This window comes from Patella vulgata, chromosome 1 (genome assembly GCF_932274485.2).
Source record: "Patella vulgata chromosome 1, xgPatVulg1.2, whole genome shotgun sequence".
Classification (NCBI taxonomy): domain Eukaryota; kingdom Metazoa; phylum Mollusca; class Gastropoda; family Patellidae; genus Patella; species Patella vulgata.
Window position 1 is genome coordinate 45,907,648 of NC_065879.2, and position 72,089 is coordinate 45,979,736.

A 72,089-nucleotide genomic window follows, 5' to 3' on the forward strand; every position below is an offset into this window, starting at 1 on the left:
TAACTCATTTCAGAAAATGAAGAATATATATGCCTTCCGTACCTTCCCCAGATTTCTTTCTCATTATTGACACGCAATTTTATTTTCTCAGAAGCTTAAAAAATATTTTATCCTATAAACAATTAATTTTTTAGTGTACATCTGCTTGAATGTTTGAAATTATAAGTTAATTATGAAATAATTTTGAAAATTAGTTTTTAAAATTGTGCAATAGTTTTGAAAATTAATTTTTAAAATTGTGCAATAGTTCTGAAAATTAATTTTTAATATTAGAAAATCAAGTTTAAAATTCAAATTACAAAGAGCGCCCCCCCCCCCCCCAAAAAAAAAAAACAAAAAAAAAAAACAAAAAAAAAACAAACAAAACAAACAAATAGAAAAAAAAGAAGAAAAACAACAAGGAACTTAATGGGTTTTGATACTTATATAAAATTCAACCATTTAGAAATCTAAAACTATGAATTTACCCACAAAAATACTCTGACAGCAAATATTTAAAAATCTAAAACTATGAATTTATCCACAAAAAAAAATACTTTAAAAAACAAGTAAGTCAAAAAAAGAGTGACGTATTACCGATAAGCATTTGGTTTCCATCCACTGGAGCCAGGTGTTATGCGCATGTGCTATACTATTGGCAGAAATTGATGACACCCACTATTTGACTTCAGACCCCCTCATGCGTCACTCTTTTTCTGACTTATAATTGCTGTAGTATTTTTTGTGGGTAAATTCATAGTTTTAGATTTTTAAATATTTGCTGTCAAGTATTTTTGTGGGCAAATTCATAGTTTTAGATTTTTAAATGATTGAATTTTAAATAATTATGAAAACCCATCAAGTACGAACTGTTTCTTGTATTTCTTCATTTCATATCAGTAGTGGGAATTAACAGTTACTGTTAAGTTGGTTACGAAAAAGAGCACTAGTCATGGAAAGACAACTGTTTGTATAGACCAGGTTGGCGGCTAAGCCAGCGGGAAAGCTCACCAAATATTTCTACGCCGTCACCCAATGTAGGGCGAAAGTTATTTTAAGTCTTTCTCTCCCTTTCCCTTTTTTCCCCTTTTGCATGGCGATTTTTGTTGACTTTTTGGTGTAGAATCGAAGAAAAGGGTTTGAAAATACATTTTCTACCAGGTTTTGGTGAATATTCATAATTTTGAGGCGAAAGGATACAAGAGTTGAGAGGTTGGTCAGGTTGAAATGTAGGGTCCAAAATTGCATGTTTTCTTGTCTCTACTTCCAGCTTGTGTATCTCAAGTTTTCCATGGTGAACCTCATACGTGCTTTTGGGAAAGAGGTTGCCACATGTTGCTCCATCTGTGGTAGATAGCGTTCTATACCCAACGAAAATTTGGGAAAAAGTTAGGGCCGGTCTAAGAGTCGAGAAGTAACATTAAAGTCAATGCCACAATGGGCAAATCTTTAGTGACCTGTGGCCAGCTGCATGCTTTAATAATATCAGAATAAATTGACATTAAGATAGAACTACATATCTAGTTACAAAGGCGGGAACTATTGTTGTAGGACATTTAATATAATAATAAGTTAGGGAAAATAACGACAAAAAGAATAGGGACCTACACAACCATTATTAACAAAGACAGTGAATATCAATCTATTTAATTTATGTTTAAAAATTTAATGTCATGTCATGTATTATTTCTGTAATTGTTTTAATTGCCTTGTTCTGTGTTGCTGCTGGCTCTTCTTTTTCTTTTCAGGTAACTGTTATCTGCGGAGAGCCATACGCAAGAAAAACACTACTAGAATGCTTTTAACTTTTAATCGATGACGCTGTGAACCGTATTAAAGGACTTTTAACTAACTTTTAATCATATCAAACTTATTGAACGAACAGTTATTAATATGTAAGTAATCCACGGCCCAGCTATGTGTTTTTTACTGCTAGCATTTCACTTTTTCCCATAACGCAAGCGGATTCTTTTTCCCCACGTTTTTTTTTCTATCCGAACTGATATTGCCAAACATCAGTCAGCTGGACCTCCTGTTTTAACCTATTTTTTATTATGACAAAGGGAAAAAATGACCCGTCCTCTCTTCTCACCACAGCGATTTTATAAGTGTGTTTTAAATTGACTTTTTGATATACAGGGACTTTTTATTTTGTGGTTTTACCAATTTTAAGGTGACTTCTGATATACACAGACGTTTTTATTTTGTGTTTTTACCAATTTTCAACCCATTTTAAAGTATAAATGATTTAATTAAATCAACCAAGAACGTCCCCCCTGATATGAGACTATGTGCACTCTGTTCCCTCTTTAAAGCAGAAACCGAATTTCACTTTTTAATTGAATGTCCACACTATTAATCTCTTAGGCTAAATATTCTTTCTGCTATATTCAGTAACCACAATTTGGCCATAGCGTTTGAAAATCTATTTGACCCTCACCCTTCAGTTTCTGTGAGTGATGTCATTATATATATAAAGCATTTCAAAGTAGAAATCAAGCCTCGACCTAATAAGGTATTACAAGGCAAAATTTCACATTTTATTTTTTATCTTTTTAACATCTATACATTTTTGAAATAATGTTTCTGATATATATTTTCACTTTTAACATGAACCTATGTATTTTATGTTTCGTATTTTTATAAAATGTATATTGCTATTTATTTTATGTTCCTTATGTCATGTATATGAATTGTATGCGGCCTGAAATGGGTGTTATGATACAATAAAATCTTATCTTATCTTATCTTATCTTCTCTTACCTGTCCATAATTATATTTAATGTATTGGACGTTAAATCTATACTAATATTTGTGACTGTCGTTTGTCTGTCTGCCTGTCTGTTCGGGGTTGACGGCTACACTAGGTCTGCCCCGAGTCTGAAATTTGGGGTTTAGGGGTAGCTCGGACCGGGGAGTAACATAATCCAGGTGGCGTTAGTCTACCACTTCCGGTTTCGAAGTTATGACCCCCGGGCTGTTCGGGGTTGGCGCCTACACTAGGTCTGCCCCGAGTCTGAAATTTGGGGTATAGGGGTAGCTCGGACCGGGGAGTAACATAGGCCAGGTGGCGTTAGTCTACCACTTCCGGTTTCGGAGTTATGACCCCGAGCGAAGCCGGGTATCCTGCTAGTCTTTAATAAACAACAACAACGATTGACATATTGATAGGGAGAGGTAAAACACTTTGTCTCAATTCTCTCCTTGAGTCCTTTCCCCACCCCCAGATGATAGGTATTGGACCTCTAAGCTTATCTGGGATTTTATTGAGAAAATAGGTATGACAAATCGCATATAATGATATGCAAAACAAAAGCCAGATAGTACGCAAAAACGTCCCCCCCCCCCTCCCACCACCGGAAGCCTTATTAGACGAAACCAAAACCACTGTGATAAGTGCTGGATTCTTCTTTCAGAGAACCAATTATAACAAAAGGAACGAACAAACAGAAGTAAAGCTGAGATCAACTATTTGAAGGTATTATTAAAACATGCTTAACTTATCTGTGTTTAATTGAAATCTTATCTGGAATCTTTTATATTTATAATCGTATGTATGTACTTATTATTTATTATGTATTTATTATGTACTTCTGTTTGAAAATCTTCAGAATTGGAGGAAATAAAGATATATATATATATTACAAATAATACAAGCTAGCATGTATTACAAATAACTAAATATTTTTCACCATAAAATCAATTCTGTCTATTTATCACCATGCATTTCAGGCTACATATAATAAAAAGATTTAAATTATTTGAAATAAAACCCAATGTTTCGGGTAAAATGTAAAAAACCCTAGTTTTCAGTAATGGATTCGTCCAGCATCGGAGTTTATAAATATACCCATCATGCAACACTAACTAAACTTAACAATGACGTCAACAAGTAAAGGGTAGGTAGAATGTCAAATACTTTGTTTAGTCACGACGGCTTTGGCTTTCTGAACTATTCGTTTTTATCGGGATATATTTTTGGATTAGTGATGTAGTAACAGGATAGTGTAAATTTTTATAATATTTGAGGTTCTGTTTATTATATTTTGACAACATAATTTTTGCGTGGCGGTTTCCATTTCAGTAGTCATTAATGGCGATTGACTCGTTATTGTGAACGAAGCCAATCAAATGAACAGATAGCAGGTCACGTGTTAATAAAGTGGTCGCGTTGATTGTGCGTATATCAGTAGGTGGGGAAGGGTTTGAAACGTTATCGTGTGAGGTAATTTTTCCGGGATCAAACGAATTTGTTGATAGCATTATCTTTTGGGGCACTTACAGATCTACGACCGCTTCCCCCAACCAAACAGAATCGAGATATTGTAGGCTAATGATATGATGCCTAATAATATAATATTCTTTGGAAATATCAAAATATGACAATAGGAGCTTTTACGCGTGACATACTTCCGGTGTCTATTTTTAACATGGTAAATGCCACACTGATCCACAGTGAATATTTGCTTGGCCGCGACAATCACTGATAAGGATGACATTGATGCGGCTTAATGAGCTAGAAATATTACTGTCTGATTCATCGTAAATTTTAAACGGATTTCTTCGATTATGAACAAACTACTTAACGTTGGTTATTATAAACTTACCTGTGTGTTTGTAATGAACTCCCGTTCGATAAAATCCATTGCACAACTAATTATCACAACGATGAAAACAAGTTCTCTCTTGAAAAATTGAAATATCACAAACTTTTCCCAGAGAAAAATACCAATGTGGAAGATGGTTACGTCACTCTGCGGAAGATATCATTTCGTATTAGGGGTGACAGCATAGGAAATTCAAGTACAATTACGACAAGAATCCATGACCACTCGGACCAAAGATCACTCGGTTCAAGACCAGTCGGACCAAGTGATAGACCACTCAGCCCAAACAAATAGACTACTCGGACCATACAAAAAGACTATTCGGACCCAACAGAAAGACGACTCGGACCAATAATAAAATGTTGTTTTAATAAATTGATAATTGCGTTTGTTTTAATATAATTACTCGAACCAATAATAAAGTGTTATTTTAATAAATTGATAATTGTGTTTATTTTAATATGACTACTCGAACCAATAATAAAGTGTTATTTGAATAAATTGATAATTGTGTGTGTTTTAATATGACTACTCGAACTAATAATAACGTGTTGTTTGAATAAATTGATAATTGTATTCCAAATCGCAAAATATCGAGAACCACACTTGTAGTCACGTTTAAAAAGGGGCATATAAACGTCCGGTCTTCGTATTATTATGTGCTGTTTATATTAACGCATCAAGGGCGGATAACTTGAAAACGTGTCTCCACCCCCCCCCCCCCCCACCCCCATATATAGTAACCCAGGGGTTAGTGGGGTAGAACGGAATGAAACCACTGGGGATACCGCGAATGTGGAAAAAGTAAAATTAGGCTATCAGACAAGAACAGTATACCCGTATATGTAGAAACTGTCAAAAGTCTGGACATACCGAGTCTCATTGCAAGAGTAAAGAAAAATTAGATTGATATTTTTTTTTGGCACCATTATTAATTAATTTTAAAACTAATCCTTGATTTATTTACGTACACAAAATTGAACCAAACAACTCTAAATATAAGAATTCCGTATAAGAATTATTTGCTTCTTTGTATTGTGATTTAATAATAAATAAATAGCATATTGTCTAGCCTTATAATATAATTTAATTGGTCCGACTGGTCTTGTTTTGGTCCGACTGGTCTTAGTCCGAGTAGTCTTTGGTCCGAGTGGTCTGGATACCTACGACAATTGGCATTGAGTTTGAGCGTTCGCACACATAACTACCCGCATTCCTGTATTTAGTTACCGTCTTTTACATTCTAGTAAAATCTCTGCAAATTTTATAGCTTTACTTTTTGAAATATTTTGTTCTAATTATTTGATTAGCGACTCGGATGGGATTATTTACTTTTGAACACGCATGCCGCACAAACACAACTATACATTCGTTTTACGGGCTTTATCACACTTCGGTCAAAACTGTCGAATCGAGAATTAATGTTCTTACGGGGTCATACGGGCTTAGTAGCATTATATACCATTATATATGTTACTGAAGCGGTTATTATTCGATCGAAAGAATGCGTATAAAATTAAAAATACACTCAGAGAATTCGGAGGTAAGCTTCATGATCCTTGTTAAATTATTTATAACATGAAGAAGATAGGATATTTATAGTTTATTCATGACTTTATTTTTACGAGTATCCGTGCAATCAGTGATATTTTAATTGTGAAGAAAATTTGATAGACTGGCGATCAATGGTTTCCATATAAATCTCCTATGTAATTGCCTTCAATTGATATTTTTCGTCGCCCAAACCCATATACGATCAAAATGATCGCGCTGTCAAACTATCTTTCAATGTTAACCAACCCCCGCAACAGGTATATTGGATTCGACCAATACGTCACGAAGACATTGTTGACATCGACTCAGTCGAAATTACAAGTAAATTTTCAAATTTTTCAAGAGAGAAATTGTTCTCATCGTTGTGATAATTAGTTGTGCAATGGATTTTATCGAACGGGAGTTCATTACAAACACACAGGTAAGTTTATAATAACCAAAGTTAAGTAGTTTGTTCATAATCGAAGAAATCCGTTTAAAATTTACGATGAATCAGACAGTAACTTTTTTCCTGCGACAAATTAAATTCTAAAACATTTTTTGCATATGTTGGAAAAATAAATAAAGGCGTTTGACGTATTTGTAGTTAAAAATTATTTCCGATTTAGTGTAAATGGGTATTAAAATGACTAAAATGCAGCATTCTCTCCGAAGCGGTTATGTCTTATGTAAACAATGCACGCGCCATTCAGCCAATGATTCACACCGCGTGCTGTGACAGCACGTGTTAAGGCAGTCATCTATGACAGAGATATTATACGAGACTCGTAATTCTCTGTGAAACAGATTGGGTAAATGCTAGGGAAAGCGGGGGTTTTCATCTTTTTCTCTTTAAAGAAAACGTAATCTTTAAAGTAGCTAAGTCTCTAACTCAATATCATCCAAAATCTTCAACATTGAAAACACGATTTATTTGTTAATTTAAATCAACATTGATGTTGTGATCTTACCGGGAAGAGATGGACTTTTGATATCCAATATTTAAGACAAAATAAACATTTTACCATTGGTACACGATTCGTGTAATGCGCTTCAGCCCCAGTTGTATCAAGAGACTCGAGGGACGAGGCTAGACACATTGCACCAAATCAAACGTAGTATGTAGACTGGAATAACCAGACGCTAGAAATTTGCACTCGCTTGAGACTGCTGGCTTATTTCGCCGAACATAACTGATTTGAAATTGGAGTAAAAACGAAAACCATTGAATGTAAATCAGTTTATATACATTCATATTACAGTATTATATGCGTTGCGACCCACTTTTGTCAATTTCTAGGTCCCAAATGTTAGCGATTTAGCTCCTTTAATGCCACTCTTGTTTTAAGTTGCATGTAGCATTCGTAATAAATTACCGATTTCAAATCATGTCTAAGTTATTATTTTTTTGTTTTAATGACGATATACTGCGTTGTAGCAGACGATTATGTCAAGCTCACACAGGGCCCAGTTGACCGCAGTACGCAAAAGCATTACAAAGATGCATTGCTGTATGAAGCCGATTTATATGTTTTGTTTTAATTTTACTGCAAACAATTAATAGATAACATCTGTTTGGTTGTAAAATGCCATGAAATAGAGCATAAGAGTAAATTGTAGAATGGGTAATTAGAGATGGTGACCTGCGGTTCCACAAAAGAATTATGCAAGACGATATTAAAATTTTTAAGCACGACCGTAGCACATCTAATAAAAAAGAGAACAAATAATAATCACGATGTATAGAATGCACCGAGTCCAGTTACATATTTTCATTCAACAGTTGTTCTCTGAACCAAATACTGAATTAGAAATTGATAAAATGGACACAAATATATCGTTCTTCTTCTTGGTTGCGGCAAGATAAACTGATTGGATTAAAATTTCACTGAGTGCCAAAAGCTGAGCCAAGACGATTTATGTGACTACAATTAACAGAAAAAACGGTTTTAAAAAATATTCACAGATTCAACTTGATCGTCGTTTTATTCTTTCTGTTATTCATATCCCATCAATCAAGAGAAAAATTTATAAAAATGGCTGAAGTTTTACCCCGTGCACCAAACAATTATTTTATCATTGGTAAGAGCCGTCTAAACGCGGGGAAATTTACAATAGCTATTGGCTAACAGCACGCATGCATAAACAATCTTATTTGCATATTGCATACTATCTATAGTATTATTAGCTGGAATTATTTTCAAGTCGACAGCCTCAAACAAAGACCAACATAGTATTAGTACCGTGTTTTGTGTCGAGTACGTAGGGTCGTGGCATGCAGTGCTATAGCAGACGATATATCAACCTCGCAAAGAACTGTCCAGTCGGCAATTGAATGTAAATAGGATAGACCATTTTTAAAAATCTTTTGTGTTAATAGTCCCGTAATTAATATATAACATCTGTTTGACCGTAAAATGCGCAATAAACTTCACTTAATTTTAGTTCGGGCCATTGAGCACGGATCAGTCATCCATTTGTTTCAATTGCAAACGGCCAATTACGGGTCTGGTAAACTTGCCGTATTTTCCTATATCGAAGTTTTTGTAAATATCGCTTTCTGCCATCGGTCGGTAAACCTTACGCGTATATAGAAATGGCATTCAGTTCCATTTTATGTAAAAGAAGCTTACTGTACGACGGTATTTTCACAAAAAAACACACACTGGCCTATGGGTTTCAGCCTAAGAATAAGGCCAATGTCTGCGCATGACCGAAAATGACGTCAAAATGGAAACCCGTAAAAGCTCCTATTAGAATATATTGATATTGAATAACGGTAGATCTACATAGCACGTCTGATCTACAATTATTATAATACCTCTGTGAAAGAGATTGCTACATTAGAAATTAGGCCCTAGATAAATTTGTCCAATAGTAAACTATATAAGGTTAACTCAGAAAGCTTGAAGGTTCTAGAATTTAAAGGGCGTATGGCTCAATCTTTTTAAACCTTGATTGAAATCAGGGGCGGATCCAGAGGGGGGGTTTGGGGGGATTGACCCCCCCCCCCCTCCACTCAGCTACATAAATTTTTTTGTAAATCAACACTTTTTATGGGAAAAGTTTCTCGGCCGCGTGCTTTAGGGCGATTCTTGCGAGAATTACACATCAAGACAAAAACAAAAATTCTTTTATTGCCACTACTTTTTCATGTATCTATGTAAGAAAAAGGTCCTATTTTATGAATTTCATTAAAATTTTGCGACATTTACTTGATTTCATAGTTTATGGCAATCCGTATATCGATGTAGATTGACCAAATGTTTACTGATAAATAACTCATTATTTCATTTGTTTATCAAGGAAAAATAAATATTGCTTAAAGTTAAAGTAAAAATCAGGGGTGAAATGGAAGTTGAGATGTTACTCAATGTGTATAAATCAAGAAAATCTGTCAAATATCAAGCCTTTTCTCCATACCTCGTGTTGAATAAGCTTATCGTCATGTATAACGTACGTAACAAAATGGATATACTAGTTTAATTAAATTAACCATTTTTTTTTTAAAATCACTATTACTTCAAATCTTCTAAATTTAGTGCTAGTTTATTCAGAAAATACCATTGTCATCAATCAAATGTTATTTATGTAAAACTGAAAACCCAATTAAAAATTGTAATGTTACGTGCATTACATGTACCAATTGGGGCTTAGAGAGGAGTGTTTGGAACTAATTGTGTCCCATGAGCTCTTTTAATTCAAATACTAGTGGTGAAAGTGCAAGATCAAAAGCCCATTGATTAGAAAAAAATATTTTTAAGTACTTTTATAACTTTTTACACTTTAATCAATTCCTGAAGGGAGGTTCCACATGGGTTCAGAAAAGACTTTTTTAAATCAAATATCTTGTGTAACTCTAGTACAAAACACTACAGACCAACCCACTCTATCAAAGTAATTCTAAGTCGAAAATGTTAATAAAATTTATTTAGTTGAACTTGTCATTTTTTGTGCAACTCCAATATCTTGTGAAAAATTCCACACAAAAGCCCCCAAACCTTGCCATAATAAATGAACTGATCTTTAAGCAGGCCCTTTAATCTAATACAGACAATTTTCCAGGGGAAATCACTGATTTTTGCAAAAATGTGGGGATTATAAGGTAAATATATGGTAATAAACAGAGGAGCAGGATAAACTTGTAAAGTGGCTACTTGAGTGACCTAATATTGTATACTACAAATGCCATGGTGTCAAAATTAAGACTATCGAACCATCGTTTGTGGTTGGATCCAATGGTATATTTCAATTTTCCAATTTACTGGTGTAAATAAGCTTAGAATCTACTAGGTAAATAAATGATCAATTCCATAGTCATAATTTCTAACTTCCTGGGAGGGCCTTAAAATAGTCATCAAAAATATTACAGGTTATTATTGGCCAAGTTATTGTACATAATAAACTCATAAACGAGTCATACTCATAAGTTGAGTTTTCTAAATTTCATAATTAGCTATGTCTAAAAAATAAATTATTAGCTATGTCTTAAATTTATTATTAAATTAGCTGTGTCGAAGTTACATGTAGATTGCTAATGTTTGCCACAAGGGTTTTCAGTAACGGTTTTCAAATATCTAGAATTTTATGTCAAATTTAATTAAATAAATTATCTGAAATTCGTATATTTTATTCATTTGTTAAATCATAACAGAGATAATAAATATAAAGCGTGCTTTGATCCATTCTAAATATTATATGGCACAAATTTCACACGTGTAACGTACGTAACATATTTGTGTAATGTACGTAAACCAAATAATGCTGTGTCAATGGGAGAAATGGGCCCGATTCATCTCTAAGTACACCAAAATATATACTACTGTGTATGAACAACAAAATGGTAAAACAGCACCACAGTCACAAAGTTCAAATCAAAGACTTTTGGACTTGAAATTTAGTGGTATAAAATTTTGTCTTTTGTGATGTAACGTACGTAACAGCAACATTTTCGTCTTCAAGAGACAATGACAATGGAAATGTGGCCGTATATTGCCGTCGCCCCCGTCCGTCCATCCGTCCACAATTTCTTGTGAACGCTCTTACACCAAAAGTTATCATCCAATTGTTTTAAAATTGATATATGTTGTTAATATTAGTGAGATGAAGAAGCCTATTAAATTTCAATAATTTCCGTTTATAACGTCTAGAGTTATGGCCCCTGTTTCACTTTCTGAACCTTGTGAACGCTCTAGTACCAAAAGTTAACATCCGATCTTTATGAAATTTATATGCAATATTTAATTTAGGGAAACGAAGAAGCCTATTGAATTTCAGCAATTTCCGTTTATTACTTCTAGAGTTATGGCCCTTTTTTCACTTTGTTTAATGGTATCAGTGGTGTAGAAAGTTGTCGAATACGCGTTTCAAGAACTCTGAAATCAAGACTTCTTCTCTTGGCACATTAGTGAGTAGGTCGACAACACTGTACGAGAGCAATTCATTGGAGTCCTTAATGAAAATATTACTATGTCTGGAAGATCTACATGTAGGAATATCATGAGTATGAAAAATCCTACAGACTATTTAGGTGAAACAGAATGGATGACAGGAGCTTTTGGTCATCAACTAAATCAGCTCCCTTCTCCGAGACCCGATCTATATAAAACCTGTACTAACCTGTGGACTAATAGTAATAGTGAAACGTTTATCGAAAAAATTAATATTGAACGCGGACGTTGAATTAACTCATCTCTGATGGAGCTAAAGGGGGCATTCTTAAGGGGTGAAGAATGGGCCGGGGATCTACTTAAGCATAGGCAGGAAGGATTAGTGAGCAGAAATTCGCCCATATATCTGTTATCACTCGTCACTTCAGTCAGTTATATGGAGGGATAACTCGTGTTTTCCTTTTGCGTTCGTCACTCCCGATTGTTCAAGCATTGTGTTAGCATCTATCGTAGCAATGATCTCTGTGATAAAATAATATTTGGAACGTGATTAACCAGTTCTATCACATACATGTATGTGATAATGACTGGCAAAAATATCGTCCTTTAAGTTGGGACTAAGGGTTGGCCAGTGTATAACGTTAACACTGTTCTGCTGTTGAAAGTCACGTATAAATCTGACAGTGTGGGCATGGGCGTTGTCATGCTGGAAAACGTTTTGATGACGTGCGCGAAATGTGGTATGACATTGGGTGTTAGAGCTTGATCGATGTAGCACACTGCTGTGAAGCTGCCTCCTCCCAGGACCAAGATATTGGGACACAACAGGACCAACACTGTGGTTCAGGCCGATTCCACCCAAACCATTATGCTTGGACCTCCCCATGAGCCTCGTTCCATGACACATTGGTCAGAATAATGCTGGTCACGTCGACACCATATTCTGTTTTTTTCCCCATGTGAAATATGTTGGATTCCAGGCATTGCTTGATCAAAGGAATAATGGTATCAGTGGTGTAGAAAGTTGTCGAATACGCGTTTCAAGAACTCTGAAATCAAGACTTCTTCTCTTGGCACATTAGTGAGTAGGTCGACAACACTGTACGAGAGCAATTCATTGGAGTCCTTTATGAAAATATTACTATGTCTGGAAGATCTACATGTAGGAATATCATGAGTATGAAAAATCCTACGGACTATTTAGGTGAAACAGAATGGATGACAGGAGCTTTTGGTCATCAACTAAATCAGCTCCCTTCTCTGAGACCCGATCTATATAAAACCTGTACTAACCTGTGGACTAATAGTAATAGTGAAATGTTTATCGAAAAAATTAATGTTGAACGCGGACGTTGAATTAACTCATCTCTGATGGAGCTAAAGGGGGCATTCTTAAGGGGTGAAGAATGGGCCGGGGATCTACCTAAGCATAGGCAGGAAGGATTAGTGAGCAGAAATTCGCCCATATATCTGTTATCACTCGTCACTTCAGTCAGTTATATGGAGGGATAACTCGTGTTTTCCTTTTGCGTTCGTCACTCCCGATTGTTCAAGCATTGTTTTAGCATCTATCGTAGCAATGATCTCTGTGATAAAATAATATTTGGAACGTGTTTAACCAGTTCTATCACATACATGTATGTGATAATGACTGGCAACAATATCGTCCTTTAAGTCGGGACTAAGGGTTGGCCAGTGTATAACGTTAACACTGTTCTGCTGTTGAAAGTCCCGTATAAATCTGACGGTGTGGGCATGGGCGTTGTCATGCTGGAAAACGTTTTGATGACGTGCGCGAAATGTGGTATGGCGTGGAGTCTGAGAGCTTGATCGATGTAGCACACTGCTGTGAAGCTGCCTCCTCCCTGGACCAAGATATTGGGACACAACAGGACCAACACTCTGGTTCAGGCCGATTCCACCCAAACCATTATGCTTGGACCTCCCCATGAGCCTCGTTCCATGACACATTGGTCAGAATAATGCTGGCCACGTCGACACCATATTCTGGTCCGACCATCGTCAGTTGGTACACAATAACGACTATCATCTGTGAAGAGAACAGTTCTCCATTGCCTGTGTCACGAGTTCTGGTGTTGTTGGGCGAACTGTAGACGTTAAAGTCGATGGCGAGGGGTGAGGATCGGTCCACGGTAAGGTCTACGGCAATGGATGTTCTCTCTGGTGAGACGTTGGCCCACTGTACTGATGGGTCTTCCGTGTTATTAATATTATTATGGAAAATATTGAGTTTGTTAATAGAGACTTAGCTCCTTTAATTTGCAGAAAGGAGAATTTTGTGCTGCACTGTCTGTGGCCACTGAAAAAGAAAATACCTCAACCAACCCAGACTAATGAAACATGTTTGTTGTGTTTTATTATGTCACACTGTGACTATAAGTGTAACTCATTTGGCGGGACCAGAACTATTAATGACTGAACTTAGTTTTATGTCACTCTTGACAAGGAATGTGATTGTTCTATTATTACAACTGAATAAGCTTATTCAATATTTTCGTATTAATACTGCGTCCTTTGAAATTCATGTTGTCGCCCATGTCAGGACATCCAGTTTTAAAAACTTGATTGAAATATACCATAAGTTTACATTCATCCCAAAGATCTTGGTTCCTTTTGATTGATATTAGTGCATTTCGGATCGTAATTTCCTGGATTATGGCCCCTGATGATAGTGCGAAAAATCACGATTTTAGCTTGTTCTTTGTCCATATGTTATCCGATTTTGATGAGACTTAAAGGGGCAATCCCGATAAGATTTTGGAGAATAAAATCCTCTACGTTAGGGCCGAACAACTAACTCAAGATATGTGATACATTTTCAAACAACTTAAACTCGTCAGTCTTCATCTGGAAATGGAGACAGGTGTCCCAAGCTGTATTATGCGGTGTCTAGATAAAACCAGACTTTTATTATACGCCCACATTTTCATGTGGACTCTCTACAGGTCACAATTCTTGTCTGATTTTGACGAAACTTGAAATATAGCTTTATCCCCAAAAAAATCTCGGCTGCTTTCGATATTGGCATGTATCGGATCGAAACTTCATTCATTATTGCCCCTGTTTGTACGAAAAATCACATTTTTAGCTTGTGGACCCAATAGAGGTCACAATTTTTATTGGATTTTGTTGAAACTTGAAATGTAAGTTTATAACCCAAAGATCTCAGTTCCTTTCGAACTTCCTGAATTATGGCCCCTGTTTGTACGAAAAATCGCGTTTTTATCTTGTGTACCCTGTAGAAGTCATAATTTTTATCCGATTCAAAAACCTGTATTATTATATCACCGTTACACCCCAAGGATGACTGAGTTCGAATTTCGTGAAAATCGGCCCAAAATTGACAGTCAAAATGATCGCCGTTTGTTCTCAAATAGTGTAAAAATATGGTATATCAAGGTTGTGGACCCTATAGAGGTCACAATTTTTATCCGATTTTGTTGAAACTTGAAATGTAAGTTTATAACCCAAAGATCTTGGTTCCTTTCGATATTCGCGCATATCGGACTGTAACTTCCTGAATTATGGTCCCTGATTGTATGAAAAATTGCCTTTTTAGCTTGTGGACCCGATAGAGATCATAATTTTGATCCGATTTAAAAAAACATATTATTGTATCACCGTTACACCCTAAGGACGACTTTGTTCGAATTTCGTGAAAATCGGCCCAAAATTGACAGACAAAATGGCCGCCGTTCGTTCTCAAATGGCGTAAAAATATGGTATATCAAGGTTGTGGACCCTATAGAGGTCACAATTTTAATCCTATTTTGATGAAACCTGAAATACATATTTATAACCCAAAGATCTTGGTTCCTTTCGATATTCGCACATATTGGATCATAACTTCCTGAATTATGGCCCTTGACTGTACGAAAAAATCACTTCTTTTTTTGAGCTTGTTCTCTGTCCATCTCTTGCAAAATGTGGGCGTATCTTGCATGGCAACCGCTTGTTTTACGTGTATAAAAATAATGTGTAGGTGAAATTTACCCTTCATTAACAAGCACAGCACATGGGTCATTCATTGTATAGACCTCTAAAGGATTGGAATCGATTATCAGGTCATTCAACGAAAAAAATTGACCCGAAATCTTAAAAAGTCCACGTCGAAACGACTCAATAATTTGAGCTGAAATTTTGTGACAAGGTAAATACACCATCCCTCTATATTTTCATACGTACTCAGGCTTTTATTTTTGAGATTCTGTTCAAATCGGGATAGTCCCTTTAAAATACTCAAGATCTTGGTTCCTTTCGATATTGGTGCCACTAGGGTCAAAATTTTTATTTGATTTTAAAACCAATCCAATCCAATATCAACATGTAGTGAGAATACAGTTTGAATAAACACAGTTAGATACCAGTACATATGTATTATAATCGTTGTTGCTACTCATACTTCTTTTATCGATCTGGTTCAAATCGGAATAGTCCCTATAAAATACTCAAAGATCTTGGTTCCTTTCGATATTGGCGCCTGATATGTAACTTACTGGATTATGGCTCATGATTTGTACAAAAAATCACCTTTATGGCTTGTGGAAAGTCCAGAGGTCACAATTTTTATACTCCCACATTTTCATGTGGGGGTATATTGTCGTCGCCGCTGTTCGTCCGTCCACAATTGTTTGTGAACAGTCTACAGGTCACAATTTTTATCCGATTTGAACGAAACTTGAAATATACGATTATCACCCTAAGATCTCGGTTCCTTTCGATATTGGCATGTATCGGACTGTAACTTCATGGATTATGGCCCCTGATTGTACGAAAAATCACGTTTTTAGCTTGTGAACACTGTAGAGGTCACAATTTTTATCCAATTTGGTTTAAACTGGAAATGTATGCTTCTAACCCAAAGATCTCGGTTCCTTTTGATATTCGTGCATATCGGAACGTAACTTCCTGCATTATGGCCCCTGATTGTACGAAAAATCACGTTTTTAGCTTGTGGACCCTATAGAGGTCATAATTTTTATCTGATTTAAAAAAACGTATTATTATATCACCGTTACACCCCAAGGGCGACTGAGTTTGAATTTAGTGAAATGGCCGCCCTTCGTTCTCAAATAGCGTAAAAATATGGTATATCAAGGTTGTGGACCCTATAGAGGTCACAATTTTTATCCAATTTTGTTGAAACTTGAAATGTAAGTTTATAACACAAAATGGCCATCCCTCGTTCTCAAATAGTGTAAAAATATGGTATATCAAGGTTGTGGACCCTATGGAGGTCACAATTGTTGAAACTTGAAATGTAAGTTTATAACACAAAGATCTTGGTTCCTTTTGATATTTGCGCATATCAAATTGTAATTTCCTGAATTATGGCCCTTGATTGTAGGAAAAATCACTTTCTTTTTAGCTTGTTCTCTATCCATCTCTCGAAAATGTGGGCGTATTCTGCCTGGCAGCTGCTGGTTATCCCATTTTGATGGAATTTAAAACATGTTTATATCCCAAAGATGTCGGTTCCTTTCAAAATTGAATTATGGCCACTGATTGTCGTGATTGTTCTGATTTAAAAAACACATATCTAACTTGTGGATCCACTAGGGTCAAAATTTTTATTTGATTTTAAAACCAATCCAGTCCAATATCAACATGTACATGTAGTTAGAATACAGTTTGAATAAACACAGTTAGGTACCGGTACATGTATTAAAATCGTTGTTGCTACTCATACTTCTTTTATGGATCTGGTTTCAATGTGTTGTGTCACAGTTGGGGAATTGATTGTTATTTATTTCTTTACCAGACTTTATTTGCCTCTGAAATTGATGCTGAAATCAGCAAGGCTTGTGGAATTGATGTTCCCAAGAAAATGGAATAAGTTTGCGAATGAAGATCGTGTTATGTTACGTAATCCGTATATGTCTATTGTTTTATATTTCAGCGCCTCAGCGTTAGTAAGTTGTCCAGAACATCCAGATACACCGTTAGTGGAAGATCACCATGCAGGTGATATGATATGTCCTGAATGTGGCTTAGTAGTTGGTGACAGGTACATGTATATTGATTGTATCATTGCTTGATAACGGTGAGAGTAACCTCGCTGAAACGTTGCAGTTAATAAACCTAGTGAATGTCATCCACAAAGCTGTCTGTTATTATACATGTATATTCATTTGAATAAATTAAACATAAAAACCCCATTTCATTTAATTGCCTCGTATCTATCTAAAGAACACGTCTTCGGTTCGGAGCATGTTAAATGTAGTGGCAAGCGTCTGTGTATACTTCAAGAGTCTTGAACCATATTTAATGTATTTCTCATGTGTGTGCCATGGATAAATTTCTCTTTGGGTATATATACTGACTACAGTATCAAACAAAGAGAATTTAAAAACTGTGTAACATGTTTTATAGATCCACATAATGTGGACGTATGTTTGTGTGTCTGTGGGTCGCCTACAGGGTGTAATTCTTAATGGATTGTCTTGAAACTTTGTATACTTACATGTATTCCTTATACCCAAAGGATGATCCCTATTCTTTTTGGTGCATGCCCGACCCCCAGGGGCAGAGCCATGCCCATTTTTTGTATTTGATTGTTTGTCATATAGGATGCATTTCTTAACGGATCATCTTGAAAGTTTGGATATTTATTCCGTAACTAATACCCTAAGGATCACCCCTATTGTTTTTGGTGCATGCTCAACGCCCAGGGGCAGAGACACGCCCATTTTCTCTTTGTGTTGCCTACATGTTGCAATTCTAAATCGATTGTCTTGAAAATTGTCCATACTTAAATATTCCTTATGCCCTAAGGATGACCTCTATTATTTTTGGTGCATGCGGGTGGTTGGATGACTGAATGGTTAGCGTGCGCGCGCTGTATCATAAAGTCCTGTCATTGAGTCGACTGGCCAATCTCGTGGGTTTTCTCCGGGTCCTCCGGTTTCCTCCCACTGCTAAAGACCCCTACGCGCAAGCGAATTATTGAAATTAAATTAAACCATATGTTAGTCCCGAAATGACCTAGTTTGTGTCGAGTGGACGTTAAACCCCATTTCTCTCTCTCTCTTTTGGTGCATGCCCGACCCCCTGGAACAGAGCCATGCCCAATTTTTGTGTGTCTCGTGTTTCGTCTACAGGCCGCAATTCTTAACAGATCCATTTGAAACTTTGCACACCTATTCCATATACCCTAAGGATGATCCCTATTGGGTGAATGCCTGACCCCCAGGGACAGAGCCACACCCATGTTTTCTTTGTGTGTCCGTGTGTTGCATACAGGCCACAATTCTTAATGGATTATTTTGGAACTTGGTATAATAGCCTAAGGAAGAGAACTATTGATTTTGGTGCATGTCCTGTCCCATAGGGGCAGAGCCATGCCCAATTTTTATACGCCCACATTTTCATGTAGACGTATTATGCCGTCGCCCCTGTCTGTGGACTCTATACAGGTCACAATTCTTATCCGATTTTGATGAAACTTGAAATATAGGTTTATCCCCAAAAGATCTTGGCTGCTTTCGATATTGGCATGTATCGGATCGAAAATTCATGGATTATGGCCCCTGATTGTACGAAAAATCACGTTTTTAGCTTGTGGACCCTATAGAGGTCACAATTTTTATCCGATCTTGTTGATACTTTAAATGTAAATTTATAACCCAAAGATCTCAGATCCTTTCGATATTCGTGCATATCGGACCGTAACTTCCTGAATTATGGCCCCTGATTGTACGGAAAATCGCGGTTTTAGCTTGTGGACCCTATAGAAGTCATATTGTTTTTCGGATTTAAAAAAACGTATTATTATATCACCGTTACACCCTAAGGACGAATGAGTTCGAATTTCATGAAAATCGGACCAAAATTGACAGACAAAATGGCCACCGTTCGTTCTCAAATAGCGTAAAAATATGGTATATCAAGGTTGTGGACCCTATAGAGGTCACAATTTTAATCCTATTTTGATAAAACATGAAATGTAAGTTTATAACCCAAAGATTTCAGTTCCTTTCAATATTCGCGCATATCAGACCTTAACTTCCTGAATTATGGCCCCTGATAGTAAGAAAAATCACATTTTTTGGCTTGTGGACCCTATAGAGGTCATAACTTTTATCCGATTTAAAAAAAACGTTTTAGAATATCACCGTTGCACCCTAAGGACGCTGAGTTAGAATTTCGTGAAAATCGGCCCAAAACTGACAGACAAAATGGCCGCCCTTCCTTCTCAAATAGCGTAAAAATATGGTATATCAAGGTTGTGGACCCTATAGAGGTCACAATTTTTATCCGATTTTGTTGAAACTTGAAATATAAGTTTATAACACAAAGATTTCAGTTCCTTTCGATATTCGCGCATATCGGACCATAACTTCATGAATTATGAACCCTGATTGTATTAAAAATCGCGTTTTTTGGCTTGTGGACCCTTTAGAGGTCATAACTTTTATCCGATTTAAAAAAACGTTTTAGAATATCACTGTTACACCCTAAGGACGGCTGACTTCAAATTTCGTAAAAATCGGAACAAAACAGACAGACAAAATGGCCGACCTTCGTTCTCAAATAGCGTAAAAATATGGTATATATCAAGGTTGTGGACACTATAGAGGTCACAATTTTTATACGCCCACATTTTTGTGTGGATGTATTATGCTGTCGCCCCTGATATTCGCGCATATCAGACCTTAACTTCCTGAATTATGGCCCCTGATTGTACGAAAAATCACGTTTTTTGGCTTGTGGACCCTATAGAGGTCATAACTTTTATCCGATTTAAAAAAAACGTTTTAGAATATCACCGTTGCACCCTAAGGACGCTGAGTTAGAATTTCGTGAAAATCGGCCCAAAACTGACAGACAAAATGGCCGCCCTTCCTTCTCAAATAGCGTAAAAATATGGTATATCAAGGTTGTGGACCCTATAGAGGTCACAATTTTTATCCGATTTTGTTGAAACTTGAAATATAAGTTTATAACACAAAGATTTCAGTTCCTTTCGACATTCGCGCATTTCGGACCGTAACTTCATGAATTATGAACCCTGATTGTATGAAAAATCGCGTTTTTTGGCTTGTGGACCCTATAGAGGTCATAACTTTTATCCGATTTAAAAAAACGTTTTAAAATATCACCGTTACACCCTAAGGATGGCTGACTTCAAATTTCGTAAAAATCGGAACAAAACAGACAGACAAAATGGCCGACCTTCGTTCTCAAATAGCGTAAAAATATGGTATATCAAGGTTGTGGACACTATAGAGGTCACAATTTTTATACGCCCACATTTTCGAGTGGATGTATTATGCCCCTGTCCGTCCGTCCGTCCACAATTGTTTGTGGACACTCTACAGGTCACAATTCTTATCCGATTTTGACGAAACTTGAAATATAGGTTTATCTCCAAAAGATCTCGGCTGCTTTCGATATTGGCATGTATCAGATCGAAACTTCATGGATTATGGCCCCTGTTGGTACGAAAAATCACGTTTTTAGCTTGTGGACACTATAGATCTTGGTTCCTTACTATATTCGCACATATTGGACCGTAAAATATGGTATATCAAGGTTGTGGACCCTATAGAGGTCACACTTTTTATTCGATTTTGTTGAAACTTGAAATGTAAGTTTATAACCCAAAGATCTCGGTTCCTTTCGATATTCGCGCATATCAGACCGTAACTTCCTGAATTATGGCCCCTGATTGTACGGAAAATTGCGTTTTTAGCTTGTGGACCCTATAGAGGTCATAATTTTTATTCGATTTAAAAAAACGCATTATTATATCACCGTTACACACTAAGAGCGACTGACTTCGAATTTTGTGAAAATCGGTCTAAAATTGACAGACAAAATGGCCGCCGTTCGTTCTCAAATAGCGTAAAAATATGGTACGGTATATCAAGGTTGTGGACCCTATAGAGGTCACAATTTTTATCCGATTTTGTTGAAACTTGAAATGTAAGTTTATAACCCAAAGATCTTGGTTCCTTTCGATATTCGTGCATATCGGACCGTAACTTCCTGAATTATGGCCCCTGATTGTACAAAAAATTGCGTTTTTAGCTTGTGGACCCTATAGAGGTCATAATTTTTATCCGATTTAAAAAAACGTATTATTATATCACTGTTTCACCCTAAGGACGTCTGAGTTCGAATTTCGTGAAAATCGACCCAAAACTGACAGACAAAATGGCTGTCCTTCGTTCTCAAATAGTGTAAAAATACGGTATATCATGGTTGTGGACCCTATAGAGGTTCCCTTTTTATACGCCACATTTTCATGTGGACATATATTGTCGTCGCCCCTATCCGTCCACAATTTGTTTGTGGACTCTCTTCAGGTCACAATTCTTGTCCAATTTTGACGAAACTTGAAATATAGGTTTATCCCCAAAAGATCTTGGCTTCTTTTGATATTGGCATGTATCGGATCGAAACTTCATGGATTATGGCCCCTGTTTATACGAAAAATCACGTTTTTAGCTTGTGGACCCTATAGAGGTCACAATTTTTATCCGATTTTGTTGAAACTTGAAATGTAAGTTTATAACCCAAAGATCTCGGTTCCTTTCGATATTCGCGCATATCGGATTGTAACTTCTTGAATTATGGCCCCTGATTTTACAAAAGATCACGTTTTTAGCTTGTGGACCCTATAGAGGTCATAATTTTTATCCGATTTAAAAAATCGTATTATTTTATCACCGTTGCACCCCAAGGACGACTGAGTTCGAATTTCGTGAAAATCGGCCCAAAACTGACCGTCAAAATGGCCGCCCTTCGTTCTCAAATAGCGTAAAAAATATGGTATATCAAGGTTGTGGACCCTATAGAGGTCACAAATTTTTATCCGATTTTGTTGAAACTTGAAATGTATGTTTATAACACAAAGATCTCGGTTCCTTGCGATATTTGCGCATATCGGACCGTAACTTCCTGAATTATGGCCCCTTATTTTACGAAAAATCGCGTTTTAAGTTTGTGAACCCTATAGAGGTGACAATTTTTATCCGATTTAAAAAATCGTATTATTATATCACTGTTGCACCCCAAGGACGACTGAATTCAAATTTCGTGAAAATCGGCCCAAAACTGACAGACAAAATGGCCGCCCTTCCTTCTCAAATAGCGTAAAAATATGGTATATCAAGGTTGTGGACCCTATAGAGGTCACAATTTTTATCCGATTTTGTTGAAACTTGAAATGTAAGTTTATAACCCAAAGATCTCGGTTCCTTTAGATATTCGCGCATATCGGACCGTAACTTCCTGAATTATGGCCCCTGATTGTACGAAAAATCGCGTTTTTAGCTTGTGGACCCAATAGAGGTCATAATTTTTAACCAATTTAAAAAACTGTATTATTATTTCACTGTTACACCCTAAGGACGACTGAATTCGAATTTCGTGAAAATCAACCCAAAATTGACAGACAAAATAGACGCCATTCGTTCTCAAACAGCGTAAAAAATAAGGTTGTGGACCCTATAGAGGTCACAGTTTTTATCTGAATTTGTTGAAACTTGAAATGTAAGTTTATAACACAAAGATCTCTGTTCCTTTCGATATTCGCGCATATTGAATTGTAATTTCCTGATTTATGGCCCTTGATAGTAGGAAAAATCACTTTCTTGTTAGCTTGTTCTCTATACTATCCATCTCTCGAAAATGTGGGCGTATCCTGCCTAGCAGTCGCTGGTTGTGTTGATCGTATACAGGCCGCAATTCTGAATGTATCAGCTTGGAACTTGGCGTATTACTTATAGCCTGAGGGCGGCAACTATTAATTTTGGTGCATGTCCCGACCCCAGGGGGTAGACCATGCCCAATTTATGTGTTTAGTGCCCGAAGGACACAATTCTGAATGGATTATCTTGGAACTTAGTATACTTTATATCCTTTAGTCTAAGAACAGCAACTATTGATTTTGGTACATGTCCTGACCGCCAGGGGTGTGATACCACACCCACTTTTTATACGTCCACATTGAAATGTGGTTGTATATTGTGGTCGCCCTGTCCGTCCGTCGGTCCCGGCGTCCACAAGCTCTAGAGGCTACAGTTAATATCCAATTGATTTTAAATTTATACACAGTGTTTGAGGTTATGAGACAAAAAAATCCTATTCATTTTCAACGATTTCTGATAATTACTGCCAAAGTTATGTCCCTTGATCACTTTGAAAAATCTTGTGACGCTCTAGAGATTAAAGTTATCATCCGATTGACTTTAAATCTATACACAGTGTTTAAGGTCATGAGATAGAGAAGCCTATTGATTTTCATTGATTTCGAATAATTATTGTGAAGGACAGTGTTTAAGGTCATGAGACGATGAAGTCTATTCATTTTCAGCGATTTTCGATAATTACTGCCAGAGTTACATGTATGGCCCTTGATCACTTAAAAAATCTTGTGGACGCTCTAGAGGACAAAGTTAATATCCGATTGACTTTAAATTTATACACAGTGCTTAAAGTCATGAGACGAAAAAGCCTATTGCTTTTCGGGCAATTTACGATAATTACATCCAGAGTTATGGCCTTTGATCACTTTGAAAAATCTTGTGGATGCTCTAGAGGCTAAAGTTAATATCTGATTGACTTTAAATTTATACACAGTGTTTGAGGTTATATGTTACGAAGAATCCTATTGATTTAGCTGCTGTGGGCGTATGTTTCGTTGCCTGGCAACCTATCTTTATATTTTTACCAAGTTTGCGGTTTTTGAGTTTGAAATAAACCCAAAATAAGTAAACGGGCTGACTTCGAACTATGTAATTGTATACGGCTTGCTCTCTTTAAATAAAAAGTCGACTCAACTCAATTCATGTCATTTGTTCTACTCTCAATTTTGCTAATCTCTGAAAGGATGATCAATTTTCTTATTGAAAGACTATGTACTTTCTTGCGATTTTAATGTTGAAAATATGTACCGAATAGTTTAGTGTTGCATATATATGAAAGTTTGGAGAACCTTTTGTACTTTCTGTAATTCATAAAGAAAGAATTATTTAAATTAATGTTGTAGAGTAGTAGATGTGGGATCAGAATGGAGAACCTTTAGTAATGATAAAGATGCTAAGGATGCATCTCGTGTTGGAGCTGCAGAGGTAAGTTGATGTTACTTAGTCATTTTATGCTTTGTATCACACCTTTCAACATTCTATAGACTACATTTTATCATCTGATCTTTTTTTATGCCCACAGACAGACTGTCTACAATTTCTTGTGAATACTCTATAGATCACTGTTTTTGACTTGCTAGGATTATACATTGGGATATAATGGTACCCTATTAATTTCAAGAATGTGTTGATTGTAAATCATGAAGTTACATGTATTGCCTTGTTTGTGGAGTTAACTTGAAAGCTTATGAAGAACACACAAGACAGAGTTTGAAGACATTGATTTTAGAGTTACATTATGTAGCAGGGATGACTTTACGTCTGGTGGGCTTGTTAGCGGCTCTGACAAGCCCATCGCTATGTTTAAATATGGTATATGTAAGTTCAATTAGTGTGGCAAGAATGTCTATTTAATTTCAGTTTGATTTATTGCCACAAACAAAACTTTGGGACAAAATATTAGGACAAGGGGGGTTGGATGGCTGAATGCTTCGATTCCCCGGTTGTATGTGATAAGGGTCGCCTGTCCAACCTCGCTGGTTTTCTCCAGGTCCTCCAGTTTCCTCCGACTGCTAAAGACCCCTACGCACAAGCGAATTATTGAAATAAAATTGAACGATATGTTCATCGGGAAATGACCTAGTATGTGTTGAGTGGATGTTAAACTCTTTCTCTCTCTCTCTCTCTCTCTCTCTCAGTTTTAGGCCATGAAACTTTATCCTGTTACTTTGAATTGCAGAATTCTTTATTGGATGGAGGAGATCTATCTACTATGATAGCAGCAGCACCAGGAGCAGACGACTCAGGGTACAGAAACAGACGAACAGTAAGTTATTTTTCTAGCTTTTAAACAAACTTTCATATTAATGGCTTTGCATAGATTCATCATTAATCGTCAAAATGTGTTTGAGGGAGACCTGTCAACCCTCCTAAATTTCTAATTTTATTAGGATTTGTCCGGGGGGTGGGAACTTTTTTTGCAATACCACAATCAAGACCATTGATATCCCAATAGTTCAAGAATTATTTTTCTATTATTTTTTTCCCCCTCCTTTCGAAGAAAGCAGGGGACTATTAAGAGTCATTCCACAAGAAAACCATGCAGAAGGTGGGAAGGTGGGGGTCGGCAGATCAAGTTTATCCTGGGGGGGGGGGGGGGGGGATTTTATGGACTTCTCAAGACTACTTCACAGCCAGGAGGGCCAATCTCAAAATCTCACCGTTATTGAGAAACAGCCTCTGGGTGATTTTTGGCCAATTTTGCCATTTTTCAGGTCATTTTTGGTCAATTTTCAGCCACCTAGTGTAACGGGCCTAGGGTTTGGATGGAAATGGAGGTGATTGGTGATGTTAGTGGGGGTCTTCCTGTACCCCAGTGTGAAGACCATAAAGTCGCATCTATTCTCTGGGAGTAATGATCAGCAAAATTGTAACATATGGCGACTAAAACTGAAAATATACACCTGCGAAAATTAGCTGTAATTTCTATGATGCGGGGGTAGATCAAAATATCGAAATGGTTTTAAGCACAGCTCGACACACTCTATCGATATAAAAAATAAAATCTCTGTCACCTCTCTTCAATCAATGCGAAATAATAAGTCAAAGTTGGTGAATTTTCCCTATTGTAATCTCTTATTCTCTATGAAATGACCAACTACTTTCATTCAGGGTATGCCAGCTTTCTCTGTTTCTTCACCAAATCATTCGCCAGCCCTCGCAGGTAGCAGCTTGAAACCCGCTCGAGCAAAACTAGTCTCTTCGATGATGATTGGTATCCAATCCATGATGACTGCGCCCGAGACCGCAGAAAATTGTGTTTTTTCTTCATTGATTGATGATGGCTGTAAGCAGCACTACCAGTAGCTGCAGATGATGTAGCAGTGGCAGAGATGTCACCAGTTCCAACAGTAACCTGAAAGAATCAAACCATATAAAATAATTTACTAAACTTATTTCTAATGTACTATTTGCAGGGGGCAACATTTGTACATGTCCTTCATGTACAAATTCAGTTTTAAAATGCCCAGCAAGATCCATTTTGGGCTTCGAAAATGATCATATGATGAATAAGGCTGGGAATTGATATGAAATTTCAATATCGATTATCGGCAAGAATTTGTCAGCGATTATTGATAATAATCGATTATCATTCTTCCGGAAAAACCAAACTTTACCGACCTCTTATTTGTGTTGATCGAGTTACAGTAGTGTTATTATTCCTAGTCTAATAATGTGCCGATGTACGTAAAAAAATCAATTAATGTAAAATAATTAGTTGCTAAATGTAGGATTAACTTGAGTATTATTCTAAGTTTTGTCCTTCATGTACAAATTCAGTTTTAAAATGCCCAGCAAGATCCATTTTGGGCTTCGAAAATGATCATATGATGAATAAGGCTGGGAATTGATATGAAATTTCAATATCGATTATCGGCAAGAATTTGTCAGCGATTATTGATAATAATCGATTATCATTCTTCCGGAAAAACCAAACTTTACCGACCTCTTATTTGTGTTGATCGAGTTACAGTAGTGTTATTATTCCTAGTCTAATAATGTGCCGATGTACGTAAAAAAATCAATTAATGTAAAATAATTAGTTGCTAAATGTAGGATTAACTTGAGTATTATTCTAAGTTTTGTTCTTGATTCATTTGAACCTTTTTTTTTATTCCAATATCTCCGATAAATACAAAGACAATACATGGTTTCTCTTTGCAAGTTACTGGCGATCACACAGTGTTACTAATAATAGAATAAAATATAATAGAAGGCGTCTATTGATTGGACAATAAAAAAATAATTACCGGCTTTCAAAGTAGAATTTTTATGATTGGCTAATTTTGACGAAAACCAAAGTAGAATTCTTCCAAGAAATTACGAGAGATATAGATATTTTTCCGGGAAGCCAAAAACGTGTTTGGTATGGGCTGTATCTGACATGATTTAGTAATAAAAGCTTAGTTGATCATTAATAATACAATTAGTTTTATCGTGAAAGCAGACAATTTCTCTACAAATCAATCAAGAGCAAAGAAGGGAGATAATTCTAATTTTACTATATCACGTGCGATCGTCATTGTTCACAAAGTGCGTGACCTATTTTAGTTTCAACTAGTAATAACAACAAAAACAACGAAAATATTAAAATAATGTATTTAATCTTAAAGTTTAGTTTTTTTACAATAATATATATTTAAAATGTGCCAGTTTGTAAGCAGAGGGGGAAAATAGTTGTTGTGTTGACGTTGTGTATTCGTTCATTCGTCTGCATGCCAGACTACGGCAAGTTCAGTCATGTGAAAGTGACCGTAACTTGCCGTCAGAAGGTAAATATACCGATAATCGATATTTGAATTTCAATATCGATTATTGTATCGCTAAATAACTTCTACCGATTATCGATTATATCGATATTTTTGCACAGCCTTAATGAAGTTGAATTTTTGACCCTATGCCATATTTTTTATTTCCTCATTATGGGCAGCATAATATTTCCGGCATATACATAGAATTAGAATAGAAGAAAAAAATTCTAAAATGAACAAGAATTTTTTAATGCTGCCAAAGTTAAAAAAAAAAAAAAAAAAAAGGAGCAGAGAGCTGGCCTTTAGTAAAGGTGTTACAACTATTTCAGACTCACTTCAGCTGGTTTGAGGACTTCTGAAGCCCATCGTTTAACTCAGTCAACTGGAGTATCACTGCACAGCTGTTTTCTGCTAATTTGATTGTGGTCGAGCACACACACAAGGTTTCCATCGATATTTCAAAGACACAATTTCTTCCCTTTTTTTTTTTCAATAGTAGTTTATTTCACAATCATAGCCGTTCCAATAGGAATAAGTTGATTCCAAGTGACACAGCGCGGTCTTTGTATGGCTTCTCCTTAGATGTGGCAGCATGCATTCTTTTGGAATATTACGTTTAATGCAGCTTCGTCAAGAAATCAGCTCCCATTCGGTTCTCACATCACTTATTGCTATGTGATGTGCTAAGGTGGGCCTTAATGTCCTTAGTACATTATTTCAATTGCATGAAGTGATTCTTTTGGTCATATCTGGGATATGTACCACATTTAATGGCCAAACGTGCGCTTTCGGGCACGGCCATCTTGGATTGGATACCAAGCCTCATCAAAGAGACTAGTTTTGCTCGAGGGGGTTTCAAGCTGCTACCAGTGAGCGCGGGTGAATGATTTGGTGAAGAAACGTAGAGAGCTGGCTTACCCTGAATGAAAGTAGTTGGCCATTTCATAGAGAATGAGAGATTTACAATAGGGAAAATTCACAAACTTTGACTTATGATTTCACATTGATTGAAGAGAGGTCACAGAGATTTTATTTCTTATATCGATAGAGGGAATCGAGCTGTGCATAAAACCATTTCGATATGTTTACCTACCCCCGCATCATAGAAAATAGGGCTAATCTTCACAGGTGTATATTTTCAGTTTTATTCACCATACCTTACAATTTTGCTGATCATTGCTCCCAGAGAATAGATGCGACTTTATGGTCTTCACACTGGGGCACAGGAAGACCCGCACTAACATCATCAATCACCACCATTTTCATCCAAACCCTAGACTCGCCACAATAGGTGGCTAAAAATTGACGAAATATGACATGAAAAATGGCAAAATTGGCCAAAAATTACCCAGAGGCTGTTCCTCAATAATGGTGAAATTTTCAAATCGGCCCTTCTGGCTGTGAAGTAGTCAGGGGGAGTCCATAAAATCCCCCGGAGATGAACTCGATCTTCCGCCCCCCCCCCCATCTTCCTGATGCTGCCCGATTTTGCATGGTTTTCTCATGGAATGACTCTTAAAATGTGTCTGTCCGTCACACTTTTCGGGACACAGTAACCCATCTATCTAAAGTGAGCTACAATGTTCAAACTTGGTATGTGTTTATTAGGTCAATGCCTCGATGGAGTTTGAAGATGAGCATTTTCTGCTTAGGGTAAGCAGAGATAAGCAATTTGATTGGTTGATGCTTTGGGACACGATAACTTTAGTTCTGATTAATTGAGAGTGATGAAACTTCAATACCTTGACTAAGTTCGATAATGAGCATTTTCTGCTCAGGGTAAGCAGAGCGATAAGCAATTTGATTGGCCGAGACTTTGGAACACAATAGCTCTCCTTCTAATTGATCTAGAATGTTCAAACTTGGTGTAGGCATTCATTAGGTGAATGCCTTGATGGAGTTCTATCTGATTGGTTGATGCCTTGGGGCACGATAACTTTAGTTTTAATTAATTGAGAGTGATGAAACGCTGAGTATACATTGATTATATCGTTATCTTGACTAAGTTCGATGATGAGCGATAAGCAATTTGATTGGTCAAGACTTCGGAACATAACAACTCTGCTTTTAATTGAGGTAGAATGTTTAAACTTGATGTAGATGTTCATTGGGTGAATGTCTTGACTGAGTTCAATGATTTACATTTCCAGCTAAAGCTAAGCAGAGCTAAGCAATTTCATCGGTCGATGCTTTGGGACAAGATAACTTTGATTATATATGGTAGAGAGTGATGAAATTTAGTGTATAGTTGATAATCAGTTTGATTGCTTGATACTTTTGAAAAATATAAATGTGCTATTAATTAATATGTGTCATCTATTTATTTTGGGATTTCGGCAGGGGACATCAGTCTCACTGTTGACTTGTTCCTTCTGCTTTTATTCTCTTATAAAGGGAGAAAGCTTTTCACTACAGACAGAGAAACAAATGGTCATGGCTTGGCACCAAAATCTGTATGCGGTTGACAACCAAAATTTTGAGATACACAAACTTGAAGAAGCATACTAAAAACATGTATATTGTAACTATTCGCTGTACATATCACCGGAACCAACCTGATAACTTTGTTATCTTTCCGCCTCTAAATCATGAATAATATTTACCAAAACCTGGTACAAAATGTTAATTCAAACCCTCTTCGTCCATTCTAGACCAAAAATCAATAAAAATGAGCTTGCAAAAGAGCAGAAAAGAGACAGAGAGAGAATAGTTGTAAATAGACGACCCACAATTTGTGGGTACCGAGATAGTGAAATTTAATGGTGGTCTGCCTCCTATGGTTTTAAAAGTTCATATACCATCAAAATTCTTTTCGTCATAGCCTCCTCACGTTTATTTTTGCAACATTATTATTATAATACAGAATCCAAAAAAAAAAAAAAATTACTGCAGATTTTATGTGCTGTTTTGTATACTGAGTTATCAGGTTGGTTCCGGTGATATGTACAGCGAATAGTTACAATGTACATGTTTTTAGTATGCTTCTTCAAGTTTGTGTATCTCAAAATTTTGGTTGTCAACCTCATACAAATTTTGGTGCCAAGCCATGACCATTTGTTTCTCTGTCTGTAGTGAAAAGCATTTCAGATCAACGAAACTTTTGGGAAATATTGGAGCCCGGGCAAAGAGACCAGAATTAACATTGAAGTCAATGGGGAAATTAATGATGGCCTTCCTCCTGTATGAATCGGCATGATAGGACAAGATCAAATAGTTGTCTCCCTTTATAAGAGAATAAAAGCAGAAGGAACAAGCCAACAGTGAGACTGATGTCACCCGCCGAAATCCCAAAATAAATAGATGACACATATTAATAAATAGCACATTTATTTTTTTAAAATTGACATTCTTTTACCGTTTTCTACAAAATGGTTCATTTTTTACACTTTGTATGTGGGATGACCTGTCATTCCTCTTGCATGATAATTGGCATCGTTGTAAAGCAGAGAATCTCTAGTGTACAAATACATGTAGGGTCAAATTAATGTCAATGAATTGATTTTGAACGGATACAATCAAGTTTTAAAACCCCTAAAAAATATAAACCACCTCCGCTTGTTGCTGTGCTGTTTACACAACTCGTTTGCTGATTGGCCCAGACACCGAGTGAAAAGCATTATGGTTACGTGGCTGACTCAAGCGGGCGATAGATATTTGGTTTTGGCAGTAATGTTTTTGGGTACCTACGTGCGATTCACTCTCATAAGTGGCAGACAAAAATTAATTCTGATCGTATATAGATTGCCGTTGAGTGTTAATCCAAACCACGTGGCTGATTATGTAAATTAATCGACATACGGGTGGGTGTCTTTGAGTAATACTAATTAACTGTCACAGGTCAATGATAAAGCCGTCGACAACTCCTTATTTACTCTGAATAATTAATCCAAGCAGTGATTATCTGATATCTCATATCATCTTTAAAAAAATAATTTATATTCCTTAAATGGAAATAAAAAAAAAATGGCCAATAGGAAATCGTCGGATCAAATTTTTACTACGATTTTCGTCTTCAGCACCCCTGAAAACCTGTGGAAAGATATATTCAACAACAAATAGCAAATAAATGACCTGGTTGCTATGGGATTTTGTTTCGGAACATACCAAATCTTTGACTTGCTTTTTCTCAAAACTTACTTTTGTGAGTTGGGAGCTTCGAATGGACAGAGCTCAGTCAATTTTTGCCCATTTCAAACAAACTATACATCAAATTGAAGGTAATGAGTTGGAGAATGTGAATTTAACAATAACTCAATTTTTATAAAATTTCCTTACTACGACTCAGTATGGCATAGGGGGTCACATTTGTTGGTGCAAAATAAAATGCCCGGTTATAATTCAAACACAAAATCCAATTAATGCTAATTTTGAGTCAATATACATGTATGTTTGACAATTGAATATCCAAATAATGAAATATGATTTTCAAGAAAAGAGGTGGAGTGAGTCAGTCTAAATAAAAATGAAGACATAGAAATTTCTCTGCAAACACATAGATTTTACTTGCTCGAGAAGGGAAATGCAACATTTTCAAGTTTTAAAAGATTAGAATTGTGTTAAGCCAGAGGATCACAGCAGCAAAATGCATATCACTCAGCAGTATACATGTGTATGTACATAATTAAGACTAAATTTCTTAATTTTCAAATTTCTGTGAAAATATTGATGCATTTCCAAAATCTAACAAACACATGGATCCTTTCCAAATTTCTGTGAAAATATTGATGCATTTTTGATATACATGGATCGTTTCCAAGTTATTTAAATTAAAGATATATTATGTAAGATTTAGATAAAGAGCTAGCCATTCTTGCTATAATATTTTGAAAATAGATAATGTAAAATGAATAATTTGAAAATTTCATTCAAATTACTCTATTGCGAGCGAAGATATTAGCTTTTGAAGGTTTGACAAGACGTGTGCAATAATTTCAACCACTGTACTGTTTGTTCAAAGCTAATTCTCGCTCCTTCTTTTTTAAATTAAATCAAAATATGGCTGAACCTTTCTAATCTATTTAATATCTCTTCTTTGATTGGCATTTTATGGCAAGCCAAAGCTGAATTAATTGCAAGACCGTTTTTCTGCATGGATTTGGAAAGAGAAAAAATCAAGTATAACAATTTTTTTCCATCACCTTCCAAGCATTTTTTTCTGTACAAAACGACATATAAAGATTCAATAAAGATTATTTTTTTCCATTGCTGCTCTTGTATTTTGTTATAGTCAAGTCAATTTATACTGTTCATGGAAATATTTTACCACTATATTCGGTTTTTATAAACAATTCAACAAAATTATTTTTCACACGTCAAGACAAAAAAAAATACAAATGTCAAGACGAAAAAATTCATATGTCAACACTAAAAAATTCACATGTCATGACGGAAAAATTCACATGTCAAGACGAAAAAAAAATTATATCACGAGCACGTGACCCTTCAAGAGCATGTGACCCGTCAAGAGCACGTGACCACAAAAACGTAATATTTAGGGTGCATGCCCAACCCCCAGGGACAGTGCCACACCCATTTTTTTTGTGTGTGGCTGTGTGTCGCCTACAGCCCACAATTGTTAATAGATCGTCTTGAAAACTTTTTATACTTATTCCTTATACCCTAAGGCTGACCTCTATTATTTTTGGTGCATCCCTGACCCCCTGGAACAGAGCCATGCCCAATGTCTGTGTGTCTTGTGTTTCGCCTACAGGCCGCAATTCTTAACAGATCCATTTGAAACTATTCATACCTATTCTATACCCTAAGGATGACCCCTATTGTTTTTTGGTGATTGCCCAACCCCCAGGGGCAGTGCCATACCCATTTTTATACGCCCACATTGTGGACGCTCTAGAGGTCAAAGTTAATATCTGATTGACTTTAATTTATACACAGTGTTTAAGGTCATGAGACAAAGAATCCTATTGATTTTCAACGATTTCCGATAATTACTGCCAGAGTTATCGCCCTTGATCACTTTGAAAAATCTTGTGGACGCTCTAGAGGCAAAAGTTAATTTTCGATTGACTATAAATTTATACACTGTGTTTAAGGTCATGAGACGAAGAAGCCTATTGATTTTCAGCAATTTCCATTAATTACTGTTAGAGTTAAGGCCCTTGATCACTTCAAAATATCTTGTGGATGCTCTAGAGGCTAAAGATAATATTTTCGATAATTACTGCCAGAGTTATGGCCCTTGATCACTTTGAAAAATCTTGTGGACGCTCTAGAGGCTAAAGTTAATATCCGATTGACCTTTAATTGATACACTGCTTAAGGTCATGAGACGAACAAGTATATTGATTTTCAATGAATCTTTATGACTTGAACAGCTAAATCCATGATGTTAAAAGTTTCGTATACTAAACGTTAGCATGGGGCAGAACTTTATAAAAACCAAACAAATTCTAATAGTTTTCTCATAATTACTTAATGAGTTGTTACTCTTAATCAGATTTTCATTACCGAAAAAAGTAAAAATATGCGACTACTCTTGTTGACTACCCGGACGATATAGCTGCTGTGGGCGTATGTTTCATTGCCTGGCAACCTATCTTTTAATTGTGTCTGTGTGTGTTGCCTACAGGCCATGATTCTTAATGGATCATCTTTGAACTTCGGATATGTATTCCTTATAGTTTAAAGACGACAACTGCATATCCCGATCCTTTGGGGCAAAGCCACCCCCAATTTTTGTGTTTGTCGTTTATAGGCCGCAATTCTGAATGGATCAGCTTGGTACTTAGCAGATGTATTCCTTATAGTCTACGTGTGTCAACAAATGATTTTGGTGAATGCTCGACCCCCAGGGGCAGAGCCACGACCAATTTTTGCCTTTAGCGCCCGAAAGCCACAATTCTGAATGGATTATCTTGGGTCTTGGTATGCATATTCCTTATACTCAAAGGACGGCAACTATTGATGTTGTTGCACGACCCCCCCTCCTCCAAACCCCCCACCCCCTGCCCTTTCGGCGGTGCCACACCCACTTTTTGTTGATATTGTCTGTAAATGATATACAGGTTGCAATTATTAACAGATTTGGATCCAATTTGGAAGGATCCAGCATAGGGTTATACCTTTATATATTGGTCCATGTCAAACCACGAGCGGCAGAGCCACGCCCAATTTTTGTGCTTTTTGTCTACAGGCTTGAATTCTAAATGGATTATCTTGGAACTTTGCATATTTATTCCTTATACCGTAAAGACGACAACTATTTATTTTGGTGCATGCCCTAACCCCCACTTTTTTTGTTAATATTTTGTCTGAAAATTTTGCAAAACAAACCCAACACCTAGCCTTCTTTGCCTCTTGTCATATTACAGCCATTTCATACTTCATTCTCTTCATTTTAAAAAGTACCATATCAATGAAAGCAGGAATGTGGACGAATATTGCAGTGTTAGAGATGATCTAGTTGTAGTATGAAATGCCATTATATAGCAAGCCCGTGGTGCCTAAGTTAAAATGTTCAAAGCAATGATCGTAGAATTATGCCGCTATTGCCGAGAATATCAAAATGAATATCAAAAGTTAACCTCTTTTTTTTTAATAGCTAATAGGGAGCGCTTTCGGATGGATATATTTTTGGTGTGTAAGACACATTTAGTTTCCTGGTCACTAAATATTTCTTTGGGTTGGAAAATAATTAAAAATGTGTGACGAAGACCACATATGTGACCGATTCTTACAAAGGAAAAGGAGTACAGATTAAAATATTGTGTGATCATGATTGACATTGGTACAGAGCCGATTCAGGGGAAATGAATAAGAAGTAAACATGAATAATACCCACTGCGACCATGTGATTTATAATTTGCAATTTCTGACAATTTTTGTGGAAATAAAGTCTGCAGTTTGCGAGAGCTATTATGGAGGACTACGGAAAGCAATAAAATATGCACCTCAATTGGGATTGAGGACACTATATTGAGGTCAACGATGAAGCGCTGGAGCAACAGCACGCCTTAAACATGAAGGCATGGTAATATATTTAAAAAAAACTGTTTTTTTCCAGATAAGTAGTTCTGACAGAACCCTTATAGCTGCATTTAAGGAAATAGGTCAAATAGCAGATAGATTAAATTTACCTAAAATGATATCTGTAAGTATAAGATAATATAGTTTAATATCAGTATTCCAGGCCTTATATCTGTCTATGAAATGGTTTGGAATACCCATTTGAAATATCTGAAATCAAAATGTCAGGGTACATATGGATTTCCTCAATGGCTGGACCTTCATTTAATTACTCTGTCCAAACAAAACATACAGTAATGATTTTACCTTCCGTTAGAAATCATGCAGAATTTTTGTGCAAGATTAAATTTACCTTTGACAGTCCTACAGTACCCAATCCAGTCTTGCCTCTTAAGACTGGATTACAGGGAAAAGGTGTCTTATTAAAGGGTACAAGGATTTGACACACTGCTATAATGAGGATCGAACATGCAAACGCATATTTACAGTGGTGCCATTTCCTTCACGCACCTTTATGATTATGTTGACTGGCAGTCTGTTCGAAAAATGCTTCAGTAATTTTGATGTACTGTGATTTATTGTTTGTATTTTTGTAGGATCGAGGCAGTACTTTATTTAAACAGGTACATGAAGGCAAGTCATTACGTGGTAGAAGTAATGATGCCATTGTTTCAGCCTCTATGTATATAGCATGTCGACAGGAGGGTGTTCCTAGAACTTTCAAAGGTAAACAGTTTTCTATTAAACTTTACATACAGGTTGATATTTGCACATATTTAAATTTTTTCTCCCCTGCCTTTCAAAGAACACAATGGACTATTAAAATCATATTGTCTCTATTATGTCAGATTGAGCAGAAACTTTTGATACTTTGGAACATGATAACTTTGATTCTAATTGAGTGCGAGTGATAAAGCATTGTATGTAGTTTAATTTCATCAATACATTGACGAAGTTCGATAATGAGCATATTATGTAAGTCTGGTAATGAAGTAATCAGCTGTAGGTGAGGTACTGAAATGGCTATTATTATCTATTATTATCTATCTCAAGTCTCATGTCTGTACCTCAGTACTAAAAGTATTAATATGTTTTTTATAGAAATTTGTGCAGTGTCCAAAATATCCAAGAAAGAAATAGGCCGTGTATTCAAACTTATTCTTAAAAACCTTGAAACAAATGTTGAATTAATTACAACAGGAGATTTTATGGTGAGTTGTCTTTCTTTCATCTGTACAATAGTAAAGTGAGAGAAGTACTTTGACAGTTTTACCATTGACAGCAACAGAGTCAAATGCTTTTAATTTTAATGAACTAAGTATAGGTCTTGGAATTAAGACAACCGTGAAACGTCTAATGGCAAACAAAATGAAAGTAGAATGAATTATTTGTATTGCTATGCATATTGTGTATTGCAATATATATCAAATGGTGGTCAAATATGTATATCAAATAATTTAATTTGACAGTATTTAGATATGTGTACTCTGAATATATGCAGTAGATTTTCACAGAAATACAAACTTTCAGTTTCATATGCAGCTACATGTAGTGTTAGGTCCCAAAATTAATGATATCCTTGAGTGCCTGGATAGCCATATCTACATTATTCCTTAAGTTACATTGATAAGTGATCACTTAAACCATGGAATGATGGAACTCCTTGTTGGTTTTGTTTTGCATGTAGTGTGGTTCTCCTGCACTAACTATTACAAAAGTTACATAAACCTATCGAGCCAATCGAGTGATCACTTCCAAACAGCTCAATATTTTGACCTGACACTTTCAAATAAGCTATTCGGTCCATTTCTTTATATTTTGATATTTAAATTTCAAACTTGAATTGAAATTAAATCCACTTCTTTCAGTGAGTAGCCATGCTTAAATAATCTTATTGTTTTTCCAGTCTCGGTTCTGTTCAAATCTTTGTTTGCCGATTAAAGTACAGAAAGCTGCTACTTGTATTGCTAGAAAAGCTGTGGATATAGATCTAGTTCCTGGGTAAGTTATATACCACAGGCTACTGTCATACTACATTATACCATGATGTCTCTGCCAGGGCTGGGGTTATGGTAATGGAATGTAATCATTACATTTTTTAAGTAATGGCCATGTAATGAGTAATGGAAGATTTCAAAAGTAATGAGTAATGGAAATGTAATTAATTACATTCCAAAAATCATTTAATGGTCAATTACATTTCAATTACTTTTCAATTACATTTTATGACATATATAAATATTTCCAATATGACAAGCCTCAAATTTTATAGCACCGAAGAAGTAATTAAGTGTATCTGACACAAATCCAATTCATTATAATTCTAAAAAAAAAAGATTTAAATCAGTTTTAAAAAATTATAAGAAAAATAAGAAGGCATTAAACATTTTCTTTATTACTATTTATGTAGGAACCTTTTTTAGACATGTAACCTAAGAAGTGGATTTCTGATAAGATGTATATTATAATCAAAGATTAGTACTAATTTGCAACCAATCACTCAGTCAATCAATCAATCAGTCAGTTAGATTAAAAGACAAGTATCTCATCATTTTATGGTTACTTAAAACTAATATATATTTTGTTTAGAGTCATGCTGAATAATTTACCATTTATTATACAATATATTATAGAAAAACTATTTGGACTGATTAAATTTTTTTAAAAATTACTTAAAAGAAAATACAGTTAATTAACTATAGTTTTGATTCATTTTTCAAGTCATACAGTGAAAATGTCAGTTTTTTGTCACCACTGCCCGTCACTATAAAATTTGCCTTGATGTTTTAATTGCTAGAAATAATAATTCATAAACAAACAAACAAATTAAGTGAATCAAGGATTATTTTGAGTTTGATTTTGTAGGTACTTCATGGCAGAAAAATAATGTTGTCTTTTTTATTTCTATGAAAATGTTTTTTTATTTATATAGTCATAAAGTAATGGGTAATGGTAATTAATTACTTTCAATGTAATGAATAATGGTAATTAATTACATTGCTAAAAATCAGAAAGTAATTGTAATGATTACATTTAAAAAGTAATGGTAATGGTAATGTAATTAATTACATTGGCAATGTAATGGCCCCAGCCCTGGTCTCTGCTGTGTATCATGTTACGTAAATCTGATTGTAAGAGAGGATTTTATTTTTGCGTTTTATTTTGTCAAGGTTCAAGTTTATACATTTATCTCATCATCTGTTTATTATTGATGTTTACATGAATATGATTACTAATTGTGCTTGATAACGATAAGAGAATACTTATCGAAACGTCGTGCCTGTGTATAATAAACCAGTGATTGTTGTCCCATATAACTGTATAGTTTTGTTACTAATTTCTTTTCTTACATATCTAAACTTGACTGAACACTCAGCTGAATACAGATTTATTTACAAATAATTGTCATCTAGGTCTATGGACAAAAGTACAGATTTTGTAGTTTAATGTAGATAAATTGTTTGCAATAGAAGTTTCTATCTAGAATTAGAAAACCGGAAAGTGCATGATAAAACTGACATTTTCATTGGATGATGTAAATAGTTAGTTGTCTGTGGTTGTCCGGGTAATACACATTGTTACGAATACTGTATTATATTATATTGACTATATATAGTACAGGGGCTGACTGAAAAGTTCTGAGCCTGAGCAAATTTTTGAAATTGAATTACTAACCCCAACACAGATACATGTTAAATTTATACACAGTGTTTAAGGTCATGAGACGAAGAAGCCTAATGATTTTCGGCGATTTGCGATAATTACTGCCAGAGTTTGGCCCTAGATCTCTTCAAAAAAGTTAATATCCAATTGACTTTAAATTTATACACAGTGTTTAAGGTCATGAGACGAAGAAGTCTTTTGATTTTCAGAGATTTCCGATAATTACTGCCAGAGTTATGGTCCTTGATCACTTTGAAAAATCTTGTGGATGCTCTAGAGGCTAAAGCTAATATCTGATTGACTTTCAATTTATACACAATGTTTAAGGTCATGAGACGAAGAAGCCTATTGATTTTCAGCAGCAATTTCCTATTATTTACTGCCAGAGTTATGACCCTTGATCACTTCAAAAAATCTTGTGGATGCTCTAGAGGCTAAAGTTAATATCCGATTGACTTCAAATTTATACAAAGTGTTTAAGATCATGAGACGAAGAAGCCTATTGATTTTCAGCAATTTCCAATAATTACTGTTAGAGTTAAGGCCCTTGATCACTTCAAAATATCTTGTGGATGCTCTTAGAGGCTAAAGATAATATTTGATTAACTTTAAATTTATACAAAGTGTGTAAGATCACTTCAAAATATCTTGTGGATGCTCTAGAGGCTATAGATAATATCCGATTGACTTTAAATTCATACAAAGTGTTTAAGGTCATGAGATGAAGAAGCCTATTCATTTTCAGTATTTTCCAATAATTACTGTTAGAGTTATGGCCCTTGATCACTTCAAAATATCTTGTGGATGCTTTAGAGGCTAAAGATAATATCCGATTGACTTTATTTAAATTTATACACAAGTGTTTAAGGTCATGAGACAAAGAATTCTATTGATTTTCAGCGATTTCCGATAATTACTGCCGGAGTCATGGCCCTTGCTTGATCACTTTGAAAAATCTTGTGGACGTTCTAGAGGCTAAAGTTAATATGCGATTGACTTTAAATTTATACAGTGTTTACGGTCATGAGACGAAGAATTCCATTGATTTTCATCGATTTCCAATAATTACTGCCAGAGTTATGGCCCTTGATCACTTTGAAAAATCTTGTGGACGCTCTAAAGGTCAAAGTTAATATCCGATTGACTTTAAATTGATACACAGTGTTTAAGGTCATGAGACAAAGAAGCCTATTGATTTTCAGCGATTTCAGATAATTACTGGCAGAGTTATGACCCTTGATCACTTTGAAAAATCTTGTGGATGCTCTAGAGGCTAAAGTCAATATCTGATTGACTTTAAATTTATACACAATGTTTAAAGTCATGATACGAAGAAGTCTATTAAGGTCATGAGACGAAGAAGCCTTGATCACTTTGAAAAATCTTGTGGACACTCTAGAGGATAAAGTTAATATCCGATTGAATTTAAATTTATACACAGTGTTTAAGGTCATGAGATGAAGTCTATTCATTTTCAGTGATTTTCGATATTTTCTGCCAGAGTTATGGCCCTTGATCACTTTGAAAAATCTTGTGGACGTTCTAGAGGCTAAAGTCAATATCCGATTGACTTTAAATTTATACACAGTGTTTAACCCTTAACCGGTCATTGTCGACTATAGTCACCACAACGTTATACAGATAAGTGGTCACGGTCGACTAAAGTCGACCACAACAAGGACCTTTTTTATAAGCTGCATTTGAGTATTTAGTTTCGTATTTAATTGATATGGCCACGCATGCGTGTCAGACAGGAACTCGTCTACTCAAGGGCATTGAGAAAAACATGTCTTTGTTCAACATTTTTTGACGAAAGATGTAATTTAACGATTGAAATTCTTATGAAATATTCCGACTCGGATTGTATCTATGACACCGATTCTGAAGACGATATTTCTGATCAAAAGAATTTAGAATGATTTGCAAATTATTGATCAACTTATCCCCTTCAACTTTTTTTATTGGTGTCAAGAGTCTATCACTTATAATTATTTGGCAATAGTTGATTGAAATATACATACAAAATATTTCACATCAGCCTTTATTTAGCTTGACCACTTGACGTCATGACGTCAAAATGACGTTGACCGGTTAAGGGTTAAGGTCATGAGACAAAGAAGTCTATTCATTTTCAGTGATTTTCGATAATTACTGTCACAGTTATGGCCCTTGATCACTTTGAAAAATCTTGCGAAGCTCTAGAGGCTAAAGTTATCATCTGATTGACTTCAGATTGATACACAGTTTAAGAGCTTGAGACGAACAAGTATATTGATTTTCAATGAATTTTTATGACTTGAACAGCTAAATCCATGATATTAAAAGTTTTGTATACTAAACGTTAGCATGGGGCAGAACTTTATAAAAACCAAACAAATTCTAATGGTTTTCTGATAATGAGTTGTTACTCTTAATCAGATTTTAGTGTATTATAAATGTTTCACTTGTTGACTGCCCGGACGATTTAGCTGCTGTGGGCGTATGTTTCGTTGCCTGGCAACCTATCTTTAACTATTATAGTGAGAACTGCCAACCCGCTATCGAATCTCCCATAATTAATAGATCTTTAATGAGTTGTTACTCTTAATCATATTTTAGTGTATTTTAAATGTTTCATTGCTCAATAAAGTAAAAATATGCAACAAATCTTGTTGACTGCCCGGACGATTTAGCTGCTGTGGGCGTATGTTTCGTTGCCTGGCAACCTATCTTTACATTTATCATAGCTGCTTACATATGGTACAATGCATAATAGAATAAAGTAATTCTCTCGGCAAACCTCATCCAGCCAGACTCACCCATAGAAATTGCTACATCTTTTCCCTTCTGGAATCAAGCTGCTGTCTAGCGAATTCTCACAAGTATGATAGTTTTGTAGCTTTGGGTATTGTACCTTCAATTACCTAATTGGTCAAATATAATGTAAATAGGTATAGAGATTGGTTAAACAAGCTGAATGATGCAATCGTAAATTTCCTTTCACGTGTAATATTCTTATTCGCACAAAACCAGCTAATGTTTACCAAATTATAACTCTTTTTTTATGTAACCATCTGTCACTCATTCCCTAACTTGATGTACAAATACTACATATATGTGAATCTAATAACTTGCCAAAGATATTAATTAATACAATATAATGTCATCATTAATTTCAAGAGCATAAATTCTACAAAAAGTGTTACAGTATATTGTTGTCGTCCCTGTCCGTCCGTTTGTGGAAACTCTATAGGCCACAATTTTTATCCTATTTTGACGAAACTTGAAATATAGGTCTATCTCCCAAAAATCTTGGTTCCTTTCGATATTGGCATGTATCGGACCATAACTTCATGGATTATGGCCCCTGATTGTACGAAAAATCTTGTTTTTAGCTTGTGGACACTAGAGGTCATAATTTTGATCCGATTTTGATGAAACTTAAAATGCATGTTTATAACCCAAATATCTTGTTTTCGTCCGATATTCGCGCATATCGGATCGTAACTTCCTGAATTGAGGCTGCTGATTGTACGTAAAATCGCCTTTTTAGCTTGTGGTCCCTCTAGAGGTCAAAATTTTCATCAGATTTTAAAAAACGTTTTAATATATCACCGTTACACCCTAATGATGGTTGAGTTTGAATTTCATGAAAATCGGTCCAAGGGTAATGAATTCCATAGAACAGGGGCCGAGTATGCTAATGAACGGCGGCCTATCTCAAGATTGACAGCCGGGACCGTCAATAGATTTTAATTCGTTGATTGTAAGTTTCTAGTGGGACCATGCGTAACGAGAAGATCTTTTATGTATTCAGGAACTTTGTCATTTAAGGCTTTGAAGGTTATGAGTAGGATTTTAAATTTTATTCGTTCACTAACTGGTAACCAATGAAGACGCTTCAATATCGGAGTTATGTGTTGGTGTTTTCTGGTTTTTGTTAAGAGGCGAGCAGCAGAATTCTGGACGCGTTGAAGGTTTTGAATCAGATACTTTGGTAGCCCAAACAGTATTGCGTTATGATAGTCTATCTTAGAAGTTATGAATGCATGAACTAGAACTTCGGCACTTTCTGGGGTCAGATATTTTTTAATTTTACTTATTCTATGTAGATGAAAAAAGATGTGGAACAGACGGATTTAATATGGGTAGAGAGTGACATATTTGAGTACAAGATGGCGCCAATGTTTTTTGCTGTAGGAGTAGATGTGACATTTTCTTGTTGAAAAGTTAGGGTTGTTGAATCAATCTTCTTTAGTTGCTGTTTTGTGCCTATTATCAAAAATTCTGTTTTCTCAGGATTTAATTTTAAAAAGTGGGTCGACATCCATCTATGGATTTCATTTAAACAGGCTCTATTGAATGTTTTGAACTGAGCTGGTTTTTAGTTTCAAAACTTATGTAGATCTGGGTATTGTTGGCATACAAATGGATTTTTAGTCCAAAGCGCGCTGCCGGACAAAATTGCCGCACACAAATAGTATAAAATATGGTATATCAAGGTTGTGGACCCTCTAGAGGTCACAATTTTCATCCGATTTTGATGAAACTTGGAATGTTGGTTTATATCCTAAAGATCTTGGTTCCTTTCGATATTCGCGCATATCAGATCGTAACTTCCTGAATTATGGCCCCTGATTGTACGAAAAGTCACACTTTTAACTTGTGGTCCCTCTAGAGGTTGCAATTTTTATCTGATTTAAAAACAAAATGTGTGAATATATCACAGTTATACACTAATGATCGTTGAGTTCAAATTTTGTGAAAATCGGACAAAAATTGTACGCAAATAGTGTAAAAAATATGGCATATCAAGGTTGTGGACCAGTGATGGGATTTCAAAATTTTTCTTGTTGGACATTTTTTTCCAGAAAATAAAGGGGCATAACTCTTATCGTTATTTAAGCAGACGTTTTCAAACCACAATTAAGAATCACGTGTCAAACAAAATATTCAAATTTATACGTAATAAAAAAATATCTTCACCTCGTTATTTTTCATGCTTAATTCCCGTACGGTATTAAAATTTATGTCAATAATATTCTTACAAAATTACATGACATCGTAATACCATAGAATGAAAGTGTGACGACTACTGTCGATCGGTACCTGTTTCAAATTCCCCCCAAATTACCGTATTTTTCGGGTCATATTTCGATACATTTTTCAGCAAAGACCGGCATTCATCTCATACTCCGTTTCGATTTATATACGAAAAGAAAAATATGACATCCCGAAATTTATTTCGTAGTAAACGTCGCTCAAAAACGAGCGAGGGACACCAACTGCAGCTAAATAATCGCATTCGACTCTAGCACACGCTATCGTCTAAAACAATTAACTAACCTTATTACAATCGACATAGTCGTCAACATTTCTTAGCGTGTTTATTTATTTATTTAAAAACATAAACCCCACTCAAAATATGATCATAAATTCGACAATATGCCATCAAAATAGAATCTTTTCTCTCACATCAGGTGTATTTGATTGATCGGCACGTTTAAATCTCTTAATTTCACGTGTCTCGCGAGATGACTACTTTCATTTTGAGTTACTTTACTAAAACAATTAACTAACCTTATTCCAATCGACATAGTCGTCAACATTTCTTAGCGTGTTTATTTATTTATTTAAAAACATAAACCCCACGTATTAGATTCGACACGTTTAAATCTCTTAATTTCACGTGTCTCGCGAGATGACTACTTTCATTTTGAGTTACTTTACTAGAACCATGCGTGTGTGTGAAATAGCTTTATTTAACTTTGGCTTCCACCGAAGGAATATCACAGACAAGTTATCGGATACAATGTATATTGAATCGAAGCATGTTGAAAGTTATAATGACTGTCTATTGATGTCTATTACAATATGTGACATCTATAGTTTATACATATTGTCGGTTCACATCAATGCGATTAATATGTCCGACAATGCAGAAATCACGAGGTTAACACGAGGATTAAAATTATAATCACAGTTATTGGATTGATGAATATTCCGACAAAGGGGAAACAATGACTTCTGTTTACGACTAGATTGATGAACTGTCCGACAAAGGATTAAGTCGGTCAATCAAGGCAGATTAAGTAGTTAATAAGGCTGGGAATCGATATGAAATTTCAATATCGATTATCAGCAAGAATTTGTCAGCGATTATCGATAATAATCGATTATCATTCTTCCGGAAAAAACGAACTTTACCGACCTGTTATTTGTGTTGATCGAGTTACAGTAGTGTTATTATCCTAGTCTAATACTGTGCCGATGTACGTAAAAAAATCAATTAATGTAAAATAATTAGTTGCTAAATGTAGGATTAACTTGAGTATTATTCTAAGTTTTGTTCTTGATTCATTTGAACCTTTTTTTTATTCCAATATCTCCGATAAATACTAAGACAATACATGGCTATCACACAGTGTTACTAATAATAGAATAAAATATAATAGAAGGCGTCTATTGATTGGACAATAAAAAAATAAATACCGGCTTTCAAAGTAGAATTTTTATGATTGGTTAATTTTGACGAAAACCAAAGTAGAATTCTTCCAAGAAATTACGAGAGATACAGATATTTTCCCGGGAAGTCAAAAACGTGTTTTGTATGGACTGTATATGACATGATTTAGTAATAAAAGCTGAGTTGATCATTAATAATACAATTAGTTTTATCGTGAAAGCAGACAATTTCTCTACAAATCAATCAAGAGCAAAGAAGGGAGATAATTCTAATTTTACTATATCATGTGCGATCGTCATTGTTCACAAAGTGCGTGACCTATTTTAGTTTCAACTAGTAATAACAACAAAAACAACAAAAATATTAAAATAATGTATTTAATCTTAAAGTTTAGTTTTTTTACAATAATATATATTTAAAATGTGCCAGTTTGTAAGCAGAGGGGGAAAATAGTTGTTGTGTTGACGTTTTGTATTCGTTCATTCGTCTGCATGCCAGACTACGGCAAGTTCAGTCATGTGAAAGTGACCGTAACTTGCCGTCAGAAGGTAAATATACCGATAATCGATATTTGAATTTCAATATCGATTATTGTATCGCTAAATAACTTCTACCGATTATCGATTATATCGATATTTTTGCACAGCCTTAGTAGTTAATCAAGGTAGGTTATTTATAGACGGTATAAAACGATAAATACTTTGATCACTTAATTACCTAATAAACCCAGCGTATTATCGACGATAATCGGGTTGAGTGGTAGTTATACAATCAGTAAACTATTACTTTCAGAATTTTGAATATTATTCACCATGTCTTGATGTCTGATTGGGCATATTCCCTGTCGGACAATTTTGGGCGTTTGGAAAAAAGATTCGGACAAGTCTGGAATATACGGGCAAAATCCCATCACTGTTGTGGACCCTATTGAGGCCACAGTTTTTATCCGATTTGGATGAAACTTTAAATATATGTTTTTTTCATAAAGGTCATGGTTCCTTTTGATAATCACACATATCTGCACGTAACTTCCTGGATTATGGCCCCTGATTGGTCGAAAATTCACATTTTTATACGCCCACATGGAAATGTGTCGTATATTGCCGTCACCCCCGTCCGTCTGTCGGTCTGTCCATCGTCCACAGTTTCTTGTGAACACTCTACAGACTACATTTATCATCTGATTGTTTTGAAATTGATATATGTTGTTTGCATTAGTGAGATGAAGAAGCCTATTTAATTTCAATAACTCCCGTTAATTTTTCTGGAGTTATGGCCCTTGTTTCACTTTGTTGCACCTTGTGAACGCTCTAACCACAAAAGTTATCAACCAATCTGTATGAAATTTATATGCATGATTTAAAGTAGTAAAACAAAGAATCCTATTGAATTACAGCAATTTCCGTTGATTACATCTAGAGTTATGGCCCTTGTTTCACTTTGTTGCACCTCGTGAACGCTCAAATGACAAAAGTTAACAAACGATCTGTATGAAATTTATGTGCATCATTTAAATTAGTAAAACAAAGAAGCCTATTGAATTTCAGGAATTTCCGTTAATTACACCGTGAGTTATGGCCCCTGTTGCACTTTGTTGTACCTTGTGAATGTTCCGACGACAAAAGTTATTATCCGATCTGTATGAAATTTATATGTATGGTTTAAATTAGTAAAACAAACAAGCCTATTGAGTTTCGGCAAATTTCTGTTAATTACATCTAGAGTTATGGCCCTAGTTTCACTTTGTTGAATCTTGTGAACGCTCGAACGACAAAAGTTATCACCCAATCTGTACGAAATTTATATGCTTCATTTAATGAAATGAAGAAGCCTATTGAATGTAAGCAATTTCCGTCAATTACTTCTAGAGTTATGGCCCTTGTTTTACTTTGTTGAACCTTGTGAACATTCGAACGACAAGAGTTATCATCCGATCTGTATGGAATTTATATGCATTATTTGAATTAGTAAAACGAAAAAGCCTGTCGAATTTCAACAATTTCTGTAGATTACTTCCAGTGTTATGGCCCGTATTTTAGTTTTTAGAACCTTGTGAACCCTCAAACGACGAAAATTATAATGTCATCTGTAAGGGTGTGACGATTAGTCGGTTTAGTCGGAGTCGGTTCTGTTTTACCTACAAACCGGTTCAAGTTTCGGGAAATCGATAGTCGTCTAAAAAATACAGCATGATATAAACCAGTCGCCCGTATATTATAACATGTTTTTTTTTTAAAAAGATACATGTATTAACGATCGACAATTATGGGGGCGAATAAGCAATAAGCTACATCATTGATAAATGGTCGACAATAATAATAACGAGACAGTATACTTTATTTACTATATTCCGTAATCGGTCGTGGATATTCTCGCGATTACAAGCGAGTGTGTTTTTGAATACCTAATGAAGTTATTTTAAGAATACGTTATTTGATTGGTCGGTCGCTAAGGTCAATGGTTGAAGTGCCCAATCAGAAACAAGCAATCCTCCAGGTTAGGTCAATAGGCATGCGCACTGATCTGATGCCCAGATACGCTTTCTCGTCGGTTTATCACTAATATTATTGATCAATACGTCATTGTTTGAAGTTTTTTTATATGTTGTATTTATTACTTTTATTAAAAAGGTTAAACAGGAGATTTGAACAAACTACATAGTACAAACAAAACCAAATTTTTTAATGTACTGGACACATAGAACATAGAACTGTATGTATGTCCCCATTACAGTTTTAAGCTCCGTATATAAAGGCCAGTATATTAGCGTGTATTGTAGACTATGGAAGACTAATATTTTTCAGTTAGTTTTCATTACCGACTAAACCGAATCGGTTCGGTTTTTTAGCCGCCGACTAACCGGTTCAAGTTTTGCTTAGTCGTCACACCCTTAGTCATCTGTAGGGTTGTGACGATACAGAGTCGGTTTGTATCGCGATACAGAAGGGAAAATACAAGTTTGTATCGCGATACAATATCTTTACCAAATTAAGATATAAAAAACCCAACAAAATAATAGTTTTCAACCTTTTAATTTAAGATAACATTATTAATATTATAAATCTAATAACAGAATGATTTTATTAATAATGTATTTTCATCTTAATATGTATTTGCCATGTTTACAGTAGGTTACACATACATGATTTTAATTATTTAGGCACATAGGCCACAAATATTCAAACATTTTATTTGTACCTGGTTTAATTGCAGTACTTCATGTACATGTAACTAGACAATTATGTGCATCCCAATCAAATGCGCCCATCAAGGGAGTTAACTCTAATGTGTTTACTTTTACAGTCAGAAAAAACGCAACTGGCAGTCTCATAGAAATTTCATGTAATATGTGTATTTGTGTAGTTCTTATCAACAATAAGCTTTAAAACGCAGCGTGAAACATTTATTTCGGATCTTGTGTATACAGGAGTACACAGTATAGTTAGGAAAGTAACCTTTTGTTCATAATCATAGTTTGGTTTTCTACATGTATATAGGAACTCATCTTCAATAGAAGGCGTGATCTTGTTTTAACTACGTACATCTTATCGAGGCCTTCACATAATACCCTGCATATTTCGGTCCTAATTTTGATTTGGTACAAGCCCAGCTTGTGACCCTATCAGATTCCTTGATTGTCGCGAATACCAAGTCTCGTGCTTTCTCGCTGAATTGCAAAGTTCAAAGTTCGATCAATGTCAATGTTTCTGTGGAGGTCACTATGTCACAATCTCTGATTAGATGCTACTGTTCATGAGTCTGTAGATAATGTAACTGTAAGTTCGGGAATTGTGAAGTAATCCAGCAACATCCAGAGATGTTGTAAAAATCGCAGTCGTTGCTTCAGGAACATGATAGGAACTATGTTATTGCCCCCGCCTGTCCATCACACTTATTGGAACCCAATAACTTGCCTTCTAATTATTAAGCTAGAATGTTCAAACTTAGTGTAGGTGTTTATTAGGTCAATGCCTTGATAGAGTTGGAAGATGAGCATTTTCTGCTTGAGGTAAGCAGAGATAAGCAATTTGATTGGTTGATGTCTTTGGACACAAACACTCTCCTTCTAATTAAGCTAGAATGTTCACATTTGGTGTAGGTGTTTATAAGGTGAATGCCTTGATGGAGGTCGAAGATGAGAATTTTCTGCTCAGGGTAAGCCGAGATAAGCAATTTGATTGGTTGATGCTTCGGGACACGATATCTTTAGTTCTAATTAAGTGAGAGTGATGAAACTTGGTGTATAGTTTCATCACATCAATACCTTGACTAAGTTCGATGATGAACATTTTCTGCTGAGGGTAAGCAGAGCGATAATCAATTTGATTGGTCGAGACTTTGGAACACAATAACTCTCCTTCTAATTGAGGTAGAATGTTCATACTTGGTGTAGGCATTCATTAGGTGAATACCTTGATGGACTTCAATGATGAACATTGTCTGCTTATGGCAAGCAGTGAGCAATTCGATTCGTTAATGCTTTGGGACACGATAACTTTGGTTATAATTAAGTGAGAGTATAGATTCATTATATCATCCTTGACTAAGTTCGTTGATGAGAATTTTCTACTTAGGCTAAGGAGTATTAAGCAATTACATTGCTCAAGACTTTGGAACATTGCTCAGTGCTTTGGGACAAGATAACTAGAGAGTGATGAAACTTAAGTGTAGAGTTGATAATGAGTTTGATTACTCATTACTTTGAAAAAAATAAATTTGCAATTAATTAATATGTGTCATCTATTTATTTTGGGATTTCGGCAAGGGACATCAGCCTCAGTTAATATCTGATTGACTTTACGTTTATACACAGTGTTTAAGGTCTTGATCACTTTGAAAAATTTTGTGGACACTCTAGAGACCAAAGTTAATATCCAATTGACCTTAAATTTATACACAGTGTTTGAGGTCATGAGACGAAGAAGCCTATTGATTTTCAACGATTTCCGATAATTACTGCCAGAGTTATGGCCCTTGATCACTTCAAAATATTTTGTGGACGCTCTAAAGGCCAAAGTTGATATCCGATTGACTTTTAAGTTATACACAGTGTTTAAGATCATGAGACGAAGAAGCCTATTGATTTTCAGTGATTTCCGATAATTACTGCCAGAGTTATGGCCCTTGATCACTTCAAAAAATCTTGTGGATGCTCTAAAGGCCAAAATTAATATCCGATTGACTTTAAATTTATACACAAGGTCATGAGACGAAGAAACCTATTGATTTTCAACAATTTCCGATAATTACTGCCAGAGTTATGGCCCTTGATCACTTCCCAAAAAATTGTTGATGCTCTAGAGGCTAAAGTTAATATCTGATTGACATTAAATTTATACACAGTGTTTAAGGTCATAAGATGATGAAACCTGTTGTTTCTCAGTGATTTCTGATAATTACTGTCAGAGTTATGGCCCTTGATCACTTCAAAAAATCTTGTGGGTGCTCTAGAAGCCAAAGTTAATATTCGATTGACTTTAAATTTATACACACTGTTTAAGGTCATGAGACGAAGAAGCCTATTGATTTTCAGTGATTTCCAATATTTGCTGCCAGAGTTATGGCCCTTGATCACTTTGAAAAATCTTGTGGACGCTCTAGAAGCCAAAGTTAATATCCGATTGACTTTCAATTTATACACAGTGTTTAAGGTCACGAGACGAAGAAGCCTATTGATTTTCAGCAATTTCCGATAATTACTGCCAAAGTTATGGTCCTTGATCACTTCAAAAATTCTTGTGGATGCCCTAGAGGCTAAAGTTAATATCCGATTGAGTTTCAATTTATACACAGTGTTTGAGGTCATGAGATGAAGATTCCTGTTGATTTTCAACGATTTCCGATAATTACTGCGAAAGTTATGGCCCTTGATCACTTTGCAAAATCTTGTGACGCTCTAAAGGCTAAAGTTTTCATCCGATTGACTTCAGATTGATACACAGAGTTTAAGATCTTGAGACGAACAAGTATATTGATTTTCAATGAATTTTTATGACTTGAACAGTTAAATCCATGATATTAAAAGCTTTGCATACAAAACGTTAGCATGGGGCAGAACTTTATAAAAACCAAACAAATTCTAATAGTTTTCTGATAATTACTTTGTGAATTGTTGCTCTTAATCAGATTTTAGTGTATTATAAATGTTTCATTACCGAAAAAAGTAAAAATATGCGACAACCCTTGTTGACTGCCCGGACGATTTAGCTGCTGTGGGCGTATGTTTCATTGCCTGGCAACCTATCTTTCTAATATTGTTTATCTTAATGCATGTCCAACACAGTTATAAATGCTTTTATTTGATTGTCTTTCATTACAGTCGAAGTCCTATATCTGTCGCTGCTGCTGCCATATATATGGCCTCGCAAGCATCAGCAGACAAAAAATCTCAAAAAGGTCAGTATCTTGTTTGTATTTAAAGATACCTTCCTGCGTACAAGCTGTGTGATTTAATGATATATTTGTTCTAAAAGCTTATTCAAACCAATAAATCTATCAAGAACTTTGTATTCGCAGGGAGATACCCCAAACTATAGAAAAATCTATCCTTAGAAGCCATGGTTGTCATCTAGCTTGATTGAGGGAGGGTCCATTTTTCAGAATGTATTTGCCATTACTTAACGTCCATTTACCATAGATATCAGTCTGCACCACTAACTTTCAAACTCACTTTTACTTGACCCCCATGATTTTTACCGTATTAATGCAGGGCTTTCATTCATTATTACTGTAGGTGGCCCTTTTTTGCGAGTTGAAGGCCTGAACCTAAAGAGCTCAAATTGAGCACCATAGACAGGAATTAACCTATGCAATATGGTGCAATTTGGATGATTCTACACCACATTCAGTAGTCTACACTTAAAGCCGATATAAGGGTAGCTTTGTATTTCAATCTATCAGGTTACTGCTTTTTAAATGTAAAAGTTAACAAAATTGAAAAGATTCGAAAACTCAAGATTCAGTAACCGAGCGTGCAATTTAGTACAGTCGCGGAAACTGGTACTGTCATCAATTTCTTTATATCAACCTAATTTCTAGACTGGTACATCATCGTAGGCTATTAAACTTTAAACTGTTTCAATGGCATTTAGTAATTTAACTAGAGTATACAGGTCACAATTCTATGGAATACAATGACTAGAGAAGCCTTGTCGATAGGTTGCTCAGTAATAAGCAGTAATTGTATACCATACAATTGTGACCTGTATATTAAACTTTACATTTGTATTATTAAAAATGTCATGTAAAATGCAATCTCCAGATGCTGACAAATAACCAAGACTAAACAAAATGAACTAAAACCAATTCTGAAAGATCTCCATTGGCTTCCAGTCTGTCAACGTATCAATTTTAAAATACTGTCTATTACGTATTCTGCTCTAAATGATGATTCTTCACCTCAATACCTTTAGAGACCTTCCTAACACCAATAAACCTTGCAGAACCCTTCAATCACAATCGGGCAACCTCTTAATTAAGCCTTTTTCAAAAAACAACTCTGATAATATATCTTTCACAGTCGGTGCTCCAAAGTTATGGAATTCAATATCAAACGAAACCAAAAACACAAATTCTATTATAAAGGTTTTAAAAAGTATCTCAAAACCTAACTTTTTAATCCAATATACTGCTGATTGAATGTGGTTATAGCTGTGTGTGTGTCGGACTTTTACCATGTGTACTAAATAATGTTCTCTGTTTTTTGTTTAATTTTATATTAGTTGTACTTATGTGTAGAGCAGCTCGCCGTGTTGAATTGTCGGAGCTATATGAATTAATTATTAATATTATAATAAGCAAACAGCCGAGAAATAAATTGGCTGTGAAAAGAAATAATCATTCTTCGCAGTTTAACAGTAAGCGCCACCACTTAAATGCACGGAGTTATGCCCCCTGTAACTCTTGAATGTCACATGCTTTTTTACTTGTCTACAGTACTAGATAACCGTGATAGCCAGAATTGTCACACTTTTAGTAGAAACCGCGCTCCTCCGCATTTCGATGATCTTTTGCCGAACCCCATACCTTCCTTAACAGCGTAATTAAAACAGGGAAATGGGTATTTCTTTAAAAATTTAGAGAAATAGTCAAGTGCGGTCCTTGTCAATGTACATTTGTATAATTTTCGTATCTAATTGTCCCCCGCCTTTATATTCAATCCAGTTTGATTTATGGCATTGATTTGTTTGTGCACCTATGGACTGATCAATGTTCCGTGTGTATGTGGGAATACAGTACAGGTCTGAGTGACAAAATATTAAACTAATAATAAAACTTGTGAACTAAAACCATTTAGTTACTAACAACTATTTCAATCCACTATTCGACGTATTAAAATTGTTGTTTGTCTCCTGAGCTTTTAATTCATTATGTGTGGTCATCCTGCATATACTACAGGTACTATACAATCTGATTAAAACACAGGTCCTACTTTGTTTCGGTTTTTATAGTTCAAAATTTCGTTTTACTTGTCTTTACTACACTAGGATCTGGAAGAGTTGTTATCATTGACGTGTTCTGGATGGTGTGAGGTATTAGCCAATGAAATGGTCTGTTACGGCGAGCTTTAGGCGTGTTTTGCACGGAACTGTGGGTAATCCACTAGTAACACTAATGGTGATTGGTATGACCTCTGACGCGACCTATCGCTACAACCGGTCAGATCTCATGTAGTGTGTGTAGGCCATCGAAAGTATAAAAAACAAAACGAAATATAGATCTGTATTTTAATCAGATTGGTTACTATAAATACAATGGATGTCAAATCTTAAAATTTGATATAGCAGAAGCTTGAATTTACTATGGTAAATATCCACAAGGTCTCATATTAGTAGTTGAAATTTAAATGCCATATGAAAATATTTTGTAAAAATTTTGAATCTGAAACTATGTATATTGTTTGGACTAATTCCAATTTTATGAAAATATTTTGAGTCATTTTGACTGGGTTTTTTTTCTCTCTCTCTCAGGGTTTGCCTATTGCTTAAAAAATTGTAAATGATTTGTAATGTGTTAATTTTTGTGTTTGTTACTTCAGAGATTGGAGAAATTGCTGGTGTTGCAGAAGTTACTATCAGACAATCATACAAACTCATGTATCCTAAAGCACATATGTTGTTTCCTGAAGACTTTAAATTTGACACCCCAATAGACCAGTTACCATCTCAATAGTATCAACAACGGGTGCTCAGTTGATATTCCAGAGTGTTTCCATCTGATTAGTAAACTACTGCATTAATTGTCTCTGATGTGAATTACAGTAAATTCCGTAATGTTCAGCTGAATACGTGTGATGTCACCTACCTTGATCAACTGCTTAATCCACCATGATTGACTGACTTAATCTTTTATCGGACAATTCATCAATCTAATCTTAAAAAGAAGTCATTGTTTCGCCTTTGTCAGACTATTTATCAATCCAATAAGAGTGATTATAATTTATTTTAATCTACGTGTTTACCTCATGGTTTCTACATTGACTTGTCGGAAATTTTAATCACAGCATGTACCAACCGACAGCATGTATAAGCTAGTCTTAGATGTCACACATCGTAAAGGAATATAACACCCCAAATCAATGGACAGTCATTTTTGCTTGCAATATCTTAACAGGTGAATATATCACCATTACACACTAAGATCTTGGTTAATCACAGCATGTACCAACCGACAGCATGTATAAGCTACATGTAGTCTTAGATGTCACACATCGTAAGGGAATATAACACCCCAAATCAATGGACAGTCATTTTTGCTTGCGATATCTTAACAGGTGAATATATCACCATTACACGCTAAGATCTTGGTTCCTTTTGATAATCGCGTATATCCGAATGTAACTTCCCGGATTATGGCTCCTGATTGTTTGAAAAATAACATTTTTAGCTTGCAGATTCTCTAGTGGTCATATTTTTTTTTTCCGATTTAGCCCAGGTTAGGAACAGAACAGTAGGACGTTAAACCCCATTTCATTTCATTTCATTTTTTTTCATTGGCTGAAATTGTTGTGGTAGTACGAGCCAGCCAGCTTAAATTTTTCAAAATGAATTCACTAAATTCAAGACACACGATCGACAAAAGCAATATTGAGATCGAAATCCCCCATACCAAGTATAAGTGAAGTCACAAGTATGGGAGTTCGTAGGATTTCCCGTTAAGCATGACAGCAATGAAATCCGGTCAGTTGACCGAGAAAACACCACATTTAAAGTAAATCATAAATGTAGGCCTTTGAATTTTCACAGCATTTTTTTAATTTATTTCCTATATCACGATATTAATAATATAGACTAAGTCATGATGCGCATTGTATCGTGCCCTGGTGTATCGTTGCAGCCCTAGCGTCTGGTTATCCAGTCTACACTGGTGGTATTTATTGGCATGCTCTCCAGATAAGAATATGGCGTCACCGTTTGACATGATTTGTCAGATATGTCTAGCCTTGTTCTTCAAGTCCCTTGTTACAAACGGCACTGAAACACATTCTGGTACAAAGATGTATCATTATTAGATTGAAAAAAAAAATCAGTATTTAATTTGTATTTTTTATAAAGATAAGAATAATATCAGTGAAATAAACAAACAAAAATATAATTATAAGAAATGTACATGAATATATGATATTATGATTATTATTGATTATGTTTGTTGTAATTTTAAAGCTTTTATTTCAACTTGTAAATATAAAACATTATGTAATATCATTTCATCAAAATATTTATGTCTATTTTGTAGTTTGTTATTACACTCATAAATCACTGATATTAATAGGGGGTTAGGTGGTCTAGTGATTTTACTCAGGTGAGATCATAAGGTATGTCATTGAGTCAAGTAATGTGGTTTTGATTACCGACTTGTGTGTGACAAGGAGTAGGATCGCCTGTCCAACCTCGTGGCTTTTCTCAGGGTCCTCTGGTTTCTTCCAGGTGATCTGGTTTCCTCCCACTGCTAAAGAAAGACCCCTATGCACAAGCGAATTATTGAAATAAAATTGAAGGATATGTTAGTCCTAAATGACCTAGTTTGTGTCGATTGAACGTTTAATCCCATTTCTCTCCTCATATTAATATATGTATTAATAACTGTTATTTATATGTGTATTATTAATGAAAAAAGTGATATTAATATGTGTATTAATAACTGATATTAAAATGTGTATTAACCTCTTTCTTCTCTCAAATTAAAAATTACTCACACTGTCAAAAGAAAAATACTGATACCATCCATAATTGCATATTTTGTCTTCACTGGCAACAAAAGACCGACATTTGAGGTAAACTTACTTAGGTTTTGCCCTTGGTACTGGATCATTTTGGAAAGGCAAGTCTTAAACATACATTATGCAAGAGCTAAATCTGTCTATTGCAGGTCTTTCTTTAATTAATTAACTTATCCAGATCATAATCAACTCTAGATGGCATCGCTAGCCTGCGATCTTAAGTGGATTGTGAGCCGATTTACTGCATAACTTTCCTTCTCGATTAAACGATTAAATGGATAATCGAGACTATGCTGTTTATCGTACTGACTTTAGTAATGATGACCGAGGCTAGGCAGAAATTTCATTCGTTTAGTTCTCGGTTCATAGTGGATCAATTTGAATGAAATTTTCAGCAAATTGCCTTTACGTTATCTAGTTTTTAACTATTATTATAGTGAGAACAGACAACTCGTTATCGAATCTCCCATAATGTATCTCAAAGTTTTGTAACCTGTGCATATACATGGGAGCACTCCCCCTAACCCTCTCAAAATGGGAGTTAAAATTCAATGCCCATCCACAATTTTCTTGCAAATCTTTCATACTTAACTCTAATAAACAGAATGCATGACTTAGATCATAAACTGTTGTGCTAATGCTACTTATAACGAGCTTAATTAATTAGCACTATTTATTGACCGTAATTAAAATTTAGAGTCCATAGCTGAAACAAAGTCTAAAAGCTAGCTAACCTAGTCAGGTAGCCAAAAATATCACTTAAGAGCGACAAAAGTTGAAAATGCTTGACTTAAGACTGGTGACAAAGTTCATATTTTGGACCCATTATGACCAATCAACCAATCAAATTTCTTATCTCTGCTTGCCTTAAACAGACGATCAAAAACTATGTAACGATTCATTCCTTATAGGAAATGAAAAGCAAAAACTTAAGTTTTTCCAGTTATTCTAAATATTGAGAATGGAAGTATAGAACCGGTATCTATTTTTATACGCCCACATTGAAATGTGGACGTATATAGCCGTCGCCCCCGTCCGTCCGTCCATCGTCCGCAATTTCTTGTGAACGCTCTAACGCCAAAAGTTATCATCCAATTGTTTTAAAATTGATGTATGTTGTTTACATTAGTGAGATGAAGAAGCCTATTTAATTTCAATAATTTCCGTTTATTACGTCTAGAGTTATGGCCCTTGTTTCACTTTGTTGAACCTTGTGCCAAAAGTTAACATACGATCTTTGTGAAATTTATATGCAATATTTAAGTTAGTGAAACGAAGAAGCCTATTGAATTTCAATAATTTCTGTTTATTACGTCTAGAGTTATGGCCCTTGTTTCACTTTATTAACCTTGTGAACGCCAAAAGTTATCAGCGATCTTTCTGAAATTTAATGCAGTATTTAAATTAGTGAAACGAAGAAGCCTATTGAATTTCAGTAATTTCTGTTTACTACATCTAGAGTTATGGCCCTTGTTTCACTTTATTGAACCTTGTGAACGCTCTAACGTCAAAAGTTTTCATCCGATCTTTCTGATATTTATATGCATTATTTAGATTATTGAAACGAAAATGCCTATTGAATTTCAGCAATTTCTGTTTATTACGTCTAGAGTTATGACCCTTGTTTCACTTTGTTGAACCTTGTGCCAAAAGTTAACATACGATCTTTGTGAAATTTATATGCAATATTTAAGTTAGTGAAACGAAGAAGCCTATTGAATTTCAATAATTTCTGTTTATTACGTCTAGAGTTATGGCCCTTGTTTCACTTTATTAACCTTGTGAATGCCAAAAGTTATCAGCGATCTTTCTGAAATTTAATGCAGTATTTAAATTAGTGAAACGAAGAAGCCTATTGAATTTCAGTAATTTCTGTTTACTACATCTAGAGTTATGGCCCTTGTTTCACTTTATTGAACCTTGTGAACGCTCTAACGTCAAAAGTTTTCATCCGATCTTTCTGATATTTATATGCATGATTTAGATTATTGAAACGAAAATGCCTATTGAATTTCAGCAATTTCTGTTTATTACGTCTAGAGTTATGACCCATGTTTCACTTTATTGGTCCCTGTGAACGCTCTAACGTCAAAAGTTATCATTCGATCTTTCTGAAAATTATATGCATTATTTAAATTAGTGAGACGAAGAAGCCTATTGAATTTCAGCAATTTCCGTTTATTACGTCTAGAGTTATGGCCCTAGAGTTATGAACGCTCTAACGCCAAAAGTTACCACCCATGATTTAAATTAGTGAAACGAAAAAGCCTACAGTATTTCAGCAATTTAAAATTATTACTTCTAGAGTTATTGCCCTTGTTTCACTTTGTTAAATCTTGTGAACACTCTAATGACAACAATTATCATCCGATATGTATGAAATTTTTATGCATCATTTAAATTTGTGAAATATGGCGATTGTGAACGTTTGAATGACAAAATTGATCATGTGACCTGTATGGAATTTATATGCATTATTTAAATTAGTAAAACGAAAAAGCTTGTCAAATTTCAACAATTTCTGTAGATTACTTCCAGAGTTGAGACCCTTGTTTCAGTTTGTAGAACCTTGTAAACCCTCGAACGACAAAATTTATAATCTGATCTGTATGGAACTGTCTTGTAAAGGCCCCCAATTACCTACAAAGGAATAAATATGCGACAACCCTTGTCGACCGCCCGGACGATTTTGATGCGGTGGGCGTATGTTTTGTTGCCTGGCAACTTATCTTTGTTATTTTTACAATTGATAGTCCGATTAGGTTTGTTACATAATTCCCATCCGTCGGCTTTTCGGGTAAAAATCGTGGAATAAGCTTTATTTTGTAGGTTTTGATGTTAAATGACAAAAAAACAATGTTGACATTTTTTCTGAGTAGGTCTTCATAGTATGGGAGGCCATTATCTGAGGGCAGCCATTTTCCGATAATATTGCAACTTATTTTTTTTATTTTCCCCTTATTTATAATGTTATCGACATATCAACTGTGATTTAGCAATGTTTTAATATTGGCAGGGGTCGTGACTATATTTCAGATATTTCCCCATCACTTCATGAAGATATTTCAAAGATGGTGACCATTATTGGCGGGAAAATCGAACGATATGCTGATTTTGATTAAGTAGGAGTGTTTGGTGTCAATATAATATATATGTTTTCAGGGGCATAGATTCCATTTCTGCCAGTAACAACTGTGTAAATTGATCGCAAAAGTACCTAATTTACATATTTCCAAGATGACAGCCATTTTTGGCGGGAAAATGGGACGATGCACTGATATTGATTAAGTAGTCGTCTATGGTATCAGGATATGTTTTAGGGGTGCAGATTCCATTTCTGTCGTATACAGCTTTAAAATGATCACATATTTAGAATATTTCTAATATGGCTGCCATTTGTGACGGGGAAATGGGACGATGTGCTGATTTTGATTAAGTAGTCGGGTTTTTGTGCAATATATGTTTTCGGCGGCAGTTCGATTTCTGCCATTTACAATTGCGTGAAATGATGGTATGTTCATCCATCGATCGCGTTTTAGTAGTTGGACTCCAAACTGATTTTAAAACTTGGTGGCTTCATCGAGACTTTCAGTTTATGTTGTCTGTCAGTTATAGATACAAAATTAACGATGGTTAAACATGTGAAACTATAGAAGAGATAATTAATAAATTAAAAAGTAGAACAGAAATGTATATTATAAAGCGGCATACAAAGAAATAAAAAAAAAAAGAAGTGCAAATGAAATAGTAATACTTGCTATAAGAAACCTTTGTGGCATAGATTATATTATCAACTGGCCTAGAGCTGTGTGTGGAAGGAGTCGTTCGGAGGAATGCTGTCACGTTGGAAAAACAAACTACTCAGCCAAATTAAAAACTTGACACTCAGGATTTTTGGGACTAGATTTTTAATATTTGGTTTAAGGCAACTATTTTAGCGTTATGTTGTGCACAGACGACCTTGACATCAACAGAAAGCAAGAATACGTCTCGCCGAAAGTCCTTGACATTGATAACATTCGTGATGTCACAGTACCCCCCCAAAATGAAATTCACAGACTTGGAGAACAATCGGAATAAAGTGTTTAGTAACGGTTGTGGCCTCCTCTAGCGTCTCGTACTGCCACACAACGTCTTCTCATGGATCTCAGAACATTAGTAAACACTACCCGAGGAAGACGTCGCCACTGCTCAGCAAGGGCATGTTAAAGGTCCTGCAACGTCAGTGGTGTATTCACTTGCCGACGAACACGTCGACCCAGTTCGTCCCAGATGTGTTCAATAGGATTAAGGTCGGGGCTAAGCGACGGCCAATCCAGGGCTTGGACACCGGCATTTCTTAAAAAATTCTGGGTAGCAATTGCTGTATGGGGTCGAGCATTGTCTTGTTGAAACGTTAGTCCAGGCCCATGTCTCTGCATAAACGGAAGAAGAACAGGTTGCAAAATCTGATCCCTGTACTGGACAGCATTTAAGTTCCCTTGGACAACAACAAGAGGAGGACGTCCATGTGCACAAAAAGAACCCCAAACCATGACGCTGCCGCCACTAAATCGGTCAACTTCTCTGACGCATACTTGAGCGTAACGTTCAACTCGTCTGCAGTACACTCGGGCCCTGCCATCGGCAAATCTCAAAGTGAATCGAGATTCGTCACTAAAGACAACCGAATTCCACTGTCTTTGAGTAAATCTTATGTGTCTTGTGGCCCACACAGAGAGAGAAATGGGGTTTAACGCCCACTCGACACAAGCTAGGTCATTTCGGAACTAACATATCGTTTAATTTTATTTCAATAATTCGCTTGCGCATAGGGGTCTTTAGCAGTGGGAGGACCCGGAGAAAACCCACGGGGTAGGACAGACGCCCTTATTCCTTGTCACGTACAACCGGGGATTCGAAACCACGCCAGTCGACTCAATGACAGACTTTATGATACAGCGCGCGCACGCTAACCATTCAGCCATCCAACCCCCCCCCCCCTTTGGCCCACACAAGTCGGTTACGGCGATGAAGAGGTGTCAATATTGGTCCATTATAGGGCCTCCGAGCTCGAAGACCAGCAGCCTGCAAGCGATTTCGAACAGTTTGTGCAGTTACCCTTCCACCAAACATATCTCTACTTGTGGAGGTTGCAGTGACAAATCTGTTTCTAAGATGTCGTAATCGTATTGCTTGGTCTTCCTGGAGTGGCGATCCCGCCCTTGGGCGGTCGGCAATAGTTCCAGTTTGAAGCACTCTCATTCTAAGATTAATTATTGTCTGGCGTGAACAATTAAAGGCTCTTGCAACAGTGACCACAGACTGACCAGCACAGAGCCTACCTATAGCACTTAGACGTTCTACATTTCAAAGGCGCGACATTTTCTAACAAAGATGAAAATAACAATTTTAATTTGTTTTTCAAGTTCAAGTTACGTGTGCGTGTTCAGTTTAAGCAAACTTGCGTCGATTGACCTCACGAGTTTGTGTTTGCACGTGTTTTTTAGGTTTTTCATCTTTATATGCTCAAAAGTCACGTGATCCACGTGACTTTATAATTTTATGAAATTAAAGGCTTCTTACTACTTACTATCGTTAGAAACACTTTAAAATTTATTTAACTTACCCGAAAAAATTTTTTGTTGAAATTCATCAGTGTCAAGTTTTTAATTTGGCTGAGTATATATCACCACTTAAACATACATTATGCAAGAGCTAAATCTGATTATTGCAAGTCTTTATTTAGGCTTCAGATGTCATAGAAATTATAAATTAGATCTTTATTTACACAACAAGCACAAAATCAACTCTGTAGACCCACGGATGGCTTGGATTTAAACAGGATTTCGTTGATTGATTAAATTTTTAAATGGCGTCGTAAGCGGAGATTAACCGTTACGTTGACGTCATACTCCCGGAAATAATTTTAGATCGAGGCTAAATGATAGATTGTACGAAGCGAGACCGCTGTTGAGCGAGGCCGCATGTCAGTCAATTTGATTGAAAATTCGATATACATATATACGGCCTTGATATTATGTTTAGTTGTGGTTAGAATGAGAGTTTGGATGTCGGTATTATAGGCTACGTTCTTTTGTAACTTGCTTTCACAGAAAAATTATAGAAATTGATAAACATCGCAGCTAACATCACCCCAGTTGAATTGCAGCTCCATTGGATCACTGTTCGGGATTTAAGCAAGGCTGACACTTGCACGATTCCGTGGCACGCAGGACTCGAGTCGTGCCAGTGCGCAAACTAGTCGTAAACTGGCGTGAAGTGTGCGTAAACCCGTCGTGACTGCGTGCCATGTCGGGACGAGAATTTTGAAATGTTCAAAATTTTGGTCACGACAAAATTTAGCGACCGGGTCGTGAACTATGCCCAAACTGTTCGTGAACTCGTCGGGACGATGCGGGAGGATGCGTGCCAGTGCGTGGCAGTACGCGTCATACCACGACTGTCACGAACTGCCACGAATAGTTCACGAATAGTTCACGACTACTGCGCGACAGTGGCGTTCGCGTCGGTATAGGGCTTCCTGGACACTGCTCGCCATTCCAGAGATCGCCAGCGAAGAGACAACTTATCACAGAGACAACATGCCTAAAACAAAGCAGACACAAGGAAGAGCAAAGCAGAGAAGGCCAGAAGCCGACAGGCCAGAGGCAGAGACCGCCGAGAGAGATCATTCCCCCCAGTCATCCATATCATCTGTTATCCCGGAGACACAGCAGGATCCAATCGAAAGCCAGCGACAGCCATCGAGTTAGGCACTCCAGCTCTGTTCTCTTCTACAGCATCATGCAGGGAACAGTTACTCCATGTTCCTCCCTCCGACGCACCACCTTCTGCCCAAACATCCACATAGAGGGACTTGTAGGTAGCATCTGCCACTGACATCAGAACAATACTGTGGAAGCCCCTGTAGTTGTAGTAGCTGTACTGCAGACTTGGATAGGAATTTCCAGTGGCTAGGAAATTGAGGGTGACAGCTAGCTTGAGTCCAACTTGAAGCGGTTCCCTCATGAAGGTGAACTGCTTCTGGAGGCGAGGAGTTAACTTCTCAACCATCTCTTGGGAACAGGTCAGGTGTGATTCTGAGGTAATTTTTGTAGCCCCTTTGATCTTCCTTGTGGAGTTCAGTCAGTAAACTGTCATACTGTCCAAACTCTTGCCTTCTGGTCAACCATTCCCTGACCCACACTTTCCTTTGTGTCTTTCTTCGAGGTGGGGTTGCCTTTTCTTGCTCTTCTGCCTCTTCCAGCCTTTTCTGCTGCTCTTGAACAATGGCTAGAGCAGCTGCCAGGTATAGGCATCTTTCTCTTCCCTGCCATGATTGTGTCTCTGACATTCAGCATGTTGTCTCTTCCACAGCCAATCCAAAAATGACCAGGGGTTGGGGAGGCCCCCTTTTTATATGGCGTGCCCAAGTCAGCACGACACCGTCCGAATTGCGCAAACTCGTCGTGCCAATGCGGGAAGCGCGTAAACAATGCGCAAACTATGCGTGAACTCGTCGTGCCAGTTCGTGTCAATGTGGACACTGATGGGCACGCATTCGTGAACTCGTATGAACTCGTCGTGAACTATGCGTGAACTAGTCGTGAACAGTGCGGGAGCCTCCCAGTTCGTGCCCCAAAATGGCACGACTTGCCACGACAAAATCGTGGCCAAAAGTCGTGCAAGTGTCAGCCTGGCTTTACGCAGGCCTACCAGTTACAGTACAAGAGTACACGCAGGCTAACAATATGCCTCATTGATTTGGTCCATTCCTTTCAAACTTTCGCTTCTTATCTATATATTAAAAGTCTTTATTTTTAATTTGTAGTAAAAATAAATGTGATACGAATTGAATTGCAACCCCGTCTCAAACCACAGCCATTGAAAACGTTACTTGATAATCGAGATTATGTAGGTGGAGTAAACGCCTGTCAATCAAACGATCGTCTATTCTCGGAGACGGTGAAGGGAGAATTGACTCCCATTTCTAGTCAAAAATTACAATAGTGATAACTTTGTTTAGAATAAAGTAATTTGACTGAAATTTTCATTATATTCTTCTTTCATCATCTATTTTTGAACTGTTATAGCAAGAATGGCCAACTCTCTATTAAAATATCCCATAATGTATCTTTAAACTACGACGTGCAAGTCATTTATGCCATCTCTGCCATCACCATTGAAAGAACTGGTGGTCGTGATGTCAAAGTGGCCGGCCACGTTGTTGTGTAAGTGGTAACATACTTTACGTTTCCAACTCAACAGCATTCCACATACTCGTTCCACATTCAGCTTGGAAGTCAGTTGATAACTTGATATATGCCACGAGGGCTTCTTAGCGTGTATTTCACTTACAGCCACTTCTCCACCACCTTTAACCACGTTGCCGCCAGGCTGAAACGAAGCCCCTGGCCGCATGCTTGCTAGGCTGTTGCGGCCTTTATGTCTATATCGAGAAGACACTGAGCTCCGCCCATCGACTCACGTCTAGCACCTAAAGAGGAAACATCAAGAAAACTATAAAATGTTCTTGATTGTTGACTTTGGGTGGTTATCTGCTTTGAAAGTGAATGAGGACGGGGTGAGCATGGCACAGTCTTTGTAGGCGTGGCAAGAGAGCGTCTTACGCCCGGTAGGCACGTCAATGGAGTGTGGTGAGGACGTATCCCGGTCTGACGGGTAACTGAAAGATCATGGTGGAACTCGTTGCGCGTAGCCAGAGCTTGACTGGAGCGCGCTGGGCGTAGTAAGCGTTTTGTGTGGTCGTGGCATGAGCGTGATGGGCGCGTGCCAATTTCTTGCCACGCTTATTGGCGCAAGCCCCTCTTTGCCTTCATGCCAGGAGACTGAGTGAATAGGAAAATCGATTTCAGCTCAGTGGTCATCTCGGATGAGGAATTTTCATCGTTGGATAATATACCAAATGGGTACGACACGCTACTGGCTTTCAGGAATTTGTGCTAATAGCCAGCGTAGCAGAATTGGACTCAGAAAGCTGTAAATAACATCTAAAAGTAAAAAAAATGATAATAATACGTTTAGAAAACGTTCCGCGAAATTGAAGAACATACGTCATTTTACGCAGTTGTATATGGCAGAAATGAATTTGCGTCCCGAAACCATATATTTTGACACCAACGACAACTACTTGATCGAAATCAGCATATCGTCCGATTTTCCCGCCACAAGTGGCAGCAATATTGTAAATATGATAAATATGTGAACATCTGCTAATTTTACAAGGTTGTAAATGTCAGAAATGGATTCTTTGCCCCTGAAAACATATATTGACACCAAACACTACTACTTAATCAAAATCTGCACATCGTACCATTTTCCCCATCAAAAATGGCCGCCATCTTGTAAATATGCTAAGTATGTGAACATGTGATCATTTTACAAGGTTGTAAATGTCAGGAATAGAATCTGTGACCCCAAAAACATATATATTGACACCAAAAACTACTACTTAATCAAAATCAGCACATGGCCGATTTTCCCGCCAAAAATAACTTCATGAAGTGATGGAAAAAAATCTGAAATATAGTCATGACCCCTGTCAATATTAAAACATTGCCAAATCACAGTTGATATGTCGATAACGTTATAAATAAGGTGAAAATAAATTGCAATATTATCGCAAAATGGCTGCCCTCAGATAATACCCTCCCATACTATGAAGACCTACTCAGAAAAAATGTCAACATTGGTTTTTTGTCATTAAACATCAAAATCTACAAAATAAAGCTTGTTCCACGATTTCTACCCGAAAAGCCGACGGATTTACATTAGGGATCGAACTATGATGATCACATGTAAATGCAAACCCGTAACTAACTCTGACAAAAATACTAACACACCCTAACAATGAAATGTAACGCACCCACGCTGACAAGGAAATAGTGCACCCACCCTGACAATGACATAACGTACCCACCCTAACTATAAAATGTAATGCACCCGAACTGACAATTAAACGTAAAACGCCAACCCCGATCGCCAATGAAATATAATACACCAACCCCGCAGCGCACCCACACTGACAATGGTATGTTACCATTTTTCCAAGAATTGATTAGACACGTTGAGCCAATAGAAAGCGATCAAATGTGCAAAATTGTTTCAATTTTCTCACTTTTTCGCAAATTTTTGCGCCAATCGGACTATTGAAGATAGGCATACGCTATGGAGAGTGCTATGACAGAAATTTTCTAGGGACGGTGGCATTTCTCCATCGAATTCCAACTGTGTAGTACCATGGTCGTCTGTCAGACGTGGAGAGCGGAAGACGCTAAAACGATCGCCGCATCCGGCGTATAACCCATGCATCGTTTCTTACTACATATTTTGTAACAGCCCTTCATCGTCTCGTATTGTTTCTGAATTCCTTAACTGGTTAGAACGTATCTTTAAATGGCACTCTGGCATCCCACATTAATGACAGCTCCACGTTGTGATTGAATTTACTGCATCTTAAATGATATCATAAACAGGAACAACATATACCACATTTCGGTTCTACCTTTCTGTTAAGCACTGCTGTACATTGTTACAAGCATTATAATAAAGCCATTCTCTCTAACCCGCTCCCATGCAGACTCAGCGAGTCAGCTGATGGAATATCCTACATCTTCTCCCTACAAGAACTACATGGCTGTCTACCAATTGCGCGCAATCTATTAATTATATATTCTCAGATTCACACCCATTAATTATTCTATTGGTTAATTATGATATAATTAATCATGTGATTGGTCACTAATGCTATATGAAATGGTAACTTTCCTATCACGCGTTTTTAGACACAGGATCTATCCTTGAACTTAGACCCTTTTCCTGTTATTCTCACAATATATCATAAACAATTTAATTTGCGTGTTAAATAAACTCATACCATAACTAATGTACTGACAATGGAGAATAGAAATAAAACATATGTAGGCCTATTTATCAAATTATAACTCATGCCCTCTCGTTCACTTATATTCGTCTAATACAATTTCGCATAAATTATCAAATAGTATAACTACAACTGTGAAGGGTTCTTTTATGTGCACGCTAATGTGTACACAGGGGCTTTTGTTGTTGTCCCATCTACACAACTGGACAATGTTTTTTCTCAGGCCCTTCGTCCTGCACTACCAACAAGGAGAAACCACGCTGCAAATCCCGGGGAACTTTCTTGACCAACACCATGATCAGTGTACATAATCATACTGTATACTGAGAGGAAGATGGTCGACAAACCGACATCACGACATTTTAACCCGACAATACGACATTTTTACTCGACATTACGACATTTTTAATGTTGTGGTTTCGGGTTGTCGTGGTGTCGGGTTAAAATGTCGTGATGTCGGGTTAAAAGGGCGACACCACGACATGATACCAATCAGCCACCATATCTGCTGGGTTTTTTTGATACCCATATTTATAGTATTTTTTATTTCGGCGGACTAGTGGACCCCTCTCGAAATGTGATCGTATATTGCCGTTGCTTCCGTCCGTCCGACGGAGCCACTGTGACTAAGTGAGTAAGATGCTGGCTGGCTAGCCTACAGGTCGCAGGTTCGCTCCCGGTGATGGCCTAGAAAGTTCATCGGTATTTTTAGGCGTAGATTCCCCTTGTCAGTGGTGCAGGGACGAAAAACCGAAGTCCCGTAGACACATTGGCGCGCACGTAAAAGTTGGCAGTTATAAGAGTAGGCCATAGCGCCGCTGTCCTGGCAAAAATTCCCTCATAGCACACTGCATGGCATATACCCGTCTTTATTAGCCCAGTCGGAGCAGGACGTTAAACTCCATAATATCATTTCACTGAATTCTCTTGATTGCCAAATTTAATGTTAGGCATTGGGGTCGGAGAGGATGAACACTATAGAATTGTTTCACAGAAACGTTGTAGCTTGAATAGATTTGTTATGGTAAACTTGTATATTTTAGTGTAACCATTTCATTTCATTTCCATTTCTGTCCGTCCGTTGTCCATAATTTCTTGTGAACACTCTACAGACTACATTATCATCTGATCATTTTTATACGCCCACATGGAAATATGGACGTGTATTGCCGTCACCCCCGTCCGTTCGTCTGTCGGTCCGTCGTCCACAATTTCTTGTGAACACTCTAACGTCAAAAGTTATCATCCGATTGTTTTAAAATTGTTATATTTTGTTTAAATTAGTGAGATGAAGATACCTATTTAATTTCAATACTTTCTGTTAATTACTTCTGCACAGTTAAAAATAATAAGTAAGTTTACACCAATTCGGGTGGCAACTAGTTGCCACCTAAATAGGGATAACCCCTAGCCTTTAGTGGTGTAAACCGATAACACCCTACTGGTGTAGAACATTACACCAATTCAGGTGGAAACTAGTTGCCACTTCCAGTAGTGTAACCTGTCTGATGCACTCAGACAGTGTAATGTTACATGTAAATAGTTTACACCCATGGGTGTAGATTAAGCATTACCCCCCCCCCCCCAGGATAGTTTGTAAATTACACTTCTATTTTAATTATTACACCAACGCGGGTGTAATTTGTTTTGTTGGATATTTATTTCAAGCCAACAACTTCTAAGTTCAGAAAACTTGAAATTGGCCATCAGTCTCCTAGCATAGGGCGTTTAGCCCGACCCAGATTACATATAGACCGTCGGCTACTTTGCTTCATTTTACAGCCAGACGGATTCAAATTCAACTGTTGTTGGGCAATTAGACAATCTGCATCAATTTACAATGAATATAAATCATGAGGAAAAATCAATACACATATCCTTACAACTTAGCTGAATAATGTGGTTTAATCATTTATGCATCTGACCCGAATAAAGAATTATTAATTAAGATATTGTACTTGGTAATATTTTTGAACATTTACACGTCTTTCAGTATATACAAGCTAAAATAATCTATACTTTACTCGTTATGGGTTATAGTTTTGTTACTAGTGCAATTAAAGCCATATTTTACACAAAAAAACACACTTAAATTGGAGTACACAAATATTTTTGTAACGCAAGATACGGTGTAAAATTGACACTTTATTCGGGGGAATGTTTCCCTAAAATAATTACACCTGTTGGTGTAAATGCAATACAACGCTTGTAGAGAGGTAGCTCACCACAAACAACCTTTAGCGGCTACAATTACATCTATCCTGGTGTTACACTTTTGTAACCTAATAAACGCTGTAAAATTAACGTTGTTCTATGATTTATTCCCCAATATTCGTTACACCCTTTGGTGTAAATGGGGTATAACACTGGTAGTGGTGAAGCTTATAATATCCAAACACAGTTCTTTTAGTTGGTTACCCTTGGAAAGGTATTACATTTAAAAAACGCTAGCTGTGGTATAAAGTTTACACTTAATTAACAATGCTCACAGTTTTTAATTATACCCATTTTTAACAGTGTAGAGGTATGGCCCCTGTTTCTCTATAGTCCATGTGACAGGCAGATATTCATTACCAATTTGATGAATTGGTTTAACTATGATTTTCAGTTAGCCTTAGGTCTAAAGTGTCCAAAATTGGTTGATGGACTTCCGGGTCACTTTGCCAAATGTCAGTTTGGCGTCCATCTTTAAAAATGGCCGCCGTTTTTTTCTTATTTGAAATAGTACGAGTCGGGGAAGCCTTCATAACTCCTCAACAGTTTCACCTATATAAAATAGCTCAAAATGTTCATAATATTATTCTGCATCTGCTGGTATATGATATATGTTGTTTAATCAATACTATCAGTTTTAAAATAAAAGATTAATCTGAAAAAAAGCAACATTTTCGATTTTATTTCATGTCTGTTCATAAGTTTACTAACAAATCATGTCCATACCCATATAAGCCAAATTATCTATTTGGTCAACTAAAGTGATTTAATAGATATCAGAATCATTGATCATAAAAAATTCAAAATGGCGACCAAATTTCCTAAAACGGCCAATTTGTCAGATAATAGTCATTTCATTGTTTGATATGAGATCTACTATCCAATTGAAAGAATGCTCAGTGTTGCTGAGCTTATAATTAAAGATACATTACGCAAGATTTAGATAAAGAGCTAGCCATTCTTGATACAATAGTTCGAAAATAGATAATGTAAAGTGAATAATTTGACAATTTCATTCAACTGAGTCTATAGCGAGCGAAGATATTAGCCTTTGAAGGTTTGACAAGACGCGTGCAATAATTTCAACCACATTTAGATTAAATCAAAATATGGCCGAACCGTTCTAATCTATTTAATATCGGAGAAATCTAATGCCACCGAGAGTTGATTATGGCCTGGATCAGTTAATTAATGTCTAATTAATAATTTGGAAAACATTTCAGGCCTAAAGAAAGGCCCGCAATAGGCAGATTTAGCTCTTGCGGCCAGAATTGCCATAACATGAATGAATTTTTAGAAAATCGTAAATTTTCTGTTTTATATAACTTATAATATCTCTTTTATAAGGTTTTCCGGGTCACTGAACTTGAATAAAAACTCAAAAAATAATGCCGAAAATGATGTTAATAATAATGCTAAAAATGACACATCTTATCCGCCATCCTCCCCACCCCATATACAATACAATGGGGCATATAGAATTGACTATTCTGGACCTCACAGATCACAAGACATTTCACCAAAATAGTGAGGCATTTTAATTTCATCTCCTATGCCTTTGCACTATTTTTAGACGTATTGAGAATTATTTTTGATATATCCAGTTGTTAAGAATTTAAGTTCTCTTATTCGTTCAGAAATGGTAATGTGGTCCGTTTTAACATTAAAGACTCTTGTCGTATACATGTAGTTTAGTGGGTCTGCAGCCAAACTTTTTAGCTTGCTTAGAAACACAGTTCCGCT

At 36.1% G+C, this 72,089-nt stretch overlaps 1 protein-coding gene across 5 annotated transcripts; it reads left to right on the forward strand.

Moving 5' to 3' along the window:
* Positions 1 to 1,738: 1,738 nt before the first annotated feature.
* Positions 1,739 to 57,194, forward strand: LOC126808015 (transcription initiation factor IIB). 5 transcript variants are annotated; one of them, XM_056100109.1, is made up of 11 exons: positions 1,739 to 1,874; positions 3,396 to 3,457; positions 17,430 to 17,537; positions 24,528 to 24,609; positions 25,364 to 25,450; positions 35,959 to 36,045; positions 36,518 to 36,647; positions 37,023 to 37,132; positions 37,828 to 37,922; positions 52,349 to 52,425; positions 55,067 to 57,194. In XM_056100109.1, the coding sequence occupies exons 3-11, from the start codon at positions 17,500 to 17,502 to the stop codon at positions 55,198 to 55,200; spliced, it is 840 nt and encodes a 279-aa protein (XP_055956084.1). In that variant the 5' UTR covers positions 1,739 to 1,874; positions 3,396 to 3,457; positions 17,430 to 17,499; the 3' UTR covers positions 55,201 to 57,194. The 5 variants fall into 5 exon arrangements, with proteins under 5 accessions (XP_055956084.1, XP_050388987.1, XP_055956089.1 ...); XM_050533030.1 differs by lacking the exons at positions 1,739 to 1,874; positions 3,396 to 3,457 and adding an exon at positions 3,851 to 3,878; XM_056100114.1 differs by lacking the exons at positions 1,739 to 1,874; positions 3,396 to 3,457 and adding an exon at positions 3,960 to 3,986.
* The last annotated feature ends 14,895 nt before the right edge of the window (positions 57,195 to 72,089 follow it).

Coding starts and splice junctions, on each gene's coding strand:
- LOC126808015 (XM_050533030.1), top strand. CDS start 3,859: ATGACGTCAACAAGTAAAGG. Junction 17,538..24,527: donor GGCTTAGTAGTTGGTGACAG/GTACATGTATAT, acceptor TTAATGTTGTAG/AGTAGTAGATGTGGGATCAG. Junction 37,923..52,348: donor GATATAGATCTAGTTCCTGG/GTAAGTTATATA, acceptor CTTTCATTACAG/TCGAAGTCCTATATCTGTCG.